The 72,089-nt window shown below is 43.7% G+C and overlaps 2 protein-coding genes across 5 annotated transcripts; both read right to left on the bottom strand.

The window, feature by feature from the left end:
- Window positions 1–33,802: 33,802 nt before the first annotated feature.
- LOC125740782 (BMP and activin membrane-bound inhibitor homolog) lies at window positions 33,803–38,112 on the bottom strand. The gene is made up of 3 exons (XM_049012437.1): window positions 37,620–38,112; window positions 36,112–36,378; window positions 33,803–35,003 (listed from the first exon to the last, which is right to left on the bottom strand). Exons 1-3 carry the CDS (start codon window positions 37,693–37,695, stop codon window positions 34,567–34,569), a joined length of 780 nt encoding a protein of 259 aa, XP_048868394.1. The 5' UTR covers window positions 37,696–38,112; the 3' UTR covers window positions 33,803–34,566.
- A 3,402-nt stretch (window positions 38,113–41,514) lies between these two features.
- Window positions 41,515–58,555, bottom strand: LOC125740150 (WW domain-containing adapter protein with coiled-coil-like). 4 transcript variants are annotated; one of them, XM_049010997.1, is made up of 13 exons: window positions 58,490–58,555; window positions 57,564–57,597; window positions 56,570–56,762; window positions 53,240–53,331; window positions 50,240–50,355; window positions 50,029–50,144; window positions 48,416–48,679; window positions 45,172–45,294; window positions 44,599–44,750; window positions 44,367–44,482; window positions 43,720–43,924; window positions 43,260–43,387; window positions 41,515–42,728 (listed from the first exon to the last, which is right to left on the bottom strand). In XM_049010997.1, exons 3-13 carry the CDS (start codon window positions 56,706–56,708, stop codon window positions 42,659–42,661), a joined length of 1,521 nt encoding a protein of 506 aa, XP_048866954.1. In that variant the 5' UTR covers window positions 56,709–56,762; window positions 57,564–57,597; window positions 58,490–58,555; the 3' UTR covers window positions 41,515–42,658. The 4 variants fall into 4 exon arrangements, with proteins under 4 accessions (XP_048866954.1, XP_048866951.1, XP_048866953.1 ...); XM_049010994.1 differs by lacking the exon at window positions 58,490–58,555 and adding an exon at window positions 57,837–58,152; XM_049010996.1 differs by lacking the exon at window positions 58,490–58,555 and adding an exon at window positions 57,979–58,151.
- Window positions 58,556–72,089: the final 13,534 nt, after the last annotated feature.

The following is a 72,089-nucleotide window of genomic DNA, read 5'->3' as shown; positions in this document are numbered from 1 at the left end:
CAGGGACTGTCTGACCCTGATCTCCCAGTTCCTCCAGGGACCATCTGACACGCCACTCCCAGTTCCTCCAGGGACCGTCTGACCCTGCTCTCCCAGTTCCTCCAGGGACCGTCTGACCCTGCTCTCCCAGTTCCTCCAGGGACTGTCTGACCCTGATCTCCCAGTTCCTCCAGGGACCATCTGACACGCCACTCCCAGTTCCTCCAGGGACCGTCTGACCCTGCTCTCCCAGTTCCTCCAGGGACCGTCTGACCCTGCTCTCCCAGTTCCTCCAGGGACTGTCTGACCCTGATCTCCCAGTTCCTCCAGGGACCATCTGACACGCCACTCCCAGTTCCTCCAGGGACCGTCTGACCCTGCTCTCCCAGTTCCTCCAGGGACCGTCTGACCCTGCTCTCCCAGTTCCTCCAGGGACCGTCTGACACGCCACTCCCAGTTCCTCCAGGGACCGTCTGACCCTGCTCTCCCAGTTCCTCCAGGGACCGTCTGACACGCCACTCCCAGTTCCTCCAGGGACCGTCTGACCCTGGTCTCCCAGTTCCTCCAAGGACCGTCTGACCCTGCTCTCCCAGTTCCTCCAGGGACTGTCTGACCCTGCTCTCCCAGTTCCTCCAGGGACCGTCTGACCCTGCTCTCCCAGTTCCTCCAGGGACCGTCTGACCCTGCTCTCCCAGTTCCTCCAGGGACTGTCTGACCCTGATCTCCCAGTTCCTCCAGGGACCATCTGACACGCCACTCCCAGTTCCTCCAGGGACCGTCTGACCCTGCTCTCCCAGTTCCTCCAGGGACCGTCTGACCCTGCTCTCCCAGTTCCTCCAGGGACTGTCTGACCCTGATCTCCCAGTTCCTCCAGGGACCATCTGACACGCCACTCCCAGTTCCTCCAGGGACCGTCTGACCCTGCTCTCCCAGTTCCTCCAGGGACCGTCTGACCCTGCTCTCCCCAGTTCCTCCAGGGACTGTCTGACCCTGATCTCCCAGTTCCTCCAGGGACCATCTGACACGCCACTCCCAGTTCCTCCAGGGACCGTCTGACCCTGCTCTCCCAGTTCCTCCAGGGACCGTCTGACCCTGCTCTCCCAGTTCCTCCAGGGACCGTCTGACACGCCACTCCCAGTTCCTCCAGGGACCGTCTGACCCTGCTCTCCCAGTTCCTCCAGGGACCGTCTGACCCTGCTCTCCCAGTTCCTCCAGGGACTGTCTAACCCTGATGTCCCAGTTCCTCCAGGGACCATCTGACACGCCACTCCCAGTTCCTCCAGGGACCGTCTGACCCTGCTCTCCCAGTTCCTCCAGGGACCGTCTGACCCTGCTCTCCCAGTTCCTCCAGGGACCGTCTGATACGCCACTCCCAGTTCCTCCAGGGACCGTCTGACCCTGCTCTCCCAGTTCCTCCAGGGACCGTCTGACCCTGCTCTCCCAGTTCTACGTTGCTTTGGATAAAAGCTTCCACAAAATGAACGTAAATGTGCATCTGGCTTTAAATTACTTCCTGAGAGAGATTCTGCGCTGAAATAGAGGTGGTCTGAAAATCACAAAGTGATTTCCATTGCCCCCAAACTAATAAAAAATAGACACTGATAAGAAATGTTCAGCCTTTTTTTTAAAAAAGGAGATGTAGACTTTAAAAAACATTTCTTCAACGGTGGTGTTGAGTGAAGGGATACAGAGATGAGGCGGTTCCTAGAATGTTCTAGAAGCGACTGGACTTCAGAATGCCGGTGGAGGTGGCTGTTAAGCCAGTCCACCCAGCTGACTCTGTAAAAATTCCTGCCTGTGTTTTATCAGTTACCTGTAAACTAAACACGGTGATCAGCCAGCAGAGATAAACAGGAAAGCGGACAAACCCAGCCGTGTGCCTTGGCTGTGCCCTATGCTGCAACACACTGCTTGTCGTATCGTTTGAAACCGTTTTCAGGTGATGTCGAATGTCAGGTCACTGATGGTCTCATCTCAGAAACAACAGAAAATAGACTGTTGAGTGAGTGATAGAATAGAGTGAGTTTTGGAAATTTGCACTTCAGTTATCTGACCCTATTTTTTCCAAAACATTTATGCAGCTTTCAGATAAAAATGTCTGCTAAATGGACGTTAAATGTAAGAGGGATAGGGAGAATGAAATAAAACACTCATCCGTGTTTCGTAAGTGAGGTCTCAGTGGCCACCTGCCTGCTGTTTTGTTGTTTATTCCTCCACAGGAACGGTTATTGCCTGTATGTCAGCTTGCGGAGCCGGAGAATCATATCGGGGCGATCCTAGGTGGTGATCACAACGAGATTGGCAAGAATCGCTTCCATCGGCGTCACAGTGGCGGGACGGCCCAGGATCACGGGCAGTGGGTATTCCTGACTGAGAAGCACGCTCACCATGCAGAGGGTCTGATGACCTGATAAGCCCCTCCTTTTGTCTCTCACTGTTTGTTTTCAGATCGTCGTGAATGACAGTGTATGTTTTTCCACAGTGAATTTTGAGTAACCCGATGGCTGAGCTCCTTTGTGAATATAAACAAAGAGCAGAAGGCTTAATTGAGAAAGGTTCATTTGACATGTTTGAATTGGGAACTTGTACTGGTGATGATAAGAATATTGGAGAGGTACTGAAGTGTTTAAATTCTGAAAATGGTGGCGTTGAGGGTGGGCGGGACTGGTCATATGACCACGGCTTCTTCATTCTATTGACTAAAACTAGTCTGATATAATAAGACTGATATAATGCCCCCCCTCCCCCATCTGATGCAGACAACACAAGGAAAGGCCACAAGTTATTATTGTGACGGCCAAACTGACTATACTTTCAATATGGTGGGTAGTCACACTGCAACGTGATTTAAGATTCCACATGGTCGTTAAGATCGGCTTGACCTGCTGCTAAGATGCAGAGATCTTTCTAGTATTCGCCAGGGCATCCGTCACTGTGACCATCTGAGACTTCAGCTGGGCCCTGACTTGTCCACAGTCAAGGTATCTGTAGGTAGATTTTCTAAGTTTCACAGCTGTATTTTGACACCACGACAACGGGCAGGACTGCTATTACCTAAAGACAAACCTTATTCTATTTTTTCCTCAGTTATGGATTTTCAGTCTCTTTTTGGAGCCTTTATCCATCGATTCAGCTCTGGGATCATATTGAATTGGAGAAAGGGTCTGGGGGAGGGGGTCTCGTGGTGCAGACGGTAATGATGGCGGCCTCCTGAGCCTCCAGGCTGCCTGTCTACTGGCAAGGGGTTATCCAGCAGGGAACTTTGAAGTATCCTAAATGCTGCTCTGTAACTCTGATATGACGAACTGCTATGAAATGCACACATTTGGTTTTCGACAGTGTGATCACAGTGTGCCGTCATATTCTCTCCGCCATAGGAAGGCAGGAGTCTACCACGAACACCAGCAGATGGCGCTGTTAGTGAGTAGGTATTATGTGTTCCTATGTCGAGCGTGTGCTGTATTACAGAGTTGCAGGCACCATGGCAACATTTTGGAGACTAAGACCATTCGGATCATCTGACCACCCACTAGTCCTGGCAATCACCTCAGCAACACACCCGTAGACCGTACCCACTTAAAGCGCTCAGAAACAGCCGGACTGCTCAAATGATCTCACTGAGCTTTCTCAAAGAGTTATGCAGTTCGTTTGTCGTGGTAGGTAGATATGTTAAAAGTCTCTCTCTTGGTCCAACACATGAAATAAAACACAAAATTTAAGTAAAAGAAATATGCTGAGGGTAACAGCCCTGAGGCGTTGCAGCACTGAGCCAGTTGTTTTCCATCGAACTTTGGTGAATTTAAAACTGTTTACTACAGATAACATCATTCACCAGAGTGCACTTGAGACGGTGTTGCTGCTGTGTGCTTCCGTGTTTATGTGAAATTTGCAGAAATCTAGATAAAAGCACATTTTAAGAAGCTGTAATAAACTAAGTATGAGAGACGCGTGGATTCTACACTGTATAACAAGTGCATTGTGGGATGTGTTTTTGACAGGTAGCATTGTTTCCATGATAGCATTGAGGTGGACAGAGGTTCAAAGAACTGGTCCGGAACCATCTCAGGAGGCTTCTTCCTCAGGGGGCAGTGTGAGAAATGATCTGAATGTTGCTGATGGCCCTAAAGCTGAGATTCAGGTTATGCACCTATTTGAAGGGAAGTACAGCCGACCCATTCTAGGTCATGACCGTCAGGCCTACGGGTCATCAAAAGCTGTATTGTCTGCTTCTGTAGAAGCAGCTCCAATCTCATAAAGTCCTCTGCTGACAAGAACTGTACATCAGGCATTGCAGAAAAGAATAGACTTCTGACATTTGCTCTGAATCCTGTTCGAAAAAAATATAACTTTCCTTTGCCAGTGTTTTTTTACGTTTCAGTGTCAGATTGAGCATGTTTACAGTTTAGGGCAGACTGAGTACAGCTTCTGGGCAGTTTCACCATTCCGCTTCTTAAAATACATTTTCTCTCCTCTCGTAACCGTGTCTGTTTGAAAAGAAGTCAAATATATGAGCAAAGAAAGCGAACAAAAGCTCTTTATGCGATGGGACGTAAATAAGGCCTCCGCTTGTTTAACAGAGGTGCGTGAGGACTGATGTCTTGGGGGGGGGGGGGGGGGGGCGCAGCTGGGGGCCCCAGCACTTACAACTGTTGCCGCCCACAGGCACGGGCGGCCCACTTCACACAGCCATGGCAACTGCCACCCCATAATGACGCAGGTATTTGTGCTTCGACGCTTTTCAGGATGTGTTTGGCACCTGAGTGAGAGGTACTTTGCTGAGGTTTCGGGCGTCTCCTAACCTCATTACCGTACCACCCAAGGAGCCTCCTAGTCTGCCCGTCTGCCTCCCTAGGGCAGTGCGAGCCTCTATTCCCTCTTTTCAAGGGACTCTTATTATCCTCCTCTGATTGTGTCATTTTTGTCACTTAAGTTCTGCTGTCAGCTCTGTGAGCCTTTGCAACCAAGAACTAAAGAGCCTCTCTTGTTCAAGGGAACAAAACACCCCTCCCCCCCTCCCCAACTGAGTAGTCTCAATAGCAGTTCCTCGGGCTGCCTGACCTTACCGTGTTTACGTAGTGTCCTGGGGCTCATGATAGACACCGTCAGCAGCACAACGAGAGGAGTCAATGACGCTGAGATACTGCGCAGAAAGGTACCAAGCCAGAGTGTTTGCCATCACCCATAGCATGCATTTGCATGGGGCCTCTGAGGTTTGGGGGCCCCCTGTTGGCCACACACAGTCACTACGATAGAGAGTGCTGGGAGGAGGGGCTAAAAAAACAAGAACCCGCCATTGGCCAAAGGACAGTGCAGCTCTAGCTTGGAGTTCCCCAATTCTGGTCCTGGTAGGGCAGTTTGCAGATCGTCCTGCTCAAACACACCTACTAAAGTTGGTGGTTGGCTGGTGAGCTGAATAAAGTGCTTGAGCGGGGAAGTCTGAAAACTGTCATAAAGTGGCCTTCTAGGACTGGAATTGGAGAACCTGTTCTTGCTGCTTATACCAGTCAGAATATATTGCAAGTAAAGCAGGAACTGAAGTATGTAACATGGAATTTAAGGGGAAAAAGCAATAATAACAATAATTGCATAACCTTAAGGTGAAGGTCCTTAAATTGAATGGAGAGTAAGATTCTACACGTGACAGGGAGTTATAAGGATACACAGAGTATGGTGCTTTTTCACTGGCACCAAGAACCAAGCTGCAGTAAAGTAAAGTAGGCAAGCCATACCGGAGCCGTAACCGCGGTGACATGACTCCGCTTACTAGCGGGGCCGAAAGCGTGACCAAACCAAACTGGTTGCGTCACCACCACCTTATTGGTTGAAATGCGTGGAGATACTGGTGTTCTGCATCAATATGCATGTATCACCTGAAGGGAAAAAGGGGGAATTCTATGTATTATTCATTATTAGTAGTTTTGCTTCTCTGAATGATTTGTGACAAGTTTAGGTAGCCGCTCCTGTAGTGTAGGGGCCTGCATTCCCAAAGAACCCTTCGCGTTACCCTCTAAAAACACACTTAACCCAAATGCTGTGGATGGTGTGGGGGATGCAGTGGTCAGTTTGAGTCTCCACCCTGGCTCCATGTGTGTGGAGTGTGCATGTTCTCCCCATATCATGGTGGGGTTTACTCTGGGTTCTACAGCCCCCCCCAAACACACACAAAAACCTGTTGAGGTTAACTGGACTTACCAAATTGCCTGTAGGTGTGAGTGAATGGCACCCTATCCTGGGTTGTTCCCTGCCTTGTCCCTGTAGCCTTCAGGATAGGCTAAGTGATTACTATAGGCAGAGGTGGATATTTTAGGTCCAGAATGACTAATCCCTTGTCTCAACTAACCAGTTGAGTACTTTGTCACTGTGACTCTTTATATTCAACTTGTTGGTTGAAACAAAATCTTGGTCTGGAGTTTTACTTTCTGTACGTGAAATGTCCACCTCTGACTGTGGGTCAGTACTTCGACAGAAAGGCCAGTAAATAAGTGTTTCAGGTCCCAGCAGAGGAGACTGTGACACACGTTTCACTGAGCTTCACACAAAAAGGTTCCTCGGCTGAATCTGCATGAACAAGAATGATTAAGGCCTGAACACAAACCTGGCCACATTGTCCCCAGGTCACAGCTCCTGTCACCTCATTTTTTGAGTGAATAGTTCCTCTTAATAATTTCACTTCCTCTTTAAGGAGAACTGTGCCCCAGTGACTCGCAGGCAAGTCTGCATACAGCAAAGGACAAACTCTTCGCTTCTTTTTATTTGCTTTTTGAAATATAAACACAGAGGAAATTTTCTCTCTGGGATCACATCTTTACAATCTTGGCTATGAGGATAAACATCTAATCCCTTAACAAAGGGGGCATTCTCTCAATTATAAATATAAATGTTTGTTTATAATTAAGCCATGGGGACAAAACAACAGATAGCTAAGGAGGTTGTGCGATGATCCAAATCCAGATTTTTTCCCCCCAGACAATCGACTTCCATTTAATAATACTAGCAAATGTGTGTGTGTGGGGGGGGTGGGGGGGGATTCTGGAGCAAACACAAGGCTGATAGCGATTTGTTTACCAGACCTGCCTTTGCATTTCTGGTTTGACATAAAGCGTAAGATGCACGTGGCTCTGTTACCGGCCCATGTCACATGACTGTGTGGCCAGTTTCTCAGAAGAGCCAGTATGCCGCGCTAATTAACATAAACAAACAACGGAAAGCACGTCTACCGGCTTTAGCGAGTAACTCTGCATCTCTAAAACCTTACGTTCATCAAACAGTGGCTATGTAAGCCATTAGTCACCTCCGGTGGCTTCTATCACCCATCCATCCATCCATATACATTGTGTTACTATTCTATAACTTGTGCTGGACTGATTACTGCCAAGAGAAGGTGTCATATGTAATGTCCTATGGTTTTAATTTTGTTGGGGAAAAAATCTTTTATTCAGCTACCACCACCCTCCAACCACCCCCCCCCCCATCCCCTTTGCCATCCCTCAGGAAGATTTAGAAAGAAGTCCTATGTATGTTTTCTGGGTGTTGTTTGTTTTTGTTGCACATTATTCCCCAAACTGTTCCGGACTGAGCAGGCAGATCGCAGATGATAGGGCAGGGACAGTCGCCGGGCACTTGGGGCCACCTCCGGAACGTGCAGCTGACTGACACGAGGCCCTCCTAAGCGAAGCTGTTAAAGGGGAAGTCGGCAGGTTTAATTCGAAAAGCCTGCGCTCCTTTACGCCTGTAATTATGAGATTTACGCGACCTTTCTTCGGCAGTTTACCAACCTCGGTTTCCACTGACATTCGCGGAGCGCTCCAAATGTAAGATGTTTAGGGGAGGAAAAGAAAAATCTGTTCCTGATTTCGGGAGAGATTGAGAGAACGGAAGAAAAAAAAATAACATCGCAGCTACTACTGAGAAGCTAAACATTACCATGTGTGTATTTTTTCATGGTTCTTTCAGTTTTTTTTTTTTTTTTCCTCCTCTTTGTTTCTAAACTGCCTATAAAGATCAGGGCACATATTGGTGGGCGGGAACTATGAAGGAACACTGCGGGATCCAGCCAATCAGAGGGGTTGTCATTTATGCACATCAGTTCCTCACTGGCTGCCAAGGATACACAGATGTCTGCCCTTTAATTATTTTTAAACATTAAGTTAATGGTTGTTTATGGCTGTGAAATACAGGAATGTGGGCATTCAGGGAGGGGGGTCGTGTGGGGGTAAAGCGGCATTGGGGGGTAGCGGGCGGGTGAAATTTTGAGCAGACAAACTGAACCTAGGGGTCTGACTGTAGCCTCCCACACAGGCCTCTAATGGGTGATCCGGAAAACTCTTTCATGGCCACGACATTATCACATTATTACAGAACAGCTTTGTGAAAAAATGCAGGATCAAGGTAGGCAGTAAGATTAATTATGGAAATTAAAGGTGACATTAGCTTCATTTTTAAAAGTGGACCATCAGCATACAGGAGGTCATGCATTAAACGTATCGGTATAAATTCATACTTTTGTTAGCTACTTACCCTGGTCAGGGTCGTAGTGATTATTGTACATGGGAATAAGAAAGCAATCATGCTACTCCCATATAACATTTCTAATAGTGTTGGCATTAAATCTGTAAATTACAAAATAATTTCTGTTTTAGATACCTTGAGTCCTCCTTTATTCATTTGTTCATGCAGATTCATACATATTATTTATCCACTGACAAGTAAACCTTAGCAAGCCAACAGGAATTTACAGGCAAAAATAAAACCCTGACATTGTTTAGAGTTGCCCTCAGTGCTACGGTGAGACATTTAGTGGCTCAGGGTTAGAGTTAAGGGGGTGTATTGAGGGGGGGGTGGGCCTGGATCTCTCCTGACTGTAGCTGGTTGTGGCACTAATGCAACCCTCCTGTTTGAACCAAATACATAAACCATCGGGGGACTCAGTGCCCTTTATAAAGAGATGGAGCGGTGGCCTGCGTGGCTGTTAAGAGCCCAGACTCTTAGCGTTTTAATCCCAGTAGGGGTTCTACTGTTGTACCTTTGACCGAGGTACTTAACCTGAATTGGTCCAGTAAAATATCCGGCTGTTTAAGCAGATAAAATCATAAATCTTTTTGGATAAAAGTGACGGTTGGAGAGTGAAAACAGAGCTTGTATTCTGGTTTCTAGCTGCTGTCCCCCCCCCCCCCCCCACCTGTTTAGTGTCACCCACCCCTGAAGGAGGCAGGTGGCACAGCAGGTAAGGAACCGTAATGGGTCATCTTCTCCGGAGCGGATATTGCTCTTGTACCCTTGAGGGAGAGAACTCAGGGTGACCCGCTTTAGTAAACATCCAGTATGAATGTGCCAGTGAGTGGTCCAAGCTTTCAGCTCGACCTGTTGGGACTCGCCTCACCAGGAACAAAATCGGCAGCTTTTTATTATAATAGCGCCTGTTTGCACCCACACTGCTGACGCTCTTTTTGTGTCCCGTAATGAAACGGGATGTTTGCAGGACTGCGGCTGCAGGACCGACATTAAATGTAGGAGACTGACACAATTAAGTCCTAGACAAAGCCTGATGCTGATCTTTCCCCTCTGCTATAAATAGGGCGTTTAATTGAAGATCCTGATCAAACTTGTTTAAGGTTGTGCCTCAGAGATGCTGTCAGACATTCATCAAACCACCAGCTATGGGCGACGTCGAGTCTCTAATTAAGTAATATCCCAAAAACATGGCATTAAGAGGCAGACAGGCAGCACCATGCTGTTCCGCTGATGCATCCAAATCCAGCTCAGTCTTCTACCCTTTTTCCTTTATCCATAACTACTGTGGCTTTTTCAAAGGGCAGCAAGCAGAGGGCACAGTGCTGGGGTAATGGAAATGGCGGCAGCAGGGGTGATATTTGAGTGTGTGTGTGTGTGTGTGTGTGTGTGTGTGTGTATGTGAATGGATTATGTATACATTACATTGTGGGGCCAAAATGACCCCACACTGTGATAATAACGTGTTATTTTGACATTGTGGGGACCATTTTTTCAGCCCCCCACAAGGGGACACTTAGTTTTATACAAATCTGTGACCACAATCAAAAAACTAAAAATACCAAAATACTTTGTATTTTGTTTGGTTACTTATGGTTAATGTTAGGGCTGGGTAGGGTTTTAAGGTCATCATTGTTGGGATTACAGTTATGCTCTAGAAATGAATGGGCGGTCCTCACAAAGGTATGAATACAGTCTTGTGTGTGTGTGTGCGTGTGACAGGTATTTGGTGGGGTGCTGTGGCCCTGTGTTTTTTACCACTCTAAATGCAGACAGACAGGGGGTCACTTTTATCTATTTTTGAAGGGGGACGTTAATAACTGCTCACAGAAGGATCCAGCAGGGACGTTTAATAACAAAAAGACGGATGGGGAGAGAGTGGGTGAGAGGAAGACAGAGAGAGAGAGAGAGAGAGAGAGGGAAGATTAACAATGTGGCAAAGTAGATACAGATGTAGCTGTAAATGTCTGCCTACGGGAGGGAACAAGATTACGGGCTTTCAGCATGAGGGCCTACAAGCGAACTATTCATTGGCCAGACAAAGATGACAGCTAGACAGAACTGTGGGTAAATGGGTGGGGGGGGGGGGGGCAGACACACACCCTTCCCTCATATGACAGGCAGTGGGGGGGGGCAGGGGAAGAGGGCTCCTTAATTACATGTCTTGTACTGAAATATCACATAAGCTGGAAGTGCGGGGCGGGCCTTTGCAGTGTCGCGCAGCCCTGCTGTGCTTTGTGCTTGTAGGGTCAGAGAAAGGCTGCCGAATCGGGCGGCTTTCAAAGTAACCCCCCCCCCCCCCCCCCCCCCCCCATGTCTGTGAAACTCTCTTAAGAAACCTTCATCGGTATTAATTTAACAGTGACCTCAAATCTGAAAGTTGCATTTGTTCACGACCACTGTAATCTAAAATGTAGAATAAGTACGATTCCATAAATACAGCCATTGAAGAAACTAAGAAACCGCTCTATATTGTTAAACAAATCTGCATTTTTAAAATCTGCTTTAATCCTGGTTCTGCTGTCAGAAGGGCTGCGCTGCGAGGCAGGTTGCTTCCGGACTCAAAATTTCTAAGACAGCAGTATACAAGAATAAGGTGAAGCAGGAGACACTGGCAATGACCAAAACACCAGCCGGGTAGAGGGCGATTGGGACTCCCTAATGCCAGAGATGACCGTCAACTTATCCAGCAGTTTCTCCTGAGTCGTAACATGACATCAAGTGACCTTCAAAAGGAAACATTAAGTGCAGGTGTGAAGTGCACTGCTAGGCTCCTAGAAGCAGGACTGAAGTCCCATAAAGCAAGGAAGAAGCCCTTCATCAATGAGAAGCAGTTTGCAAAAAAATTACATATTATTCTCAGACACACAGCCATACATTGAGAAATAAGCGGAAATTTTTTTTTTTCCATGGCTGTGTCTTTAACCCTTTCACATATAGCGCCGACCAGTGGAAAATCTTAATAGATACTGTACAGTAGCTTCCCTTTTAAACCCATGATGACAAAAAAAAAACAACAAAAAAAAAAAGCTGTCAGAAAACAGAATCATTTTCTCTGCGGCGAAGACCCATATCTAAATGTTTCTCATTTGAGTCGGTAACCTCGATTCCTTAAATTCCCCCACTTGCTGAGCAAATTAAAAAAATACTATCGGCAATTAATCCACAGCCGTATATCTCTGCCGTGATGGCGATACGTCTCGATACCGTTTCGGCCTTGAGCAGTCAGATGAGGCGGATATACGTTATACTCACCCCCACCACGTATTCTGTGAGACTTTCAGTCTCCATTGAAGTTGTTAACAAAATCTTTTGTGGGAGGGACGGGTGGGGGGCTGGTTTGGCATTGATATTTTGCAGAGTTCTTGAACGTCACAAAGCTCACATCCATAATGTTTAAAGCCGGTAAAACAGTTATGACACGCATGGGGTTTGCCCTCTCCTTTCAAGAGGTGGATGTTTTCCATTAGGGTCGAGCGTACAGCAGGTATTTTGGTTTCCTGACAGATAATAACTACTGAAGCAGAATTCTGCTTATCTTCTTTAGTGTTATGTGCTTCTGCTGACAGTGGAGACGAGGGCATCTTGATACGCTTGTACTATCGATATATTTAGAAGTACAGTTGACCCTTCTGCATTGCAACTCTCCCCATTGTGGTTTCGATATATCCCAGGGTCAGGATAAGAAATGAAATGCGGATTTTTTTTTGGGAGTTTTTCAGAGTTTTGCAAAAGTTGCAGACAACAGGCGAAGACTAGCAGACGACATACAGCTAAAACAATACAATAAAAACTTTAGCAACTCATATATGTATACAATATATGTACAGTGCTGGCTTGGAAGACACCAAGCGCGTTTACAGCGGCTTCTCACGTGATATCTCGCAGTGATCTCGCAGTGACCTCGCGGTGATCTTCGAATCTCGCGTTTCTCATATCTCCTCGCTTCACGTACTAAGCAGACCAAAAAAATTTATGTGGTTTTTCCAGATCGCAGAGGGCCTGTGCTCCTAACCCCTGCGATGTGGAAGGGTTGACTGTATATGTTCTTTGCAGTGTACTTCTAAACACCACTCCTGGTCTCTTTCTTTTTTTTTATCTGACAAGGATGACAGGCCTGCGAAACCACTACAGTCATCAGCGTTCCGTTATCTTTTTGGGTGGGAAATTTATCAGCCGACATTTCATTAACGCCTTTGCTAGCCTCTATTTGCCAATGCTGCGATCACATAACGGGAGTCAGGAGTGCTTGTCCCATTGCAACTGAAATGTCAACGCTTGACCAGGGGTGGCACAAAAAGTAGTTCTATGCAAAGGTGACTTAATTCAAGTATGAAACAGTGATTTGTTCTTTGAGCTGACTGAGGTCCACTTTGGCGTTTATGGAATTCATTTGTCACAAAATTGACCAGAAAGCATCTGCGTCCTTAATCCTGCAACAAATGAATATTTTGAGATGTGCATAACAAAAGAGAGTAAGAGGCTAGAAATTTGTGATTCGTGACGTTCATTCAGCAATTGTTTGCATTTTCATTCCAGCAAGTCAACTAACGAAAGGTTCATTTTGATATGTCCTCAAGCCCTCAATCTGTGACGTTCCCCAAGTTCCCCTATTGCTTGTGATGTCAAGACATCTTGTTCGCTATCAATACTAAGACCCAAATACATCCAAGGAATTTGGCTGCACTGTCTTCCAGTTGCCCTGGATGCAGTGTAAACCACCAGTTCTATTTTTCTGCAGAAATTCACACCCACTAGTGAGTGGGAGTCGGGGAGGGGGGAGGGGGGGAGCGGGTGTGGGGGGAGGGGGAAGCGGGTGTGGGGGGAGGGGGGGTAACACGAGCCAGTATTCTGTTTCACCAACAACCAGTGTGACCCTTAGGGCAGGGTTATCCCTTCCTGGATGCACCCTCCTGACAACCAGAGAGCGACTTGCTATTATTCTGGGAGATTAAAGCTGTCTGCCCGGAATCCTGTGTCTTGGAAAATTGTCTCTTGGAGAAACAAGAGACACTGAGAGGTTTAATAACCCATTATGCTGACAAAAGTTATGCGACAGCCGTGACTGTTTGGATGCACCGGCTCAGACACATGCAACTTGAAATGTTCATAAGTCGTTATTTAACATCATTTTAAGGATATACGCAAGTACAAAGAACTAGGATGCTGGGAGTTCGCACGCTACGCTGCTGCGTGGCGGGAGTAGCAGCCAGAAGTCGTACTGGGCGGAATTGCTGCGCAGAAAAAAATAATTGATGTTGCGGACAGGAAATGGGAGCCTAAAGAACACAATTTGGACAGTCCTCTTCGTTTGTATATCTGAAAGTTCGTAAGTTGAAAGTTTGTAAGTAGAGGAGCGTCTGTATAGAGTTCTGCATACTACAACTGTAACCTGACTTCTCTATCCCTGCCTCTCGAAACTCAGGGAAGCATTATTAATAGTAATAAAAAAAAAACACAGGATTACATACTGTTTCACAGCATTTCCTGTAGTTATTGGCTTCCCCCAATTTGCTGATGCAACAATAGTTAAGCCACAACTGCTTAATGAACATGACAATAAAGCGTTTTTGGTTCAGCAAAAACAATGAACCCAGAAAATATTATATCCAGAGGTAGACAGTTCAAGTCCAGAAACAAACAAAAAAAAATCCAGACCAAGATTTTGTTTCAGCCAACCAGTTGAGTACTCTGTGACTGTGACTCTTTATACTCAACTGGTTGGTTTAAACGAAATCCTGGTCTGGATGTTTAATTTCTGGACATGAAATGTTGACCTCTGGTTATATCTAAGCAGTACTCTTCTTGCGATTCATATTCCAAACTGGGCTGTCCGTTGCAGAGTCAATGTGAACCTGGAGCTTGTCCCAGAAGGTATTGGGCATGAAGCAGACACACCCTGGATGGGATTTCAGTCTATCATGGCTCACACAAAAGCATGCAATAAAGAAAATGCAGATATACCAGTTCAGTTAACTGCACATCTACTGCGAGTTAGGACTCTGTCTGTGATTGGAAGGTTACTAGTTTTAATCACTTGTAATTCACCAAGTAATTTTACCAAAGGGCCCTTGAGGAAGGCCCCTAACCCTAATTGCTCCAGGGAGGGTCCAACCTGGTTTTCTCTGAACATTTCTTACGATGAAATTGTCTGCTAAATAAATGTAAATGTGCATTCAAACCCACAACTCTGGGTACAGATACAGCACTCACCATCTTAGCCACAATGTTGGGTATAGCTGTTAAGTACATGATATTACTTAAAGATGACACAGTGTCTTAGTGAGTAGATCTGTTGTCTCACACCTCCAGTGTTGAGGGTTTAAATTCAGGCCCCAGCCTGTGTTATGCTGGTTTCATCTGGGTACTCCAGTTCCTTCCCACAGTCCAAAGATAAGCACTTTGGTCAACAGGACTCTCTGAATTGCCTGTAGCATGATTGTGCCATGTGATGGACTGCTGCCTTCTTCGGGATGTACCCCAGCTATGTTTGGGTGGAGGTGGAGATTTCAGGTCTAGAGAGTACAAATCCAGACCGAGATTTTGTGTCAACCAACTTGTTGAGTCCCAGTCACAGAGTACTCAGCTGGTTGGTTGAAACAAAATCTTGGTCTGGATTTGTACTCTCTGGACAAAGCTTCACCTCTGAAAAATACCTGGGTCCAAAAGTCTGGGGTTTTACATGGGACCTATAAGCACTGCCCTCTTGATGACATCACTTTGGCAATGTTCCAATCTGTCTTGAAATAGCAATACAGGATGGTGTGGGTCTACACAACCCTCATCATCACACCATGTCCCACATTCATCTACAACCAGTTCACCCCCTCCCAAATCCCCAACCGTACACTCTGTGCCCTCATATGAGCAGCCCATTGCATACTGGGGGTAACTGGAAACAACCAGAAGTGACTGGATTTGACAAGAAATTAATACATGTGCACGTGGGTGCAGGGCAGAGACTAATCTGACGAAACTCTCAGAGACATCAGACCAGATCATTCCCTTATGTATCTGGGGGGGGGAGCATGGAAGTGAAAAATAATATGAGAAATACTAATGAAAATATGGACGCAAACTCATCCAGTCAAATGTGTGACAAGGGTAAGGAAAATACTTAGGAACTTAAAAGCAATCTAATGAAAGTCCTTAAAACAAACAGTGTCCCTTACATATCATACTTAATCTCCTTCATTGGAATACTAGACATGAATAACATTGTAATCATCACTAAATACAGCAAACTGTTGTCTAGGTTTTGAACCATTTTAAGTAATACAACAGTGTCCAGGTTAATCTGACCTGCAGGACTGATGGATCTGCAGCCCCGTTGAGAGACAGGAGTTATTTCTATGTACTCTATTATTTTCAGTGCAAACAAAAGAGAGCCACATACACACTGTGGCACATTAAATGGATAGGCACCTGAGAAGGATGAGGCACGGCTTGTCTAAATTATAGTAGGCGTGAGTCAACCAGGTACACTGTAGCCAGACAGGGCCATTATGTCATATGAGTCTACCATCAGGGAAAAACAACAGGGTAGCTGTCTTTTCCCAGGACAAACAGGCGTCCTATGGGGAGGGTGCAGAGAACTCTGCTTCCCATCCCTTGGTACCTTTCCATGCCGCTCTCCCTGCAGGCCTCGAAGGCCTAAACTTACCGACCTTATTTCAAGAAGCAGGCCGTCAAATTTCTAGAACTAGAATGGGACAGAGTGAACACGGTGTAGCTCTAGAATGCTTCCTGCTCAATGGGTTTTGGATAAAGGGTTTCTCATTTGATCGTATAAATTCAGGAGGACATCATGATAGCAGACACACTGTGGATAAGTCAACTTTATGTATAGACCTGCAAATATTTAGTTACACATACGAGACACGTAGCGCTAGTTCTATAGGGCAGAACAAAAAAATCTTAAATGCAGAAAATTAAACGGTAAATGAGGGATAAAATTTCAGATTTCATTTGGTAGCGCGTTACTGACACCACCCTGTCTTCCCTGCCCCCTCCCTCGGCACACACGTAGAGTTATAAGCTGGGCCTGTTTGGATCGCTTCAAACTCTGCAATCTTCCATAATTAGACTCACCATAGAGTCTAGGGTACATTGAGGCTGGAAGGGGTTGACTGTTTTAATAAAGTCTGTGGGGGGGTTGACTGTTTTAATAAAGTCTGTGGGGGTGCGGGGAGGAGAGTTGGGGCCGGAGGAGCTGGTTAGAAGACTAAATTATAGTCCTCTGACTCAGAGCACACTGGCATCTCATTTTCCTGGTTTGTTGTGGGAGGTGTTGGGGTAATTCTTTTCAGAATCTGCCATTTTTTCATTTGCTACTGCTTCCAGACCAGTACCATGTCTACAGATTTCATGGCACCAGCAGAGAGCCAACCAGCTGTGTCCAGTGAAAGTCTACTGGAAACCACCAGACCAGAGACAAACCACCATGCCTAACATTCTAACTTTTAATATGCGGAGTTAAAAAGAAATCACAGAAAAATAGAGGGAGTGATGTGGATCCTCTTAAACAACAGCAACTAGTTTCTGGGAACTGTAGTATAGCATAACAAAAAATAATATGCATGTCATAAATAAACACTAATTTTACAGTAGTTTAGCTATAGTCTATCCCCGTGTTGAAGCAACACTTCATTGCCCTATACAATTTCTACAGACAGTACTGTGTCACCTCAAATCATAGTTTATCAGACCATCTTTCAAAGTACATACACTTCAAAGACTGAAATACATTTAATTTTCTGTCAAGTAACAGGATAACAATCTAGACTGAACACTGCTAGCTTGTTTGAATCGGCTAATTTTTAATATGGTCTTTACATGGCAAAGGGGAGGTTTTTGCCACTTCATCTGTCAACAGGAGCACATGAGTTGTTGATGTTGAAGCAACATCCTTGTCTCGTAGAGTAACGAGACTGCAGGTTCAGAGGGACCTTTGGTTCTGGGCCAGCCAGGGTAGAAAGGAGATACCAGGAGCGTATCAGGACGATCCTATCAGTACACCTAGCCTCGGGCTCCCTTCCGTTCTGGGAATCTCGTGTGACCTTTTTTAAGAGGACATTAGTCATGACATGTTCCAAACAAACCAAACAACTCAACTAATGAAGAGAGCAGTATTATGAGCTTTCAGAGGCTCCCAGACATCCTTAATTCATGCCAGACGTGGCCAAACAAAGATGGGAAAATTTCAATGACAGGTTTAACGGTCTGGGGAAGCTATCGCAGTCATTGTCTCATGGAAGGAAAAAGTGTGACATTAGCTTTCTTTCCTTACAAGACAATTGTAATCTATTGCCTATCATGCATTTCCAAAACATTTATGTTGCTGAGGTATATATATATACTCAGAATGCAGAACACTTTATGGCTAGCATGGACAAACATACCGCAATTGGTTGTGGTTCGGTGCCAATAAGCACAATAGAAAGCACTATTTTACGGGAAACAGTGCAAAGGCATCTTATAAATTTGCATAAGAGTACCATATGCAAAGGACTGCAAACTGAAAGAAAAACAGTACACTACATCCTGGCTACAGCCAGGAAGAGTATGCTACATCCTGAAACAGTATGCTACATCCAGAAAGCATATGCTACATCCTGAAACAGCATGCAACATCCAGAAAGCATATGCTACATCCTGAAACAGCATGCTACATCCAGAAAGCATACGCTATATCCTGAAATAGTATGCTACATCCAGAAAGCATACACTAAATCCTGAAACAGTATGCTACATCCAGAATGCATGCAGAAAACCTTCGGGTGGTAGCACTGGTTCCCCACACTTCCAGGGTTGGGGGTTTAAAGGTCACCCCCAGTCTGTGCTCCTGGAGTTCAGTAAACTGGTGCCTCTAAATTCTCCATTGCATGTCTCCTACAATGGACTGCCATCCCATCCAGCAGGTACCTGCATGTTTCCTCGTGCTCAGCGCTGCCTCGGATTTATTTTCTATATAGTGATTGCTCTGAAATGAATATACCGCTGTCTATACAGTCAGCCTTGGATTACATCTGAGCTTCCCCATTAAACCTTGTGCTTCATATTAAGATGCTGTATGAATACAAAGATGGAGGAAGGGAGAAGATAGATATACCCTATGAACACAGAACATTGCACTGTACAGAGAGTTGCACTGTAGTTTTTGGAACTGTCTGTATACTTGTATTCTAAATTTGAGCTTTTAAATGTGCATCTCTTCCAGGGGTAACCTGCTATGTCCACATTATCATCATCATTGTCCATCTTGTGTATGCGTGTGTGTGTGTGAACGGGTATACCTTACCTTATGGGGACACAATGTCCCCACAATGTGATGAATACCTGTTTTTTACCCCTTATGGGGACCAGTTTAATAAAATCTGTGACTGCAATGAAAAAACTCTTGTATTTTGCTTGGTTACTTATGGCTAGGGCTGGGTAGGGGTTAAGGTTGTCATAGTTAGCATAGTTATTTCCGATAGAAATGAATGAGCGGTCCCCATAAAGATATGATTACCCGACGTGTGTGTGTGTGTGTCACAGCTTCTCACTCGACCTGTTTAACTCACAGTCATTCACACGGAATTCACTCACATCAGGGGAGTTCAAGGGAAACGCTTAGCCTATGTGTCTCAATCACAGATCGGACACCTGCATTCAGAATCCCTGCCAGATCTGTGACAGGACACATGTGGGCAGAAGTGAGGTACACCAGGGACACCCGAAAAACAAAGCCCTCTTAACAAGGATCCTATAGATAACGAGCACAACAAATGGATCTGCGCAAGAGAGATCATCAGTGTCCATGCACAGGTCTGCATTCCATCAGGAGAAAGTGCTCAAATGAGTTCTTAGAGGGCTTGGAACACAGAGCCTCCCTCATCCTGCAGGAACATGTATGTTCTGACTTCCGGTGTCATCAGGAACACAGGACAACTTTGTCCAAAAACATATTATGTCAAATATGTGGATGAACTTTTCGCCTTTTCCTGAAGATGACTTAGCATGTCCCCAGGGACCAGGGAGAGCTCCGGCATCTTCACTGGTAATTTGACCTCAGATGCTTTCATGGTGTATAAATTGGTGTTCCTGGTTTAATGAAAGCCACTAACATATATGAACATGTTCCTTCTGTGGTATATAAATACGAGTAAACAGCTGCTGTATCAGGAGTAAAAAATAATGGAGTGCTGATTACATAACTGACATAACTAATAGCTGACCCTCCTGCTGACTTTTTGCTTATGACTGTCTGTCTACTGCTCTGATTGGACAATGAAGCGGACCAATGAGCCACCAGACTGGGACGGATGGCGCCAATGTCCCCTCCTCCTGCCCCATGGCCTCAGCAACGGACGGCGCCATGTCTGGCAGACATGAAAAACTGACGTGACGCCCCCGGTGGCCTGCCTTGTCATTAAAACCTCCCACAGGTCCTCCTTGATAATTTAAATCTTTCCAGCGGTACCAGTAACAATGTGATGGTGAGAATATGTCAGGCAAAGTGTGTAGGGAGCCTGAAAGCACAAAGAGCAGTACATAGCCCCTAAGAGTTAGGTGGATATGGAAGATGACCATCACGTGGGAGTTAGAATGGGAAGTCAGAATGGGGAGTTAGAATGGGGAGTCAGAATGGGGAGTCAGAATAGGGAGTTAGAATCGGGAGTAAGAATCGGGAGTTAGAAGGGGGGAGTCAGAATGGGGAGTTAGAATGCGGAGTCAGAATGGGGAGTCACAATGTGGAGTTAGAATCGGGAGTTAGAATGGGGAGTCATAATAGGGAGTTAGAATCAGGAATTAGAATGAGGAGTCAGAATAGGGAGTTAGAATCGGGAGTAAGAATCGGGAGTTAGAAGGGGGGAGTCAGAATGGGGAGTTAGAATGCGGAGTCAGAATGGGGAGTCACAATGTGGAGTTAGAATCGGGAGTTAGAATGGGGAGTCAGAATGGGGAGTTAGAATCGGGAGTCAGAATGGGGAGTCAGAATGTGGAGTTAGAATGGGGAGTCCCAGAGCAGAGGGGAAGGTCCAATCAAGGAGGACCGTCTCCAGATGGGACCCAGGATGCCTTTTACTGTTACCTCCCTCATATACAGTTCACAATGTTCAAGATGGCTCCGGAGAGTAGTGACATGTAGCATGTCACTCCCAGCAGACATTATTTTAATCTGTACAGTATTGCTTAAAAGTCTTATGCAGTCAGAGGAAATATTTTAGTCTATTTATCTACAGAGTCAGTGTATGTTTGCTCAGAAAAAAAAACATTCAATTTCACATTACAGTACATGAATGCCACTTTGGCTGCCAAACCTCTCCTAAGGGGTACCACAGCCATTTCATATATTCGTTACATTTCACCACAAGCTCACTTAATTGACTTTGTTTAATAACTAAATGAGGTGCTGGTGGACCAAATAAGGTACGATAGTGGTTGAGTCAAAAACACACATGGGTGTATTGGATGATGACTGCAATTGCTGGGGTGACGTTAGGACAGATTCTGAAATGGGTAAGCTGACACACTTTGACAGACATAATATCACAGTTATCAGTGACGGAACAACTCTATACTGGGCCCTGGGGCAAAAATGGATCACACCGCCCCCCTTTCCAAATTCACCCCTAGGGCCTGCCTATGCCAGTTCGAGTAGTTGCAGATGATGAAACCTAAGGAGCCTTCAAATACCATTCCCATCATGCACTGCGGTAGTTATCAAATTCCACAAACATGCTTTTTTCGTTAAATACACGCCTCGACAACATAGTTTGACTATAAAACATTACAAACTGTTACATTTCAAAATGAAGTATTATACCAAATATTATTTGTGTTATGGCTTCCACCATAATGTGGTTGTTTACATAAAGATGAGATATAAAAGTAGCATGGGCCGAGCCCCATGTAATATACATGACATCAGCACTTAAATTTTCACGAATGTTCTGCATACATGTGAGATTTCCAGTGGGAGGGGGGCTCTGCCTACCAGTCCACCGCTAATAGTTATCCACCAACATGAAGATCATTTAAACATTTACTTGTTACTGCCTAACACTGTTGCACAGTACTGTATGTTTTTGTTATTTGAATCCTAAATTCTGACCCATCTACAGTATGTGTGCGTGTGTGTGTGTGTGTGTGTGGGGGGGGGGGGGGGGGGGTTACACACATATTACACTGTAGGGGCCAAATGTCCCCACAATGTGATAAAAACCTGCTATTTTGAATTTGTCCCCTCAATTTTATAAAAATCTGTGACTGCAATCAAAAAACGAAATATGTCAAAAGTTTTGTATTTTGTTTAGTCACTTGTTTATTTCGGGTTAAAGTTGTCATTGTTGGGATTAGGGATTTTCCCATAGAAATGGATAGATGGTCCCCACAATGAGGTGAATTCAAACGTGTGTGTGTGTAGCTTTGCATGTGCGTGTGGTCATGTATATATTACATTTACTATATGCATCCTGTCATGCTGCAAGGTGGCCGCACCGATGAGAGCTCCAAGTGAACCTGTCTCCAAGCTCGATGAACTCGGACTGGGAAGGTCCATTTGCCGATGGATTTTCAGCTTTCTGCGGGGCAGGGCCCCTTCCTCCCCGCTGATCCTGAACACGGGTGCACCACAGGGCTGTCTGCTCAGTCCCCTCTTGTACTCTTCACTCACGACTGTGCTGCAGAACACAGCTCCAACGTCATCTTGAAGTTTGCTGTAGACGCAACATCCTTGGGCCTCATTATGGACAATGAAAGCGAAGGAATTAACCAGCTGGTGCCAGGACAATGACCTCTCTGTCAACATCAGTAAAACAAAGGAGAATGGAGAAACGAACGGAGAGTCCCCACAAAGCTGTAGATACCTCCGTAGCCATGTACGAGTGTGTGAAATTTGCACGTCCACCATGTTTCCTCATACAGTGCAAATACTCTGCAGTTAGGTGTGTGTTTGTGAGTATAAGTGTGCCCTGTGATAAACTTACATCCTGGTTATAGTGCCTTAGACTGCCTGGGGGGACGTCTACAACCAGTACGTCTACAACCAGTGGAGGACACAGCTAACCGAAAAAGTTAGTTATGATAACCGCTAACCTGCTAACTCCAAAATTTAATTTGATGATGCTACGCGATAAACCACAAAAAAAAAAGAAATTAGCAGAAGCTAATGATTTAGCTTAAACATACCTAGAGAGCTAAAATTCCCATCTTTCAAAGTAGACTGATTACCAAGAGATATTTGGGAATTGGGTGTTGTTGGATTCACCAGTCTCCAGAATAAATCTGTGTTTGAATTTTCTTGGTGATACTCCTTTTGCGAGATTTTTGTTGTAGAAGCCCTGTTTCACAATGGCTCAAGCTGACATTTTGCTATCAGAGAAGCCAGTAGGGGATTACAAACATAGTGTCCTTTCCCTGATACTAGCAAGGGCGGTCTCAGCTTTTTCTTGGTCTATAGCTCTGTCAATCAGAACCCAGAAAATACAACGGGGGCCTGTATCATGAAGTAGGATTTCTTGCTTAGCTGGATAACTTGTTGAGTCTAAGGTAGCCTGGGCTAAATGCTAGTGCAGTCAATTTAAACTGGAGTACCTTAAATCCAACAAGTTATCTGGCTAAGTAAGAAATTCAGCTTTGTGATTGTGACTCAAACCCTGGACCCAGAAGCACAAGATAATAGTGCTAACCACCATGCCTCCACACTGTCCCCTCTTAGAAGATACTGTACATGGATTATTATTGTTAATGTTGTTGGTGTAACATTTACTTAAATACACTTTTATCCACGTATGTGGTCATGTGCCATGTAATTCACATTATTAGCATTTCAGCTAAAAATCTTACATACTCAAGAAGAATTGAAATTTCATTCAGATTTTTGTGGCAATTTTTCATAATTAAATTTTTCAAATTTCTCAGAAAACTCAAAATACTTAGCCTGTTGGAAGCAAAGTATAGATCATATTTTAATAGTTTTAGCTGAAAAGTGAACAATATCGATTTTTGTCATCTAAACAAGTAACAGACCATGTAGAATGCTGACAGAATGCTCTGAGCAGAAGGAAAGCTCATGTTTAAAGGTGTAAAATCTTATACCCGTTTCCTGAATTAATTTTGAAATTGCTATTGCCGAAATAAACACCATTAAACAACAGCTTCAAAAACAAAACCATACGAGGAACACCGGAGATATTTTGCTGAGATATATTATCAGTGGGGCTCAGGAAAGTAGAAGCGGTTGAGATAGTCATCTCATGTGAAAATGTCAGGAGGTGCTTCAAGATGAGATCATATGAATTGTCAGCAAGACGCTGCAGAGATCTATGCATTAGATATAGCTGCACCTTCCTAGAGATTCCTGGAAATGATTCCTCATTGCAATGCTGAGATATCGACTGTAGGACTCATGTTTGTAGTGTTCAGAATGCAACTGATGAGAAACACCGCAGAAATATCACTATAAGCTTCTCATTTCCTTCTGGAAATTTCTGCGGGTTGGGTTGTCAGAAGAGGAAGGCGGTGGTGGACTCTTCCATGTTCTGACATGCCAGGCTGCACCGACCACAAACTTAGTCCATTAATTTACAACTATGAGCCACCAAACTCCACCACCCGAGGAGAGCAGATTCACCTCTGATAGAGTGAAAAGTCACACAGTTGGGCTAGTTTGAGAATAATGACAGAATAATCACCTTAGTTTCTACTGGGATATGACTGAGAAGCTTTAATCCCCTATTAATGTTTAAAAATTCTGACAAAAATGCAAATTTTATTACTTGTAGAATTTCTTAATATAAGTAACAACATTTGCATTTAAAAATATTTTGTTTTGCAATGTAGTGGAACTCATAATTTGGCACGGCTTGAATAATACACTTTAGTGAGAGTCAAAGTTCTGCAATGAATATAAACTTCACTTCAAAGCTGATAAAAACAAAAAAACGTTTAAGTTGCTATACACACTTAAAGCTGCCCCTGCAATACTACCTCTCTTATAGCAACCAATAGAATCTTCTCAAATATGAACATCTCATCTTCTCACACCACTATAGTGAGATGCAAGACAATCCACTGTTAAAGCCTTTTTCCCAAACTAACCAATGGGCAATCGTCTCTGTCCTCTAATAGACCGGTACCTCCTCTGCAGTGTTCCCTGTGACCCTAGACCGGATAAACAGATGTAAGATGGATGAAGACACACTTTAAAACTGTTTTGAGACTCTCTTGCTGTCTGTTTGCTATCTTTGTATGACAATACTGGCCAGTTGTTTCCTCCCGCTCGCTTACTGTAATTCCCAGATTAAACAAAACAACTGTTGATAGTAAATCTTCCATCTAATGGCTCCCGCTTCATAAAACTGGCTTTCAGGGAAGGATTCCCCCTCGGGCTCAGCATTTAAATCTAGACTGAAGACCTACTGTTTCTAAGAGATTATGGGTGGTTTTATCACAGCATTAACCATGATGGATTGATTATGCGCTTCCTTTCTTTCCCGCCAAGACTGCCGTCTCTACCCAGGACAAACACTGAGCAGAATGGCCTAGAATCTCAGCTCAGGCCGGGCTGACCTTCATACCTTCATTGGCCAGCCCTAACTGAAGACCACTCCTGCCTTCTGTTCTAATAGCACCTACACATTTATTCACATTTTCCTCGACACCAGAACCATCAGCCTTTTTTCGTCACCCTGCTGTTTTTGGCCTGCAGGGATTTTAATGGACGGCTCTTATAACTGCTGTGTTTGCCTGTGCTGATGATTTTTACTAAACCTTTCTTAAACTCTTTAGGGCAGCTATGCACGATGAATGGTGCATGATGTTATATTAAAGGAATTGCCTTTTGTAACAGTTTTTACCGTTAACGAATACAACAAAATGATCTATATAAATGTATACAGACGCTCCTCTACTTACGAACGAGATATGTTACGAACGGCCGTTCGTAACTTGAAATGTTCGTAAGTCGTTATTTAACATCATTTTAAGGATATACACAAGTACAAAGAACCAGTATGCTGGGAGTACGCATGCTACGCTGCTGCGCGGCGGGAGTAGCGGCCAGAAGTCGTACTAGGTGGAATTGCTACGCAGAAAAAAACAATTGATGTTGCGGACAGGAAACGGGAGCCCAAGGAACACAAATTGGACTTACAGTCCTCTTCGTTCGTATGTCTGAAAGTTCGTAAGTAGAGGAGCGTCTGTATATGTCTCTGTGGAGATCTTGTGTGTTCTCTCTGCTGTGTGGGTTTCCTCTAGCAGTTAAGCAACTTAGTGTCTCTGAGATTCCCACTGTGCTCACCCTGTGGTAGACTGGCATAACCCTCAAGGAGTTCCCTGTGCCCTGGGCTGCTTCGCAAAGACTCCCGGAGCGTCCTCACCCTGCACTGCTTCTCTGTGGTTAGGCTTGGAACAAATCCTGTTTTCCAGACATGATTTCATATAAGGTTTGTTAAAAAAAAAAAAAAAAAAAAAAACAGGTTTGATGTATAGCTTTAGATATGCAAGTTGCAAGCAATGAATAAATTCAGGTTTATCACAAGCGTCCATATTGAAACTTGAATGAACGAATGAATGTCTATTGTCATTGCACATGTACTGCTAATACTGCATATTGCAACAGGATTATGGCTCATTTATATTAAATAAGCTAAGAAATACCCAAGTGTTCTATTAAAAACCCAGTAGTTCCATTTAGTTCTTTATGATGGCACGGAGAGACAGACGATTAAAAAGATAATCCACTCAACTGCATTTTCCTGTTTTGGTGGGTGGGGGGAGGGGAGACTGTTTATTTTATTCACCCATTATCTAACCACATATTCCAATATGGCTACTTAGAAATGCCAGTCATCCTAAACACATGTCTTTGGACTGTGGGAGGAAACATGTACGGCACAGGGAGAAAATGCAGACGCAGATGGGATTTGAACACACAACCCCAGACACAGTGTTACCCATCAAGCATACAGCTCCTTACAAATTAACACTTATTCGTTAAACCCCTCTGACTGTGCTTACGGCATTCCATTAGGAAATGTGAATAACAGGCAATAATTTAAACATAAAAAGTTCTAAGACCAAATGTGAGACCCAACACCCCATTCAATTTGTATATATATCTAATGACATTTTCGCAGTTTCGCATTTTTCTTTGTTCTCATCCTGGGACCAGACCGACCCCAAATCCTTTCCATTTGTGACTCTGTGCTCTTGAATCAGTACTGATGTTTATTTATCCCTCTGGGGTGATTTGATGTGTTTCCTAAATGTCACGCTATAGTTTGGCATGGCTGCCTTGAATTCCATTCAGGTACACACACACACACACACACACACACACACACACACACACACACACACACACCAAAATTAAATCATAGCAAAGTGACTAATAATATTAAAACACCATAAATAAATTCTACCATTTTTGCATCCTGACCTCAGCTTTTCTATGCTAACTGCTATTTATTTTGGGGTATTTTTACACCCTTTCTGCGGCTACTACAACACATAAAAAAAGTAACTGCGTTATTTATTGAGGTAGGTTGGAATTGACATTGGCTAAAATTATAAAGTACAGTAAGGCAAAATAATGATAAAACGACGCAGCTAGAGATCTTTTCGACATTCAAGACGCCTAGTTAACAGCTGTGTTAATTTTTAAAATCAGCTCTTCATGTCAAACATAAATCAACAGTACTGTATGACACACTCTCTCACTAACAACTGCTAATGTTGCACAGTGAGACAAGATCTGCTTTTTCAAAATCTAAGTTCACAACATGCTTGCAAATGTTTTTTTTTTTTTTTTGCAAAAGTACCAAACAGAATTTGGTTTGGAATCACGCAAGATTTTATGCAGAACTTCTCAGATCTGTATAAACGACGCAGAACAATTAGGGGGAAAAAAGGTTCAGATGCAAGCTCAAGCCCCTCACCCACTGTTTTGCAAGATATGGATAATTGTTTTAGGTTTCACACTCTTGAGTGGGGGGGGGGGAGGGTCCTGCTCTTTGACTAATGTGTTGCTCCAGCACGGCATAGAGACAGTTTGGATCAACAGTGACCCAAAACTCCCCAGCACATTAATCTTGCAACCAGGTAACCCCCCTTTCCCTCTCCCCCTCCCAACCCCATAAGTGCTGCAGGAAGAAACTGAATTTGTTTTATTTTTAATTTTAAGTTCATTTAGGGGAGTCACAAGTGCATGAAGATGCAAATTAGCAGTCAGATTTCTTTTGATTACAAAAAAAAGGTTTTATTATATAATACTTTCTGGAATTAGTGTTGGCGCGGTGGTCCAGTCGTCTCACGCCTCCAAAAGTTCAGCGTTCACATCTTGCCTCAGTATGTGTGGAGTTTGCATGCTCTCCCAGGTTCACTGCTTTCCAAAAGCGTGCAGATAGGCCAACAGGTGTCCCGAAATGGCTCATTGTGTGAGGTGCCCTACGCTGCCCGTGATGGGCTCTAGGACGCCGACAGAAAGCAGTTTGGAGACGGATGTTCAACCCTCATTGTAAAAAATAAAATTAGACATCAGAGTGGACAAGGTTTTAATTATTGACCATCTGAAGTAATCTGGATCTCAAATGTCAGCTTAGAGTGCTTTCAAATCTTGTTTTAATGCCTTTTAGAAATACTTCTAGAGAATGATGTGCAGGAGGACTCAAGTTAGGGAATAGGAATAGTGTCCAGAGCTTCTTCTCCATTATTCCCATTATGATTTATGGATTCTTGAAAATATTTAGTCATGGGCAGGAATGACCTAAGACCGCCTTCATATTTTTTGGGAGTCGATCGTCTCCCATACGGTGGGTAGCTCAGGAGGGCGACCCGGTTTTTTGCATTGGCTATGAGGGGAGACTACATGACGGCCTGGAGAAGTATGTGGACCGGCTTCGCAAAAGGACAAAGCCCTTGGCTGCGTGTGCTGACAAGCTCCGGTTTGTTATCTCTTTACATCTCACCGTCTCGAAGGTCTAAAATAACTGAAGCCTCAGCAGTGTCTCTCACGAGTACCTGCTCTCCTGGTAGCCAATCAGGAGATGGTATCCATGAGCAGGGGGAGGGACCAGAAGTCAGCCCAAAACACATCTGTAATGGAGGCTTTGTTTGTCGGACACTTTCCCAGAAGATAAAAAGAAAGTAGCTGAACTTCAGAGCAAGAGGAGAAAGAACAGCTGCCCCAAGTCATCTGCCCGCTCCCCAGGTGCGTGTACACATCTAATCGGGCATATTTACAAACACGAGCCACAAGAGAAAAACATTCCCATTGAGGGAGAGTGACACAGCCTCTCAAGGATGCTCCGGATTGCTCTGATACCTGCAGTTATCTGTGCGACACTAAAACTTTGACGCATCCCCCATTGTCGTAAGTTTCCACGCTGTATTCCCTGAGAAATCAGACTCGATGGAGGAGAAACGTTAAACTGTGAAGTATTTACCATCTAAGCATCTATCCAAGGATGCACATAATTTTGAGATGATGCTTAGACAAGGATTGAGCACCACAAATATAGACCATTAAGTAAGGAACTGTGTCCCATGCTGTCTGGGATAAGCACCAGGCCCCCTCCATGACCTTGACTACGAAAAGCGATTGGGAGACAGATGGGGGAACAGAACAAAATTTAAACAAAGCGCCATGACCTGATGTGACCCAAAGCAGGGGACTAATCAGGTTCAAGATATGCTAAATGTCCAGTGGCTCAAATATTTGCTGCTACATTACACACAACATTACGGTATTATAGGTATTACAGTCATTTTGACAAAATCAATTTTTTTTCTTTCTGAGGGAATTCTTTACCTCAATGCAAACGAGACAGCAAAAGAATATGTCTTGGCTGATGATCGATGAATCAGCTAAGGATCCTCTAGCATTATGCCACACTGGCAAAGTACAATACTACCCATGGGCAGAGTGCATAACAATCTCTTTCAGCATAAACAGGCAGCAACCCAGACTTCACACAGTATATCATCATTTGGAATGCCTTCACCGTGCCGTAGTGATCCCAGAATAGCCTTCAAAAACCAGTAGAAGCTGACATTTTCTTGTGGGAATACGGCTGTACTTTGTGGTGTACCTCTTGTCTAAATAGTGCCTTTGTAGAAGAGGCCAGTGACGAAATGCTATTCTGCCCAGAGTGTCCTTACTGCTCTCCTGGTGCATTGTGGGATATCATTCTGATCCTCGGCAACTCTGCAATGGGTAAGCAGTTCTGGATGGATGGATGGATGGAATGATAGATTGCCGGCGCTGACGATTACGTCAGGGCACTGGACCCTGCCAAACCCATGGATGCTTTCTGCACGGACACTTGCAAGGAGGATGTCTAGGCCCGGTTAATGATCTGTGGAGAGCCAGGTGGCTCTGAGCTGGATGCAGATGGGAAAAGAGAAGAAGGAAGGTCATGCGTAGCGTGTCGATAAATAGTAATCACAGAAGCGGAGTTAACCAGGTGCAATGCGGAATATTCCCAGGGAAGTAAGCAAAGTTATAGCAGGAATAATAAAAAGACGAAAAGCAGAAGACACTTGCGATGGCGCAGCCTGGGACCGCGAGCCGTGGCTAAGCGGGGTGAGGTCATGCAGCGCTTAGCTGGCAACCAACCCGCAGCTCATAATCTATTCTCTATTCAGTAACTTTCACTACAGCAGAGATTAAATAGGTCAGCTCACTCTGGCCTTCCTGCGACTTCCTATACGGCGGGTTCATGGTTTTGATGTGTGCTAACTGCCATAGATATATTTCCCATGAATCATTGGTGGATAATCACTGAATGATCAAGGAAAATGTGTCTTTGTCCTAGAAGGTAGATAAAAATGTTTTCAAAGGATTCTATAAACATTAAAGAAAAGCTTGGCAGTAAATCGCCATTCATCTGATTATGAAATTCTTTATGATTTTGCTTTTTTGCCCCCCCACCCCCACCAGTCACAGTTCAGTTGTAATCAGATTACTGTAAATCGACTCTGCCTCTAATTTCAGGACTTCGGTTTGGAGCATGACCGCAGAATTTCTCTTGGAGGGAAAAAGTTCTCGGTTAAACAAAGGAAATCATATTTATCTTTAACCTGCTTAAAGCATATTTATCCTTTGGGGGAAAAATGACCCTTTAAAGAATTATGGTCTGCAAGTCAGTTTAATGAAAAAAATGTAATTTATTCTTACATTTAGCAGCAGCTAATATGACACTTAAGGAAATGGCCTTAATCTGGGCTTGAGTGAAGCCCTGTGGGCAGCATTAAATGAAACTTCCTCATGTCCCTATATTACTTAATAGTTTAATGACATAGTAATTTGATTGGCCAAAGGAGAGTGGTGGTGGGTGGTGCTTTAAGCTCTTTCACCAATGATGCGATGGAATAGCCAATAAAAACCAGACAGTGAACCAATCAAAACACAGGTAACTCCTTGGAACAAGTTGGAATTGGGAAATCCCTAAAATTAATAAATCCAGTTGACATCCTGTTGGAAAGCCATTTTGTTACTCCTTTCAGTGATAGACAGAAGTTTACTTATATGCTTTCGAGAACTGGATGAAATCAACCAGGTGGCCATTACTGTGCCCAGAAAGTCAGGATACTTACCCACACAGCGTGCATCGAGATGTCACAGGTGAGTAGCATAATGACCTCGCCAATCAAAAGTAGGTAGCCCTTTAGACACTGTTAGGGGCTTAAAAACATAAACTCTAACTACTTCTTAAGCAAAAGGCATGCAAACTTTGGAATGACTCCTGCATAAATGCATTTCCCTAGAAGGTATAAAAAAATGTCAGTAATGTTTAGGGTTCCCACATGTATGTTAAAGTATGCGAGGAGCATAACTTAAAAGCGGTAAGGAGTTCTGAAACGCAGAAGAGACACAGTGGCAGTATCCAACACATGCAAAAGTGACCCAAGCTTCCACAAACACATCACTGTCAGGCGCTTGGCTTTCGGTCCTGGGCGGCCATACTGGTTCTGCGACGGTGGCAGTCGATATGCACGCACAACATGAATGTACTTTTCTCCCGAAACACACCGAACACAAAAGTCAAGACACTCCACCCGCTAACCCACCAAAAAAAAAAGGAGAAAATGCTTGAGTGATGATGTAGGTAATTAATCCATCGAGAGCAAAAACTCTCTTTTTCAGCAACATGAGTATGAACTGGCATAGTTGATGCTTTAACCTACAGTGGGTTCTGTTACTTGCAGCTTTTATGCAGATGGCGAATTACTAAACTGATTCATTTTCACTACCCTTTTTCATAGACAAATCAGGATTCTTTACCTTGGAAACCTAACATGGTGTCAGATGTTTGAGAGTCCAGGCCAGCTCTGGAGGGCAGATGTATGTCTAATCAAACCTGTTCCTGGTTCAGACAGAAACTGCTCATATTACCAGGAGGGTCTCTTCTGAACATTCTCCACCTTTGCCGGTGCCAGAAAAACTGTCTGGCCTGCTCTTTAGACATGTTGGGCAAATGCTCACCTCTGTGTGGCTGTTCACTTCCGGGGTCATGGGGTCAAAGGTCAGGACCCAACATAGCACAGCATCGATGCACAGCTCAGGAACCTAAACAGATAGGTGCTCCAGGTCTCCACTATACTGCCATTCAGGCATTGTCACAAACAATAACAGTTATGTTTATATGTAAAGGGGATATCCCTCCATTGCTTCATTTGATAGCTGTCGCCTTTCTCTAAGAACTGCACTTCTACCGAAAGTAAGCCCAGACTTATAGCTGGCACCCTACTTGATGAACCCCTTCATGGGTGTCAGAGCAGCTTCCACCAACTGCCAGTCGACTGCATCGTGTGCACTGTAAACAGGGGGGGAGCAGAGCAGGCAGCAGCCAGCCTGGTGGGCAGGGGGGGGGGGCCGATGTCACAACCGCGGACCCGTTTGCGAACGCCCAGGCAGAGGCTGTTTTCTTTCCTTCCCACAATGCATTGCAGCTATTCCCGGCCTACCTCAGTGGAACCACACTGGACCCTGCAGTGGCTCCATAATTGCAATACGAGAGCCAGTGCTGGTTTGGAATAGCCTGTTTCTTTGTCTTCTGTTCATTTTGCGACTCTCCCCGGACGTCCCTCAGTGAGGCTGATTTTAAGAGGACGCCTTATGACATTCATCCCAGTCAACTTACTGGTTTCCTTCCCTCATGGTACTATAGCAAACTTAACAGTGTTATACCTCTGCAAGGTTACGCAATTAGACATTAGCCCCAGCTGCGTAGGTAAAGTTCTCTGTCGAACAGCATCATCACGATTCTTACCCCCCCCTACAGACACGAGCCGAGTCAAACCGGCTCCAGCTCCTTAGTTCCTAGGCCACCAGCTGACGGATATTATGATTATTTTCTACAGGCACATGGGAAACGTGCATATGTTCCTAAGCTTGGAAAAGCCGTGCTTCTCAGGGGCTAAATATTTACGCCAACCTTCCACTTAACGCTTGTCCATCAGGGATAAGGCTGTGGACACCCCCACTCTCCACCCCCAACATCCTGTACACTCTGCTGCTACTGAATGACTCATGTCTTGTTTAACTTTTTAGTTTCCTTGGACACACTAAACCATTTTAAACTAAACTGCAATTATTCTAAGGAAAACGTTTGTTTTAGTGATGAATATACATTGATGCTGCACAGGACTTGGGGGCCATGAATTCTACCTGCTGTTTTCTGTATTTATGAGGATGTGTTTTTTTTTGTGAATTTTCAAAAGGATTGAAATGGAAGAAGAGGTGGGTGCAGGAATGAGTTTCAAAACGGGGAAAACTACTGCTTTGGGGTTTAGGGGAATGGGGGCAGGGCATTGCCACATTTAACATCCTGGTTAATGTTCTGAATCGACCCTGTTCCCGTCTCAGTAACACTAGTGGCTAAGTGACGAGTGTTAATGCATAGGTGGCTCAGGGTTTGTTATTAATACCGCACTAATAGCCCTGGGGCAGCAACTAGCCGCTGGTGAGGGACACTAATGACAACAGACGCTTACGAACCTTAACTCCCCCGATACCCCCACCCAAAGAAACAGTAACAAGCCCCTTGGAGTTTTAAAAGAACGATCAGCCTCGAGGTGCTTTACGCTTCTCCAAATCCTGACTGTGCGGACTAACCCCCGTTCTCTTGGGGATGAGTATTCTGGGGGATTCAAGGGATGCAGGGAGGTGATTTCAGCATGGACGACGCTGACAGCGCTGTGGCAACGATTGTGAAATTGACAGCTGCTAAACGAACTCACGAAAACGGCTGCCCCTGAGAATTCTTCACAGGATGAGCAGAAGACCAAAAGCCAATCGGGCCGAACAAACACTGAAACGTAACCGTGCATTGTGCACTTTTAACGATGCATACCAGTCACTTTACTCAGACTCATATTATAAATTAACACTACAAAACAAGGGATTAGTGGTAGTAGGACAGATTAAACAAAGCAAACGAACCAAATCAATTGACACCATTAGAAAGTCAGCTATTCATAGGTACAGTCAATAAAACATTTGAACACCAGCTAGAAGTTTAGCTTGTGCATATTCATTACATGAACTATGTTATATTGATTCAGCGTTTCAGCTTCCAGATGCTTCCGTGTAAATGTAAGAACTCTTTCAGCTTCTGAAAGCCCCCTACATCTGAGGATTGGGTGGGGAGCAACCAAGTGTTTACCAGTCAAAATAATGCTATTTAAAAATGTTAAGACAAAAAAAAAACAAGAGACTAAGGAAGGTGCATTCCTAACACTGATTTACACATCCTCCCTCTGCAAAAAGCCTTCTACACTCAGCTCAGTGACCTTCTTCCATTTTAAGCAAGACCACCTATTCTTTTATACGGATGTGCAAACAATACATATTTTGGAATCCTTCAGCAATCGACAGAAGTCCAGGACCCAGTGGGCTCAAGTACAACCGTCTCCGACGGCCTCAAATTAAATTACAGCTCCATGTGGACAGAGCTTTTATTTCAGGTAAAGTGCAATTAAGAAAAAAAAAGAAAAGAAATTATCTTCAGTTCCCCCCCCCTGCCTTCTGTAAATGGTACAGTCTGACCACATGGTTAGGGGAGGTTCCGGCTGATTCCAAAGGGCAGGTCAGACAAATTCCTGCTTCCGGGGCCCCCTGTACGTCTCCCAGTGTACCAGGGAGAGAATGCCTTGCCCCCCCAAGACCGGCGTGTACATCTTGTCGCAGGCCGGGCAGGCACCGTCACCCTGGAAACCGGCTACAGGGCTCCCATATCCCAGGTCCAACTTAGCCGGGTGGAGTCCCTTCTCGTTGCTATGGTGATGTCCACGGAAGCCGTGCTGCAGCCGGGTCAGCGTCTGCTGCCGCTGCAGGCGCAGGCTGCGGTTCTCGCTGCGCAGCATGCGCAGGGCCAGCATCACCAGCAGTGCCAGGATAAGGCCGCCCGCCACGGGCACGGCGATAACCGCCGCGCGGAACCACACCTCCCTCGCCGACGCCAGCTCCTGAACCTTGGTGATGAGACTGCGGGGGCCGCCGTCCTGCTCGTGCCGGCTGCCGTGCTCTGAGGAGACCAGATGACAAGCCACAAGACGTAAAGAAAACTTGAAGTCTATAGGAATTCGGGTTAAGTACCTTTCTCAAGGCAGTCCTCTCCAAGGAACATCTAACGTTCATTTCCCTCAAGCACCATCTCACCAGCTGACTCCTCTCAGCTATTACGGTGCAGATGGATATTTCATCAAAAAAGTCCAAGTTATTACCTGGCTCTTGCAGGACTTTTTAGTCATTGGAACCATTTAGTCACATTGGCCGTGTTCATAAACAACGAGAGGCACTGATTTATAACACCCTGACATAAATCCTTCTGCTGGATCTACTGTTTTCTAGCCTTCATCGCCACACTCCTGCATTCTGTGATATGTACACGATTGGAAACGACACTATGAGCGTTGTTTTTGGCTTAAATAAATTAATGGATGGATGGATGAATGAATAAATGAATGAAATGCATTTCCAAGCAGAGACACCACCACCAAAGGTGACCGATTACATAGTATATTGTTTTTCCAAAAGTGAAAATTAAGGTCTCGAGTTTATTAAATTCTCTTTGTTCACATTATTAATTTACACTTAACAATAAAAGGAGATCAATTTTACCGTGCTAGGGGAGGGGGAGTTGGAGGGCTCTGTAGATTTTTTTATTTTCACCTAGGGCCCCCAGTATCCCTATCATCGCCTCTATTTCCAAAACCTCCAATTACTTTCAGTATCAGTGCACACTACCCAATCAAAAACCCCAACGAGTTCGATTAAACTGAACGGGTATCGCATTCGGAAAAGCATGATCAGAAGTAAGGTGAAGTAAGCCAGGACTCTGTGAACTCAACGCGGTGCTTATCTAGAGTGAAAGCCATGCTGATATCGCGGTATCACAATGCCATGAAACTCAAAGCCTGCGTAGAAGAAACAGACTCGTATTGCTTCTAGCTATAAAATGAGAACCCTTTTTTTTATTATAGGCACAGGAAAGCCTGCATAAACATATTATTGATTTATTTCTCCCGTTTCTCCTTTGCAAGCCCTATTACAATGAGGAAAAGTATCTGCATCCATGGACGTATTTCAGTCGGCAAATAAAGTAAGGATTCGCCCTGAAACTGAGAGATCACCTTTAGGCGGCTCCAGGTCTCGCAGTCCTCTGTAATTGCACATATCGTCGTGACAGCAGCGCGCCGCGCCGGAGCCCCCCGGCGCGCCTTCCACGCCCCTAGGCGCGCACATGTCGAGGGGGGCGAGCGAGTCCACGCACCCGTGGCCGAGGGGCGAGTTCACATTGCGGGGGTCCAGGACCCTTGTGAAGCAGGCGTTTAGTGGTGACTTGCACATGTAGCCGGTGGCGACACAGTGCGGGGCGTCACAGTAACATCTTATTTCCCCTGCGAAGGAAATATATCGCAGTTAAAATATCACCCAGGCGGTTTTGTGGTTTCAGCTATCTGCATACAGTTAGTCAAATTTACATCGACATTAATTTGGAGGCTTTCATGCAAAGTGACATAAAACTGAGACAGCAGGATCAGCCAAACCATGGGGTGAAAACATATATATATATATATATATATATATATATATGTGTGTGTGTGTGTGTGTGTGTGTGTGTGAAAGTGAAATTAACCCATTTTAGCCGCTAGTCTTGGTCAAAACATGAAACTATTTAACATGCAGAATATATTTAGGGTACTCTTCAACAGACCTCTTCCCTAAGGCCGTTTTACAAATCCAGATGTACTCTTAAAATAAATATTTATACCCACTGAAATTAAAAGCACAGTTAGTCCATGGTGACTAAAAGATTACAACGCTTCAATACGCAAATGCACACGTTTTAAATGTAAAACGTTTAGTATGTCAAATTAATTTTGACATTGGTTATATAAATTTCGGAAATGGTCATAGCTGAATAATTTCATAAATGACAACCGTGCATGATTCACTTACGCAAATGTATAACTCTGGAGAAATGCCGCCGTACACCTAAATCTGATAATGATACTATAAAAGCGTGTCTGGTTATTAGGTGTCCAAGTAGCACAGCTACAGGATCCCTATTTTATAAAAACTTGTTATTACAATCAGCGGTCTCTTAGCCACGGTAAATAGTTTTCGACTGGGATTGGAATTGAAGACCCAGGTTTTATTTTTCATAAACCTGAGCTTTGCTCGGATTGGAGTCAAATGTTAATCGTTTCCTATACTGTAAATCTGAAGCCGTTTATGCTGAGCAAGTCTTACACCATCTAAGCATATCTCACTTCATTTACTTATACAAAATCAAACGCTAACTCACATCATCCAAAAGTCAAACAATTACGAAGTTTCCCAGATACGTTTTGTCGTTGAGAACGACATTATGAAGAACACGCCTAATGTAATATGTTTGCTGAATATTAAACTCTAACAACAGATTAACTCTATTGTTGGATTATGTGATCATCGTAGATTTAACAGCTTTTCAGGCATATCCTGAAACCGGAGTGGTCAGGTCCAACGCATCAAACCACAAGTAGTACTACACTCAGGTTATCAAACAGACGGTAGAAAATACGGAACTATCCAGGTAAAAACGGGCGTTCAGCCACTAAATTTCCCAGCGACAATCGGGCAAGTAGACGGCTACCTTTTATTAGGAGAACAGCCATGGCGCAAAGTTCCAGCTGAAGCCAAATAGAAATTAAACTAGTATGGCGATCCATTTAGGAAAAAAAAGAATAATAAACTCCTCTTTCCTCCGACAGTCCTATGGAAGATCGTCTCGCAACAGCGGCATGGACGAAGGAGATGCGCTGGACTCCGGTAACTGTTTGCGCCCGGCTGTTCCAGGTGGAACCAAAGTGCATTTAATATGAGAAACAGCTTTGCCCTGCATTTAAAACTATGCAGGAATCATCGTTTATCACAAGGACTTTTACATTTTAGAAATAAAAGAATTTAAATGAATATATTTCCGCAGGTCTGAGCAAATTAATATCATTCACTGGTGAACCAGCTTATGTCCGTCGTTGTATAACCAAGCCAATATCCCAGTAGGCTTTTTTCTCTTCCCACCAGTGATCCTCGTGAAAAATAAAACAGCGACTTCTGAGAGGAAAGGTTTCTTTGCACAGCTCTCATCATCGGCTCGTGCAGCCCTCTCCGCTTGTGCGTCATTTACATATTAATTAGTATCAGCTTAACGATTGGTGCGCCGTGCAGCTAAATCCCGGCCCACTCGCGGATAGAAATGACGAAGTATGATTCAGCGCGGGGGTAGCAGGTTCGCAGGTTTCTGCGAACGGCAGTTCGAAAAGATAGATTCGTTTACCCTTATTAACATATAAATTACTTATTTCAGAAAAGCGGGAGCACAATATAATGTAATACTCTGATACACTAATAAAATCCGGTTTTCAAGACACGTAAAGTTTCAAGATTGGAATTCGTCGTTACAAAATGGTATCTTAATTTATCAGCGGCTATGCTTACATGCAACATTTAATTCATGTTTATACTATTAATAGTATACTACCTGTTAATGACGACTTTACGTAATTAACGATAATTGTTTGTACATAGTTTACCTGTGCCTTGCAAGATGATTTGCGGAAATCGTGATTATCTCGTTTTGTAAATGAACGGTTGTGGGTGGGCAAAAAAAAAAAGCGTTCGTGAAATCAGACATCAAGAGGAAGGGATGGAAAAATATGGCGCCACAGAGATGATAGAAGATGATAGATAGTGTCTTGCGCTCTATTGTACTCAAAACAATAACATTAAAAACACGTGGGTGTCTGACGTATATCAAAACATGGACAAATACAACATTTTATTAGGCCACTCAGAACTGGTTAAAAAGGTCAAATTAAGAAATAACTGTAGAATTAAAAAAAAAAGTTAAGGTGTTACTGAAGTGCTTTTTGTAGGGAAACATCCACTTATGACCTATGAAAAAAAGTTATATTTTATGAAGATTCTAAAAAGGATGAAATGTAATTTCAGATATGAAATAACATTGCATTACGCATTTTTGCCATATTTTCAGATGTAAAAATAGAAACTACGCAGAAACTTGCGAACTTAATGTTTTTTTTACAAATCCCATTCCAGCGGAAGATGCACAGTATTCCCTTGTACCACTGGATATTGTCATGGGTTGAGCAATACATATGGACGGAACAGGCTGTTAGATTTACCGCACTTAATTCCGACTCCTGGTAAATGGTTTCATCCTTACCAAATTTTTTGGGAGGCTTTAATTACCCAATTTACTGGGAGCAAGCACGTAGTGTTTTGTATTGGAAAAGTTCTCTCTCTCTCTCTCTCTCTCTCTCTCTCTCTATATATATATATATATATATATATATATATATTTTTTTTTTTTTTTTATTTTTTTTTTTGGGGGGGGGGGGGGGGGGTTGGGGTGTTGAGGAGATGAATGAAGCTATATGAAATATTGTGGTACACGTCTTCCCTGGTTGGGAGCATATGAAATTTCGTGAATTCAGTGAAACAAAACACACACACAAACAATAATGACTTGTATGGGTCGGCATGCTTTGATGTCGGCAAATTAATTTCGTGAAATGAATTACGTGACTGCAGTAAAATTCTACTAAGATTTTTCATTCATTTGCGGCTCAATGCGTTTATTACTGAGTAACATTACGATCTTCTGCAGTTTATAAGCAAGACGTATAGTCTCGATGCCTTAACTCAATGTTGCCATCTACTGGCAAAAGTTGGAAGTCAGCAAATGCATGAATCCAGTCAAAAGTGAGTTCACGTTAGCCACGGTTCCCGCATGTCACCAGTGGTGCTATATCCTTCGGGGTGTTAGTGAACATCGGGACTTGAAACTCAAGCTTTCTTCATGAGGATAATCCACCAGTATCCACTACCTCTGTAGCTCATGAAGTAATGTAACCTAAGACTGAAGAAAAATCCTAAAATGCTCCAATGCGGAAACAATCGATACCTTCATAATTCTAAAATACAGATGCTAATTACAATCAGGGTATACTAAGCATATACATTTAAGTGAATAACAGAAGTTAGTTTCCATTCTTTTAATACTGCTTAACCAGAGCTTATCCCAAGAACACAAAGTGCATCTAGGCCAGTGGGCGCCCTGTATCAAATATAGGTTGAAATTAATCCTATGGTCAAGCACACAGCACGCTCAGGCATTGATTGGCATAAATGGCAATCGCACAAATCTGATTGGATGTGACAATGAATTTTAAATTAAGCATCTGTGGTTTGGCTTGGTTGAGTGTTCATTAGTTTTTGATAAGCATTTGCAGACACATGACCCGGTCATATAGGTTAATTCTAGGATTGCAGCTGGAAAATCTGATCGTGGATTGGCATAGGAGCTTGCTTACATTTCCAACTCTGCCTCACGACCCTTTAAGAACTTGCCGAAGCCCTAATTTGGATCACTAACCGTGGGTTGAGAATCGCTGCTCTAGGGCAGGGGTACCCAATCCTGCTCCTGGAGAGCTACCACCCTGCAGAGCTTAGGTACAGCCCCATTTTAACACACCTGCCATAGTTAATCAGGCCCTTCAATATCACCTCAGTATTAGAGTCAGCTATGTTGAAGTAAAGCTGGTTCTCATACTGAGATATAACTTTAGGGCCTGATTATCTGTATCAGGTGTGTTAAATTAGTGCTGTACCTAAGCTCTGCAGGGTGGCAGCTCTCCAGGAGCATGATAGGGCAGCCCTGATCTTGGGTGTGCACACAGTGTGAAAGGCAGACACACCCAATTCACCTGTACAAAACCTCAGTGCTATTCAAATTAGGGTTCTCCAGGGCCGAGCAATGCTGATTTTCCAGCCTTCCTTTACCTGTGAGCCAGGTGTGAAGGCTCCCGGCCAATCAGAACCAGTGATTAACGACCTATGAGATTTGAGAACAAGGCCGGGATTTGGAATCCAGGTTCAGATTTGAAGAGTCCTGCCATATCCACTGTGGGAACAAACTAAAGCACACAGACATAACGGTGTGAACTATAAGCTGGTGTAAGAGCTGAACCCCAAGTTCTGCAAGAGTCAGTGCACTGCTACGCTCTGAGTCATACACCATTCTGCAGTGTCCTTCTGCAATCCTTCATTAAACTCAGGAAGCACAGGGCACAAGATGGGACACCCTAGACCAGGTGCCACGTCATAACAGGGCACACAATCACACATCACAGGCAATTCACAGACACCAAATTATTATGGCCATGTTTTAGACCAGGGGTAGCCAATGCACCGGCTGCAAGCTACTACTAGCCTGGAAAGAGCCACTTAGGCTGCAGAACCTTTTACTTTCATCCCCTCACGTTGTTTTCTTTATAGAAGCAGCAGACGATGTAAAACAGGTTGGGAATGCTTGATTTCGATTAGGGAACTGGTGCAAATGGGTATCAGGCCGGGGGGGGGGACTCACCACACTAATTTCTCAGGTTTGTTCTGTTTTTAGGTTTATCCGCACTACCTCCTGGACAACCAGGAAATCTACCTCTGATGCACAAGAACCAGACCAGTTTTGAGTCAATTTTAGTATGTTTATTACAATACATACATTTCACATTTGACCTTGTGACCTCGCCGCTCCAACCCTGCCACGTGGGGTTCCGTGCTCGAGTCGCCCCTTTTCAGCCAGTGTGCCCAGCAGCACACACGACCCATCATTACAGGGTGCAAAGAAAAATGTGTAGCAATAATTTATGAATACATCAGATATACTAGTAATCACTGCAACTATTCATAAAACTTACCTCTTGTATCACTTGATCAACTGTACATAGGAATGAAATCTTGGTTCAAGGTGCATTGAAAACCTAAAACTTTGCACGTTTTGCTTTGAAAGTACAGTTGTGTAACAAAAAGTAAGGAATCTGGAAACTAAATAGGGATGTTAGATGGTAAATGGACACCGTCCTCTTGAGGTGCTGACATTACACGGGCAGAAGGAGGGAGACAGTGAGGGCGGGGGCACCTTGCTTGTCATTTGGAGCACTGTTACACGCTGCGGCGGCTCCCAGTGCTCGGCCATCAGGTGACCTCTCGACCAAAGTGTGACATCACCGCTCGCCGGAATCCCATCTGTGAATCATCGCAGCTGGACAAGAACCATTCCAGGGATGGGGCTGTGGGTGGGTTGTCTTCTGTTCCAGCAGGTTGTCATTCCTGCATCTTCCCAAAGCTTGGTTTGGGGGTCAAGAGCACTTAAGAATTCCAAGTCTGGCTTCTGATTCTTTTAGACTGGGATCAAATCAACCGAAGGGCACAGACCGGGACGCACGTCTCTCCTGCGTGGCGCACAAACCCTAGCCACTGACTCCGTGATTCATGGAGAGGAGCTAGAGTTTGCAGACAGGTTAATAAGAGAAGGCCAAAGCTCAGCCACCTTGGTGTCTGTTAGTCTCGATGTTAAAACCCCATGTGGCTCTTTCTTCTGATGCCTCACTCTACGAAATGTATTTACAACATGGACAGATCTACAGGAATTCTACATTAAGGCCTTTTAGAATCCAAACCTGGTTTGGCCCTTGGATGCCTCCTCGCCTCCCCCTAGCTTTGCTCAATGGTCCGAAGCCCACCCAAACAGCCGCCCAAAGCATTAAGACTGGCCACAGACAGTCAGTTCTTCAGTTCCAGCTGTGTGAAGCTGCGTTTTCCTCCAGTTCACACCATGAAGGAGTTCTGATTCTTCAACTTGTCAAGTTCCTTAATCTGTTGTCTCAAAAATAGTATCCTGGTAGAAAGGGGAAGGGGGGGGATTAAATACCCATTTTCAATAATCAAAGCGATTATGCAAATATTTCAAAATTATTTAAAATCTGGCTTCTTAAACATAAAATTTTTCAGTAGTCTCTACAGTAAGTGACTAAAAACCATACTGCAATATGCTACAAAACATGCAGAAAATGACTAGAAATAACTCTGCTAGTTGCAGGGGGGTAATTTCTAAACAAGCCAATTATTAGTATTCTTACAATTTGGATTAAGAGAGGAATCTGCGTATCGACAGTTTCTCTTTATATCCGGTTACAGTCTAGTATGAAAGTGCATTACAGGAAAGCAGTCGAATATATATTAATCACTTCATTCAGGAAATCAAATTTTGCAGGTGAAAAAAATATGCAAAGCCTCTACGAGACAGCAACACCGAACCTGCCTTTTGAAATGTCTGCAAACAGAACAGCCACTGCTGTCTGCAGCAGGGGTAAGAAGTGCAGCTAGCGCACAGAGCAGAGTGCACCCGCGCGCGGACGGCCCGCCGTACCTCTGCTCACGCAGCGTCGCTTGGATCTCACACACCCGCACTAAAGATCTTAAGTTTTTCAGCTCTGTGCAAATTTCAGACATGTAAATGCTTCCCAGGTTGTGGGCTTCTTCGCGTAACCGTGAGGCCTGGAGGAGGAAAATTAACAGCGCGGTGTTAGACATTACCAGGCAGGGGTCATCTTACTGGCATATACACGCCGATACGGTAACAATGCATTTTATTTACTTAGCTGACGCTCTCTCCCAAAGCGATACACAGTGAATGCAGTGTCAGACTGTCGCGGCAGCAATCTGCAGTTAATGGCCTTGCTCAAAGGTGCAATGGTGAAGTTGCTCTGTCTACTCTGGGATTTGAACCAGTGACCTTCCGATCAAAGACGAGGCATCCTGACCTGCCGAGTCAAATATCGTCCCCACCTTGTTTTGAAAGTGAAAGTGACAGGCAGAGCCATGCATACCTGCTTCTCGACGTGTTCTGCTGGCCAGCCCTGCACGTGCCTGATGAGGTTCTCGTTAAAATGGGATGCTAGCGTGGGGGTTAAGGTGCATGGGGGCCTCGTCGGCATGCCGCTGGGGGTCGTGGCACCGCTCGGGGCTACGGTGCTGCTGCTGCTGCAAGCGGCAGCGATGTGGTTCGGACCAGGGGAGGGGCTCCTCTGACTGCTGTAAGACAGGGGGAAAGGGTGTGTTTTCTTCTGCAGCCACTTATACAGCCCACTTGGGGTTATGAAATCATTTATTTTTCAGCACTTTCAAGACTCCCATCATGAAGCCTGAACCAGGGACTGGCTGTACATTAGGAACATAACCAGCATGACATCTAGCCAACAGCTCTCCTGAATCATCAACACCAAGCAGTCACAGATGCAGGATGCCACCTGCAGTTCCATAGGACACCAAAAGATGGCAGCAAAACACCAATCCTATCACAAAATAAGCAAAACCAAATAAGGTATGCTGGCTTATCCTCGATACTGGGGGAGGAGGGGGTAGCTTTTGCCGCAAAACAGAATTCTTTACCACGTTTCTTCCAGTCTTTATAGTAAGAGTTAAGGACACCGAAGATAAAAAGCCCAGTGACATTTTCGGCTGGAGCAGACGTTACCTTTGCCTCTGGAGGCTGCGTGGAGAGTCCCGCTCAAGCGGCTTGTCAGCTGGGAGCGACTGCTGAGGTGCCGCCGCCTGTGGTGAGGGTCCAGGTTTCGGTGCCGGTGTGCTGACCTGCAGAGCAGCACCGAGAGAGCAGACGCGCTCAGCCGGCATGTCGGGCCAGGCTCCGTCTTCCTTCTTACCCCTCCCTTCATCTGACATCGTGCATTGTGTGAGGTGGCGCCTACCTTTGGCTGTGACGACACTGGCGGCGTGCTGGAAAGGGACTTGAGTGGAGGCGCAGTGTTCGTCTGTGGGGTGCTTATCCTGGGCGACACGTACGACCTTGGTGACGAGGCGTCCGAAGTTAGGGACATGGGGGACTGACTGGACTGCTGGGCTGTGGTTTTTTTAATGCCGTGATAGAAGGGGAAGGGGAGCAGATATTAGCATGTGCATCCGTCAAATTTCAGTGGCAACACAAACGTACATACACACACAGAGATGGCAACCTGATGTATCTGCGGGAGCAGAAATGTTCTGAGCACTTACAGCGTTCACAAAGGGACATGAAGGGAACCTCATAAACAGCAGACACACCTTCCATGCATCTACGGCCCCCCTCGTTAAAAGCTGGTCACAATCGACCGGAATTTTTGTGCGACTTTGCATTCAAAGATCCATAAAAATTCTGAAATATGCCTTCATATTTCATCCCTTCACGCGATTTAACCAGAGGCGAACCTTCATATGCCACAAGATCCTGCTGAAGGACTCGGACAGAATACCTCAGGGTCTGCGACTTCCAACTGCAGCCATACCTTGAGCGGACAGCTGAGCAGCTTGGGAAAGCATAGTAGTGATGTTGAAAGCGGACGGTCCAGCCGTGAGAATCTTATGAAGCATAGACTGCAATGAAGCTTGCGTGACAGCAGCTGTGAGGGCTAAAAGAAAAAACAAAAAAAAAAACAAAAAAAAAAAGGGGAAACACAGAGAGAGACACAAACGTGAGGCCGGCCGCCGTTCCCTCCCCTCTCTCTGCACTCATCCATCATCCTGCTGCGATTTGGCTGACCCAGAAGCCACCTCGGACCCTAATTCCCTGGAGGCGCTTTATGGCAGAGGAAGTGTCATGCAGGGTTGCTTCTCTCCATATCATCCATGTAGCACAAAGCCTTCTAAAAGGGGCAGCAGTTCAACTGCACCTCGCAGGGCTTTGAACCCTGCAGTCACATACTGTATGGGTCACAAACGGACGTCAAGTCTCTTGAGAGGAAGACAGACCCATTTCTGAGATCCCACAGGTAACCATGCACATCTGACAATGTTAATGTCACCAAAATGAGGCGAATACTCTCCCCATTGCATATATCCACACGAGACATGCAACGCATACAGCCACCAAAAATACAAAGTTGGGTGGGGAAAAATAGATTTTAAGATTAATCGCGATCCTGGTTTTCACAATTCGATATTGATTGACAACATCCAAGATTAATCTAGTTAATACCTTTTCCTCCATCAATTTAAAAATAAAAATGAATGTTACTTGTATTGGTCCTCTTATCATATAGGTGGTGCTACTTTGGCAGGTGGCTCACCTGTAGAAGGGTTGTAACAGAATTGCTCAATCGCCTCACACCGCCATCTTGGTGCATTGTCAGTCATGGTAACAGAGTACTCCGAGAACATGAATGCAAACAATTCAACTGGGGCTTTAGTCTCACACCAGTCATATTCAATACACTGCTTACTGGTTGTTTATATATTTGCTTTTATATAAAAGAAATAAAAGCAAACAATGTAAAGAGAATAAATTGATTTTATTGGATGGGACCTGCTGCCAGTCATGAAAATATTGTGAAACCTGTTTTTTCAAACGTTGTGGGTAAAATTGAAGAAAATGAAAGCACCAGTCTGGAGGTATAATTATTTCCGGACGGGTATGAGAACAGCGGAGGGAAAACTTCAGACAAAATGTTTTGGTATATTCAAAAGGTAAACGGAAGAATAAATGGCATGCTTATTATATACTGGTTTTCATTACCTTATTTTAGTCATGTAATGCAACATACAATTACGTTGCATTGTTCTGCAATGATGATGCTACAGTACTATGCCTGTTTTTTGAAATCGCCCATTTATGAATGTGTGTCTTAAATGTAAATTGAACAGAATCGACACTGAATCCAATCAGGCACATAAAATCAAATCGAATTGTGAGATCAGGGCCGATTCCCTGGCTCTAAACAATATCCATATGTTTCTCAAATAAGATTATGTTTTGGCATATATCCAAGTCCTTCTGAATCATGGCAAGTGAGTTTTAGACTTTCCCATTTCTATTTTCAGAAAGACATTTCTGTGCTTTGAAAGGGACAAGTTAAAGGAACTTCAGCCATCTGATCCTCAAATAAAAAGGTTTTGTTACACAAGCTTTTGGCCTTCCTTCAGTGGTTTTCACAATGTTTCCAGTGAATGTTCCATTACTTTTTAAATATCTGTCCAAATATGGAAAGCTGCTATCCAACTGATATCAAATCGGAATCGCGTTGGACTGAATCGATTTGAAAGCTTGTGAATCCTAATTTAATCAAAATTGGAGCATCTGTGCCAAAATTCAGCCTTAACATTAAGGTCCATATTGAAATTATGCAGGGAGTCACCATCTTCAGTCCGTCAAATGGATAAGGCTATAAGCTTAGGAGGAAGGGGTAGCTACCTGCTGACCTCAGCTCTTTCATTTCATTATTTCAAAAAGCGTTTTGCTCAGACATGGCTGCTTGTGACTCAGTTAAAAGTTTGCCGTCCACTAGCAAGGACTCCCTGATGGGAAATGCACACACAGTTCAATTTACAATTTTTATCCATTCGTACTTCACCATTCATCATGAGCGACTGCACACAGGCATACTTTGAGAAGCTTCCTGTGCTGACGTTTCCTGTCTAGGGCGGTCAAACACGACCAAAAAAGCCTGTGCACTGCAAAGACACTGCACTGCTGACCGTCAATCCCACTAGCTAACTCAAGGCACCATCCCATCAGAAGTGATTCTATTACAATGGCACCTGAACAGCAGTGGGTGATGGATGATAACAAGAAATCAGGACACTGGGAATGCTGATAAATAACAGCTGTCACCAGCAACATTTTCAGTTGTTTTAAGTGGTCAAAATTGCAAAAGCAATCACATGACAAAAGTTCTATTAATCTACAGATTCAGAAACATCTTTAAACTGCAGTCATCTAAATTTCGCCTTGACTATTTCATATCATGGCAACCAATCCCAACGGGCTGCAATTGAACAACCTCCTTACTGACACACAGCAGAAACCTCCAGGACAGCACGGCAAGGTATGAGAATACATCCTCCCAAGAGACGAAAAGAAAAAATAAAACCTCAAAAAGGCTGAATTCCCAGTGTCTTCCGATCCTAAACTCAGAGCTCAAAAGAAACAGAGGTTGGAATGCTAAAGCTAGCCTTCATGGTACAGAACCACAGTAACGATAAAAGACACGCACGGGCATGCACGTGCACACACACAAGCAGCTAGGAAGACTAAACGATAACAGAAGGGGGGGAGCGGAAGATATGCAAGCAGCGCCGAGCTGCAGGCCGTGCCAGAAAGAGGGGAAGGACCGGGGTAAGGGAGGCAGAGCTGGGGGGGGGGGCAACGCAGAGACAAGGCCGCTATGAGGGGGACCCCTTGAAAGGCATGTACCTGCCCTCCCCACATGCAATTCAGGAAGGGGGGATTAAACGGGAAGGGAGAAGTTCCATTTATGCTCTTTCATGAGCACAATAGCAGGAACCCTCCAAGGACCGGAGCTTTCAGTTGGTCGCAAATCTATGGTATAACAGTGCTTCCACATCAAAAGCCCAAGTTCTCAATTGCTCTTAGCTGGTCAAATTCATGCATCAGATACCACTGGTGGCACCTGGCCCTTTGTGGTATCTGGGTCCTGGCCGCTCTGGCAGGCGTGTCCCTCAAAGACACCCCCGCCGGCCTGCCAGCGGAAACTCAGCCAGGGCATTGGTGCGCCAGGGAGGGGTGCGCCTCACCTTCGTTAATCTTGGCCACGTCCACGGTGGCGCTGTTGAGCTGCAGGGTGGCCTGTAAGGCAGGAAGGAGCTGCCGCAGAAGTCCAGGGTCCTGGAGCAGGGGGGGTGCAGGCGACTGAGGGACTGGGGATACGGGCAGCGTGGAGGCCGACCCGACGCTTGCCGAGCTCGCGGGGATCAGGCCCGAGCCGGAGCAGGTCGCTGCTGCTGGCAATGACTGGGCCGCGCAGGAATGTGACGCAGGCTTATCTGATGGAGTGCACTCTGTGGACACAAGTGGGAGTCCTCAGCACTATGGCAATCAGCCCTTGGCAGTGCGAGCCTCACTGAGGGAGCCCAGTCCTATAGGGGACACTGTGCTCAGACAGCTAATTTCACGCAGTGCCTCATATTCCAAACTGTTTCAAACTTGTGGGCAAGGACTCAGTTAGCGGCCCTCCACTCAAATGGATCTTGCCAACAAATAAAATGGACCATTTCAGATTATTTTCGTAGCTTATCAGACTTGTTTCATTTGTCATTTATTCCTATTATTCACTATCCAACCCACTGCACAAGAGTGCTAATACTAGTCATGACATAATTCACTGCAATACTTAATCGAATATTCTTTGCAGTGTTACTGTTCATTATTGTCTAAATGTGTGTGCTGTGCTACTTCAGGATTAATAAAGTATGCACATACTGTGTACGTATGCACATCTATCCTCATGAACTTTAACAGCCAGTCCAGTTGATGCTGGCTGTCACAAGCTTTATCAGTCCGACTTCCTAAAGCTTTCTGCAGCCTTAAGGACCCTTTCAGCTGCTGCCATGCTACTCGGGTAATTTTCCTAACTTGGCTCCCACTCGGCGCTACGTGTGTAGCCCCGTAAAATGCCAAGCTGCAGACAAACATTACGCTCAAACCCATACTGTCTACTTCACGCAATCTCAAACTTCTTACAGATTCTACCTACCACCATTGTTAAAATCCACCTTAAGTAAACAGTTAATTTACTGAGTTTGATATTTTGAAGCAATTAAGATTAAAAAAACAAACAAAAAAAAAACACTGGTCCAGACCCTGTGACCCAGTCTCATGGCTTAAACGTCACCAGAATGCTACCTACTGCTGATCACCAAACTTAAAACTCTTTTAACCCAGAAATAAAGTAACAAAGGCAAGTAAAGATGCCTGTCCTTAGTAAACACCAACACGGTCCCTACACTACAGATGTACCCCAACAGTTATTTAACTGGTCCACATCAAATTAATGAAGTGAGGTCCGATTTTTTCACCCAAACAACTAGACTGATTTGAGTAAGAAACTCAAAGCTGTCAAAGAACAACTGCACAAAAATGGAAAAAACATTCAAATGGGTGGATCTGGTCTGGCAACCCAGGAGCGGGGAGATGACCACAATCCTTTCATGGGGTGCCTTGCAATAGAGAACAATGCAAAATGATAATTCCCTTGGCATTTAAAAAGGAACACACACCATTCTGGAGGCCAAATGCACCTAGAACACAACCAAGCTGAGGGCCAGATGCTAAACGGCAGAATACAGAGAGGCAGCTATTGGTCGACTGCCCCTCCCATAAACACAGCGGCCAATAGCAGCAGACATACTTGTGCCGCCAAAGCCACCGCCCGCTGCAGCTTGCATGGCCTCCCGCCGATAGTCCCTGTCTTTGGGGAAGCTGTTGACCATGGCCAGCTTGCTGGTGTCCTTCTGCCTCTGCTCTCTGATGAGAAAACCAAACCATGAATTAGTGCCATGTGTGGCACCAACACAGGAGAAAAAAAGGTAGAAAGACATGAGAAGAAAAGGGTGGAATACCTTTCCAGCCATTCCTTGGGCTTTTCCCACTGCGAAACCTCTGTCCTGCAGTTGTAATAGTATTTCTTCCCAGAAGAGCTAATGTGTTCTGACCAATCATCTGCTGGCTCGTAGGGCTATGGGAGAGAAGCAGGGCAAATATCACCGAAAATGAACCATCTCAGATTCAAGGGAGGATTAAATCAGATGCGACTTCCTGTCGGATCCTCGGAAGCCAATTTCTGCATTTCTGGCGGAGGAGGAGTCGTTTTTCGGCTTAGCAGGAAGCATGGCAAATAAATAAAAAAAGGGGGAGCATCTTCAGACGAGTATATTCGTCCACATCACCTGTGCCCTTTATGAAGACGCTGCTATTCCTTGGGACACAGATAACATACCCCTGAGCAAATGCCCACATCACGTTTTAGTTGCTCCCCGCCATTTTGCTTAGAGCACTCACAATCCCAAATAAAGGCCATATTCCTTCTGTGTCACTTTCCATTATCACATCTGTAGCCAGTATAATACCTCATTGCTATTCTATATGCACAAGTACCATATGGAATATCTTTTTGCGATCCCTACCCCACCCCCAACACGAAGGAATGTTAAGAGCTCAGTATGGGAATTTATTCAATAAAACAAATCAACTTGCACTGGAGCCCACAATTTTAAGGCTTGTCCTCAGCAGGCAGGCCAGCATTATCCCATCCTTCCACAGATGAGATTTACAGCATGAGAAAAGCTATGCAAACCACTAAATACAGAGTGAGCTATCCCAGCAGCAGATGCTAGCAGCATACTTTGGCTTAGCTACTCCTATGGGTGGACCAAGACAGTAGCTGTGCCCAAATTATTGTACAAATAAGCAAATTTTCAATAAGTCACAGTTAAACTGTGAATACGCTGCATTTCCAGTAACGGATGCCACGTTAATACTACTGGCCATTTACCATCCTCCAAGATTAAAATACATTTCTTGTACTTGGAGCGTGCTTTTTACTAGTTGGTAGCTCTAGAACAACTAATTATATAATGTCTTCAAACCTCTCCGCGATTCTCACAAATTGGAGGTTATGGAATGCTTGGGCTACAGTTCAAGGAAATGCGCATTCGTACATCATCGCCGTACATTCAACCGAGACCCCATGGCTACGACATTTCTGAAAGTGCTGCAAAAAAGACGACGACAGGCTGCCGGGCCACACAGAGAAGTATATCGTGACTGTACCACTTGCACAGAGCATGGGGTCATGACAGAGGTGTTTTGGGTGAGCAAAACCACTGTTCACCATTGGGTACACGAGGGATGCCAGGCCATACGCTCAATAATCAAGGATGAGATGAAGCAGACTGTGCTGTGCAGTTACATGGCACAGCATATACCTCAAGAGTATGGCATACGTAACAGGGCAGTTCAACAGTCTTAGGTAGTGTGTTGCTGAGGGCCTGTTTATGCGCGTAGTCTGAGCCTCGAGAGGGGACAATGGCAGAAGGGGCGAACAAGAAAGTGTCCAGGGAGGCATGTTTTAATAAACCCGGGAATAATAATTTTATGAAACCACATTCTAACAAGTAAATAATTGGTTTCAAAATAGAACAAAAACAAGCAAAAAAACCTATGGCCATTAGGGGTTCGGTCTGTTCATTAAACGCAGAATGCATTCTAATTTGCAGAGACTCTAACCAAATGAACTTCTATCCTTTTAGCATGCCACCATTATCTTCAAAACAACGATGTAATTACCTCTTCTCCAATTACAGCTTTGCAGGATTATTAATATGGACAATATGTGAATAGACAGGTAATTAGGCACCTACTATTATTTACTGGATTGCAATATTTAGATATTCTGAGGGTGTCTGTAAACCCAGACAGAGAACATATGAGGGCCCACAAACTGGCGTTCACTGGCGAACACTAACGAAAGGGCAGGAAGCTCAATTTAAAGACGATCCAGTGGGAGACAGAATTGCCATCTGCTCAGGGGCAGCTGGGTGGGGAGACCTCGGGAAATCCAGCTACAGACACCACTCTACAGCAGGGGTCTCCACCTCTGGTTCTGGAGAGCTACTATCAAGTGGGTTTTCTATCCTACCTGGCTTCTGGTGAGCCACACCGGTTCTCAGGTAAATGCGAGGAACAAGCTGGGCTCACCATAAGCCAGATAGGATAGAAAATGAAATGCATGTATAAAACTCGGTTAGCGGACGCCAATGCATTTGTCTTGGTGAAATCATGGAAGCGATAAGCATGGAAGAGTCGGTGAAGAAAGTCACAGCTCAACGGCCACATCATTTAAAAGGGCTGATATTGTGGAAAAACAAGGTAAAAAGACAGTGGTGTGGCAGTAGTTTTTGCAGTGTAAAGTCAGACACTTAATAGAAATAAAAATACACCAAATTTATGCACATTTATGGCGTCAGAATAGTGCTTTTGTAAAGCCCTGGTGATTACTGTACACGCACCATACAGTTGTGATTAAATCCCAATGTGAAATCGTGCAGCCCTAGTTGATGTAGTAAGGGTCACAGCCTTCATGGCTGGAGCATTACTGCTTAATATTAAAACATCCAATACAAATAATTATAACTAATACCGGAGGAAACGATCATTCCAGGCAAACTGGCACCTACTACTACCTGGACAAGATTACAATTCGCAGTAAACAGTATTCCAAAATCGCGAGGGTGGAACTGAGATTCAACACGAACAGAGACTCTGCGGCACCATAAGTGATGAAGCAAAGGCCCAAAATTACCCCTTTTAGGTGGGATGAAGCACTTTTCTGTATCAAAATAAATGCATCACAGTGGCCAGTGATAATGCGTCCTGGATCAAGACAAACCAAACACCCAGCTTTCCAAAACCTAGCAATTAAAAGAAAAACCCAAAAGGTCTGCACCATCCCACCCCGTAAAAATTATGAATGTTTGTTTTGTGGCCTGAAACTCCCTTGCAACTATCGGCATCAAAATGAGCACATCGAATGCTACCAATCACCTGAAAAAAATACTTACTGCTTCTGATGTCTTGCTTGGATTAGAATGTGAATTTGAGCTTTGAAGAGTGCTGTGGTTGTGTGAATTTTCTTGCGGCGAATAACTGGTCCCTTGATGAGAGGAAAGAAAATAAAGTTCTTAGAACAAATATAATTTAAAATAATAATAAAATCAGCAACACGGACTGCAGGATCCCTCATTAGCACTGCAACAAGCCAGGTCAGGATGGCGGGAACAAAAAACCAACTATTTTGATGTAAGAAAACTTCCAGTGCATCTAAAAAAAAAAAATCACTGTGTCTTCATTACAAGTACAGCTAAAACTAGCACAAAACAGAGAATAGTTCTTTTTAATGGTGGTCACAGATGAAGAATTTATAACCAATCAAATTAACAGGATTACCAGGTGAACTCAGACCTAAGCGGCTCACTGCATAGAGCCCCCCCCCCCCCCCCCCAAAAAAAGCTCATCCGTGGGTATTGAGTATTAGGAAAATGGCTCAACTAAAGCGTAACCCTTTAAAAGACAAGATCTGAGAACATTTTAACATAGTACCAAGCCCGTCACAGATCTCTCCAAACAATAGGTTCCACAAAACTATGCACATGATGAATCCTTAAGCATCTTCATTAACAATCTGCAGAAGAAAAGGGTATTATACGGGCCAATTATAACATTCGGGAAAAAGGACTGAAAGGGATGAGATACACCAGGCAGAGCGTCTGTATTGTATTGAAATTACACAACTAACCAACCCCCCTTTGCTGCTGTACCCCCAACTGGTTCACACTGACAAACCATTAACACACAGGTAAAATATAAATAAATAAATAAATATATATATATATATATATATATATATATATATATATATATATATATATATATATATATATATATATATATATATATATATATATATATATATATATATAAATAAATTATTATATTATATTATACACACAAGCATTAAGATACAAGTTGGTGATTTTGGACCCTCCCTCCCGATGACATTATGTGAAATTTGACTTTGACTTTTATTCTGGATTGCAGACAGAAACAGGCAAAATCCAAGACGACAAAGCACTGCCCAGGTCTTGAAGCACCTGACTTATGCATGATTTAAAGACATTTTCCAAGGACATTCAAACTGACTTTAAGCATCTGTGCAATGAATGTGGCACACGCATACATACCCCTTCCACTACAGTACAGATTATTATCAGCACACTTCCAGTAGCGATAATGCTTAATTAAAAAAAAAAAAATCTATACCATAAACTGGATATATGAGACAGGTAATATGGCATTAGGTTTCCTTAAATGCTCGCACACTAGGAAACGTTTCATTCAGCTAGGCAACTGCATGAATGAGAAACTAATTACACATGATGTCGGAACAAATTAAATTAAATACAAAATGTCCCCATATTTATACACACAATTACTTTCCATTCAAAACAAAATCATTTGAGAGACCGGTGTGAAATATTTGCACGACAGGAAAAGAATCAGACATGAAAGGAATCAGACACTTGTGCAAAAATCTGTCGAGCTTTCCGTTCTTGACCTCCTGCTGGGATTTATTGAATATGCAGGGACACATTCTGTATGGTAAACTGCTCACTTTCGAAGCAGCGAGAACATATTTCAGCTTTCAATGTCACCTCTGTCACAATACCACAGAGTTCCATGTTATCACAAACCAATAAGCAATGTGCAAACCATTATATTGTAAATGTATATTGTAAAAAAACGCCGATTTTGACCATACACCCTAATGATTGTTTTCAAGCTAAGGGATTTTCATACACAGGTGTTCCTTGTTTTACCATGTTTTGACTTAACATATTTTGACCTGACGACGGTGCGATAGCGATGCACATCCCATAGTCAACTTTGAATTTTTATCTGTTCCCCGGTAGCAATATGCTGGTTTGATACTTTTTACTGATACTGGTCCTTAGTAGCATCCAGACATCCACGCTCCAAGTCTCTGTAGTGATCACAAGCACGAACATCTCATACAGGGTTTAATTTAAGTTAATCATACTGTATTGTTGTTTAACTAAATTAACCTGTATTCATTTGCTTACTTTTCCCTTACTGGTATATAGTTACAGTAATTACTTATTCAGTGACAGTAGTTACTTATTCATCCATCATATTCTCGACTTACGATATTTTCCACTTATGGTGGGTTCATAAGAACACAACCCCATTTTAAGTTAAGGAGAATCTGCAGTTTAAAATGACACTTTTGTTTACTTGTCCTGCAGTCCTGTTCAGTTATTCCAGTCATCAAGCAAGTTTTATTAAATTCAGTCCCCAAGAATATAGTAACCCTAACATAATTCACAATTTTAATTCAAATGGAAAATACGACAACACCAACCCCATTCAAATACCTGGCTACATAAAATGGCAAATAATTAATCAAACAACCACTTCTAAATGTATTAGTAGCAAAAATTTGCTTATAGAGCACTCCTTTCTGTTAAGTGATACGGGAGATAAGGAGGTTAGTGTGGATACTGCTTAAGTATGCAAGAAATCAGCATGTAGCAGGAGAGCAACTGTATTCATTGGTCACATCAAATAAATCTTTGAAGAACAGAAGCCCACTGCACCACTGTGACCTGGGTTAAGCTGTTAACAGCCTCCTGGGCAGGACAGCTAACTGGCCTTTGAATCCCACACTGACCCTCACTAATCCTGCCATAGGTTGCTTTCTGTGGGCTGGCTCCTTTCTATATAAATTTTGTATGATTATGTGCGTTTATCTGGCCTGTGATGCAGGTGTAAAATGCCAAGATTTGACTCACAGTCACAAGCAAACCTGAAATCTTTATATTTATCTAATATTTTGAAGCGGCCATGCTGTTCAAAAAAAAATTAGCACAAGGAGCTGCATGGAGGTGAATCAGGTGTGTTAAATAAGGGGAAACCAAAAAATGTGCAGGGCTCCGGCCCCCCAGGACTGGAGATTGACAGCCCTATTATAACGTGCACTATAGAAAAACAAGCTTAATTCACTTTTTAATAGCTAACTTGGGTTGATAAGCTTGTGAAAGAATAATGGTAACTTCCGTTGAAAAGAATTTTTTTAAAGGAGTGTGTTTTGTGTGACAAAGATGTTCCCAGAAACAAATGGCACTGTGACACTGTTGACATCTCCGCTGACTTTTGAAAAAGTGCACGTATCAACTTGCATCGCTTAAATACACGTCTAAGAAATCACAGCACAGAGAAACAAGGGATTTGATTCAAACCGACCTTAACACCACTTGTGCAGCTGATCTAATGGATGCATGCAGTCAGAGACCAATCGGGTGCACTGTCCTTACCTCCATCTCTCTCTCTAAGCCGATGTTGGTGGGTCGCCTTCGCTTTGCTGTGGCCCAAGGGGTCACCCTGCCTGTTTTCAGGACTATCGGAGCGCCGGAGCATCTTGTAGGGTGGGGCTGGGTCTGAGGCATCTCGCATCTTCTCATGCCGGTGATCACTGCCCAAATGACTCTTCGATGGGTATTTAATGCTCTGCAATGCAAAAACAGCCTTACACCTTAAAGGCCAGAACAGAGCAAATAAACACACTCTCACAAATCATAATTCAATTTTTGACAGCTTGATTATGCGTGAAAAGTGCACACCTGCATGCAAACTGAAACGTAGGTTCATACACCTGAAAACCAGACACTTATAAAAAAAAAAAACGGTATAATTTGTCTCAGCATCTTGAAACAGTTAACAGAAGCACATAGCTACGTCAAAATATAGTGACACTATAATTATAAATATAGAAAAAAAAACACGTAAGAATCGAGGTATTAAGACGCACGGCTCCACACCCACAGATTATTAAGTGAAATTATTTGGGTTTTCCGTTTTGAAATGGAGGACACATCAATACGGTGAAAAACTTGGCGTTGCTAACAAGCTAGCCAACTTGTTAATGTCAGGCTGACGCCCATTTTCTTTTTGTAAGTTTTTTTTATATACCATTAATTTTGCAACAAAAAGACAACTCTAATAGGTTTTAATAATCACTGACTCTGACAATTGCAATATTACTGTTCTTATTCATAATTCGCCCCATTAGCCCCGGTTAATCTTGTAGGCCTCAGCGACGTAAAAATGAACCAGACGCCCCGTTCGAGCTAAGCTTCCACTGCGAAAGCGGCAAATTACACCATCTTTCCAGGCATAACGCGCAAGAAAAATGCGGATATTTTATGCTGGGGCTTGGTTTCTGGGTCTGGGTGGCGTTCACGGGCGCCGCGGCCTGCCCTGCTCCGAGTCCCCGTTCTGCCCTGTCCGTTTCCGGCGGAGCGCGGATACCTGGTACGGCTGGGAGTCCCTTCGCTCGCTGCACCTAAAAACAGCAAAAATAAAACGGAAACAGGGCGGAGAGGTGTTAGAAAAGAAGCACCAGCGCGAGCTTAAGGAGAATTTAGAAGTCAATAACGAGAAGCAAAGCGAGTAATTTCGCGAGTCGGAGTGGCCCCCCCTCGGTTAAGTTTGCACTTATTTTGGTCTGAACAAAGATGGCGGCGCGGCCCTAAGCTCGCGCAGAGGGCGCGGGGCGCTGGAGGCGACGCCGGAGCAGTTTACCCATCGCTCAGTCTCGGCTGTTTCCTTGCATGCATCACCATCAATGCCGTGTTAGTGTGTGTGCGGGCCGGAGGTGAAAGTTGCACTCTGTTTTTCCTCCTTTCTCTCTCTCGCTTTTTGTCTTCAGCGACTCGCCCCTCACTTGTTATCTGGGTGGCTGCGGCTGTCTGCGATGCCGTGAGCCTCGGCTAGTCGGCACAGCGCCCTCGCTCCATCTCCCGCTCCGATGCACTGAGCTGCGCCGCCTCCGCCCCGCACGGAAGCCGAGCCTCATCCGGGACACCCCGGGGCCCCCGTCGACGGAACTCGGGCTGCCCCATCCGGCGATGCACGCTGGGCTTTTGAAACACATTTTAAAATGTTGCAAATCTTTTCCAAATGCAACATAATATGTCTTTGTTTCAATAAGTGGTTTGAAATTATTTCCAGAAATGCCTGAGATGTCCAGTATGATTTAAAAAAATGGACATATGTTTTTGAAATGTTTAAGTGAAGTAAAACAAGTTTTGTAAATGTAGAAATGTCGGTCTATTATTTAATGTATCAGACGTTACAGGGGTAAACATCACAAGACCGAACGATCGCATAACGTCCCTTTAGTTGAGTTTTGGGGCACTTTAAACCCGTTTTTTATTTCCTTTATTCGTGCGTACCTGTTTATGCACGTTACGTGCACTGTCCACCATCAGAGCATCTCCGTTTGTTCCCGTCTGAAGTGCATTTAAAGCAAAAACGTGATTATCAACGTGATTAATATGCCGGATGTTTTTCTAAAAAAAACCTGGTAATGAACTGCAGGACAGTGGAGTTCGGGACAAACCGAACAGAGGTCAAGGGAAAGCGAAATCTACTTTTCGTTTGATATTTGGAGGAAAAAACAACTAATTACCTACAATGCAAGAATAAATATCTTGTTCCTCCGAACTGAAATCAGTTTAACGTAACTGAAAATGGACACAGTCAAAAGATTAAACAAGGCCAATTATCCGCTCGAAATAAAAACTAACGAGCACAGGTGGTCGCCAAGATCAAAGACCGGCATGTCAGTCTCTATTACCGGAATTATTAATTAAAGCACCCGATATACTGCGACACCTCGTGGCTAGTTGGCGACACTGCATGTTTCAATGTTTTTAATATCAGATATAACATAAGAAAAGTATCTAACCTCCACAACTTTGGGGGTGGATACGCATCTGTTCTGAAATCGTTAAAATAAAGACGCTATACAGGAAGACAGAGTGGAATCAATGCATTTCAACAACAGGATACCAGAATTACAAGACGATTAATTCCAGACAGTTATTTATGTAGTTGTTGCTTGTATACAATCAAAATGTATTATTTGTATCTAAGATTATTTATGTCTAAGACTGCTAATGTGAGTTTAACAGCAGGTTGCGGGAGTCATCATTTGAAACAAAGTACAAATAATAGTAATAAAATAACATGATGATGAGTGTTGTGTTTTAATTAGATGCCATTTTTTGTCTGATTCCTCTATGAAAGATTTTTTTTAAGTTAAATAATGGTTTTGTCCTTCTGTGATGCATAAATGTGTACAGAGAGTAATCTGCTTTTTTCTGCCATGAATGATTGCTCTGACATATGGACAGCTTGCATTGATTTCAAACTAACATGATTTGAATCTGCAACAAAGCCATCGAAGATTATTTCTGCCTTTTAATTAATTGGGGTCTCATAACCTTTGACCTGAGTACCTGTGAGAACATCGTCCCGTATCATTTGCCTCTGCAGAGTTCACCCTGATTTGCTGTCACCATAGACACTGTTCCCATGGAGATCACTCAGCATGCAGCAGATTGCCTGTTTGAGCTGACTGTACATACCACTGCTGTCCTTTTCTTCATTGTCAAGGGATTTATATTATTCACATTAAGATTCACCTGACCATCACCTGCGAAATGTACAATATGGATTATTTTACTGGGAACTCTTTATGCATATAAGCATTTTCATTTTCTGGATATCTGTAAACAGATTTGTCTTCCCAATACAAGGCAGAGGTATTCAGCTATTATTCCCCGAGGTCCAAATTTCATAATTTCATCTCCCACACAAAACCAAGGTCCACAGGGAGGTTCCCTTTGGTAGATTTCGCTGCGCTGGGGGAGGCAGGGGAGCGGCCAGTTCCGGGAGCCCGGGGAGGGCGGAATGATCACACTGTTTTCATTGCATCGCGTTTCAGTTGAAATGCAGACCGTGCATCTGATAGATCTTCGCAAAGCTGAACTTTGGCTGTTTCACCCAGCACTTGGGTGAGTGCACAGGCTGACAAAGTGTCACAGAGTGTGGTTCAGGTGCTAAACAGCTGGGTGCTAAATAGCAAACTGTGACCGCTGTCGCTTTTCCCCTTCAGGGCAAGATAGAGATCCGTTACCATGGCAGTCATCCCTGTACCAATTCAGGGTCATCAAGGCCTAAACCAGACTTTTGGCAGTTTAAAAGCCCAGAAGGCTATAGATTCTGTGTTATTGTATTACTATTTGTTTGGTAATGCTTTACATTAATGGCACCTTCATAACGGATTCATTATACATTCATAGAACATGTATAAGCAGCATGTAATTATATTTTAACATCCTAACATACCTTAGCAGCTTTAATTAACATTAATAACAAACATCATTTGATTGAAAAGGTTGTTATTGTCATATGATGTTCGTTCTTAATGTTAAGGTTTAGTTACATGTTGCTTATGAATGTTCTATGAATGCATTATGAAGATGCAATAAATGTTTTACGAATGCATTATAAAGGCATTATGAAGGTGTAGTTAATGTAAAGCGTTACCATTTGTATTGATCAGGGTGTATGTATGCTCTCTGGTATAGGATTTCCACCCATCCATCCGTTTTCCACCCGCTTATCCTATTGGGTCTCGGGGGGTCCATAGTCTATCCCGGAAGCAATGGGCACGAGGCAGGGAACAACCCAGGATGGGCGGCCTAACCATCGCAGGGCACACTCACACACCAGTCACTCACACACATGCACTCCTACGGGCAATTTAGCAACTCCAATTAGCCTCAGCATGTTTTTGGACTGTGGGGGGAAAGCAGAGTACCCGAAGGAAACCCCACGACGACATGGGGAGAACATGCAAACTCCGCACACATGTGACCCGGGCGGAGATTCGAACCTGGGTGGTATTGGATTTCTGGAGCCCAATATAGGGCTCAAAACTAGGGTACACCCTGAGGGAATACAAGTCCATCACAGGACATATAACTGCACGCCACTACAGGCAATTTATAGATACCGGTTATCATAAATGCATATACCGTAACTGAGCATATACCAACCAGAGCAGAAACAGTATTCAAACCCCCCAGGCCTCGAGATGTGAAGCAACAGTGCTATCCATTGAGCCACTATGCTACCAGGTAATGCATTCAAAAACTTACTAACAATAGGAATATACTTAGCCTGCAACTCTGCTAAGGAGAAGCGGGTAGAAGATGCATTGATGGATGGCAACACACTTATAAGCAAATAAACGTTTTCGTTTAATGAGCTTTAAGAATGTGGCATCTCAGACAATGCATTCCGTAATGCCATTGTAACTATAAATCACCTACAGCTTCAGGAGCTTAAGCAGTGGATGTTGTTGTCAGCTGCAGTAATTTGCACAGCCTTGAGTTAGAGATCGCTACCCTTGTAGGTCACTGCTGGCTGTGGACTGAGGCCAAATCGCAAAAGGCATCATAGATCCCATTTTTAACGTGCTATGCTGACAGTTCAGTCCAAATTGAAGCATGGAGCTCACAGTATTTTATTCTAAGTAGGTTACTTAAACGACGTTAAAGGTCAAGGGTCAACCGTTTGTATTCTCAAGACCTTTTGGTCTTTCGCTTATTTTCTAAATTCCTGTATCACTTGTTGCCGCGCATTTGCTGAAAGGTACCTGACAAATGTGTTGAGCTTGGCGAGCTCATTATCTGCGATATTTTGCTTGTAATACTTCCACCGCAGACTAACGCAGGATGTAGCATGTGTGGTCAGAAACAGGGAGCTTATACGTTGCAGTACTGTGCTGGGCGTCACAGAGACGCTGTGGTTTGCATTGTGTTTTCACAAGGAGTGCTATTCCTGTCGTCACTCTCGGTGTGTGTAGAGTTTTTCCAGACACTATTCTCACCAGAACATATAGGCTGTTTGGCTGTTCAAGCTGACTGCCTATCCATGAAGTCACAGATCAGTAATAGCAGGAAGTGGCGTGCAGCGTGGCAAGTAAAGCCGTTGTGCTAGTGATCAGAAGGTTGTTGGTTCATATCCTATGGTTGTGTAACCGGTCAGTCCCTGCCTGTACTCTGCGTTGTGTTTTAGGGTATTATCAGGTGTGTGAGGGGTGCAGGAGGAAGGGATATTACAGACGCCGTTGTCATTACCGAATTTTATTGAACCTGTTGGGAACAATAAGGAAAGGGGTAAACTTCGTCTGCTCTGGCCCTCTCGCTCTCTCTGCACAAAGTAAAACAATGTACATACTTATGTATAGACGTGTTTTCTATCCCCTACTTATGATAAATAATAAATCAAATAATTATACAACTGATTTATTAACTCGGGGGACCCTGCCACTAGATCCTCACCTCTTCCTGCATGTGCAGTACACCAAAGGGAAGAGGAAATGAGGTCAGGACCCTTATAAAGGGGAAAAGACAGAGGGAGGGGCGATGCAGGACAAGAGCATCATGGGAAATTTAAGGGATATGGTACCCATCAGGTTAAACAGGAAAAGGAAAACAGAATCTTGTATAATTATAAATTAAAAGTAAAATAACAACCTGTTACAGTTGCAAAATGACTTCATTGTCAGGTAAAGGCCCTTAACCCCAATTGCTCCAGGGACTGAGCATACAAACCCTGCTTTGTCAATTGTATTTTACTTCGGATAAAAGCTTGTGCTGCATTTATAAATGTAGTATGTTAGTCTCACAGCGCGAGATGAAAAGCATGCTGGTCTTATTCATACTGATGAGCAAATTACTCTTGATTAACTGTCAGACTGAAATCAGGCACTGCTGAAGGCTAATTTCCTGTTGTCCTCTTTCGACGAAAATGGTTTTAAGTAGCTGTTAATTATCAATTAAATGCTCTTGGTTCTTGTATGGTTAAGGTGAATTAATGTCACATGACTCAATTTGCTTTGATTCAATTTTGGCAAGTTCAGCAGTTATCAAATCCTAATTAAAACACAGAACTCAGTGGAGCCAGAACCCAAATGGCAACTTTGGTGTTCTGGAAGTTTGGAGGACATTTGGAGGAGGAGTCTGGGAGAGGAGACCTCAGTCTGATGGACTGAGAAGGATGTGGTTGCCTCTTGGCATCATTAGTGAATCAAAGCAGCTTCATTTTGTCTGACTTTCCTGGCATCCCTTACCTCAGACACTGCAGGTCCCCCTATAACCATCCGCTATAATGTCCCCCTATAACCATCCCCTATAATGTCCCCTTATAACCATCCCCTATAATGTCCCCCTATAACCATCCCCTGTAATGTCCCCCTATAACCATCCCCTATAATGTCCCCCTATAACATCCCCTATAATGTCCCCCTATAACCATCCCCTATAATGTCCCCCTATAACCATCTAACTTAATCACTTTTTTGTGCTTTTTTTTGACTTCACACCTCCAGGGTTGACGATTTGATAGCTGCCCTTCTAAAGAAATTTGCAAACGACAGGGGGCCATTCGGTCCATCAAGCTTGTTTGGGGGGAACTTAACTAATAGCTCAGAGTTGCTAAAATCTTATCTACCTCTGATTTAAAGCAACACATGGCTTTAGCTTGCACTACACTAGCAGGAAGACTATTCCATACTCTAACTACATGCTGTGTAAAGAAGTACTTCCTCAAATTCATTTAAAAATGTTCTCCTGCTAATTCCCACTTATGGCCACGGGTTCTAGTATTTAAACTAATATTAAAGTAGCCATTTGGCTGATGAGCGTCCAGACCTGTTAGAATCTTATATACCTGGATCATGTCCCCCCTTAATCTCCTAATGCATGTTGTCCTCTTTTCATTTTGTCTTCTTCTGCCGATGTCTTTAAGTTACCTTTTCCTGTGTGCATTCTGTGTGCACGGTGTCTCTCTCTGTCCACTTCTTACCCCAGGCCCGTATTGGACGTGGCTGCATCAAGGCATGGCTGGAATCGTCGGCACGCTTCACCGAAAGTTTGAGACCTTACGTTTACCTAAATCTCTCCAGTAAAGTGTCCAACGCGGGTAAAAATGTGAGATATGTTGGATCAAATATGTCATCTGTGAGATATTATAGTTTCCCCAGATTTCTGTAATGGCAGATTTCAGGATTGACATCCTTTTCTCGGATCTGTGCTTTCTGGATGTGTGGCCCTTGGATTGGTTTTCCGTCTGGCGTCGGTTTGCCACGGAGCTGAACGTCGGTTGGAACATTTTGCTCCTCTTGTGCTTTTGCAGACTACGGTAATAATCAGTCTTAACTGAAAGAACATCTGTGTCGACCTTGGGAAGGATGGATGCTGAATGTCTGCACCATTACTCATATACTTGACACGTCTCTCCGTAACTGATTCGGCGTCGGGATCGTCGCTGAATTCAGTCTGCAGGTCAGGGAAGGCTGCTCAGCACAGAGGTGGTGCTTGAGAGAAAGTAGACAGAGGGAGCAGCACAGACAGCATACATTTAGAACTGTAGGACCCAAACCTCTGTGCCTGGATCTGTCACAGACTCATGTTGGGCAGCCCCTCTTCCAAGCAGACCACAGGGGCTGGTGATGCAGCATGTGAATGGTGAATGGCGATTTGCCCATATGTGTAACTGCTACACTGGTTCTGTCCCAAGTTTTTGACATTTTTCAGGTCAAATTATATATGATTAAAATACAGGGCTGGTCCACTTAATTTTGATGTGCATTCTCCGTGGACTGTTTTACTGAACACACTCCCAAATGGTCTTGTAATAAAAATTTGGCTTGTCATGCTAACCATCACTGGAAAGCCGTTGATGTGTTACGGGTCACGTTGTAAATCGAGGTCAGTGTGTAGGCCAATTCTCCGCTCTGGTTTGATGTTTGGTACAGAGATTGGACTGGGCGATGCACCTCACTGCACTCTAACATGACAGCAGTGTCATTCCTGTCTGTCAAATGCTCATTATATCTCAAACACAGCTCGTCTTGTACTTCTGCTTCCAAGCAGCCCTTGTGCATATTAATAAAATCATCCATCCATCCATCCATCCATTTTCAAACTGCTTATCTTGCACACAATCACAGCTGACCTGGAGCCTTTGACTAAATCAATCAGCTGGATATGTAATTTAGTCACCGACTTGACTAGCAGTTAACCCATCATACACTACAGCTTGTGCCCAAATTGGTCCTGGGCTTAAAAAGAAAAAAATAACAATTACTCTTGTTTCCGTAGCAATATAATTCATCCCCCAAAATTACTGTAATTTAGTGAAATCACAATCAGCATTAAACTGACGGCAAGTAGGAAGAGTTAAATAATTCCGACACAGGCACATTAACACGGTCAGTCCATCATTAATTAAAATACCCATGCAGAGTAATTCAAGGTTAATGGAGATTTACTCCACCAGGATGGCAATAGAACACTGCAACCATGTGACACAGAAATGGGGGAACGGAACTGATGATTTTTCCACATTGGATTGATGTTCTTACTGACATGACAATGATTTGTGTAAAGAAATGTCACTAAACAGATCAATAAAGACTTTTCCTGGTTGAGGTAACAGTGACCCGGCTGAGCAATGAATATTATAATGCATTAAGTAAATGGTATTACAATCAATATAAACATACATTGAAAAAAAAGTTCTTTGAATTTACTTGATATGTACATCGGTTCCACATGAACAAAATCCAATCTAATCCAGCTTCATTTGTAAAGCACTTTAAACACTTTATGGACCAAAGTGCTTCACGGAGGAATAAAAATAGAGAACAGATGCATAATAAGTAAAAGACATTAAAACATTCACACACTAAAAAATACAATCGAAGTAAAATAAATAAAATATAAAGCTTAAAACATTAAACGTGAGTGAAAATGCTATCAATAAAATAAAAAAAGGCTAAAATTAAGATAAAATTTACTATTAAAATCAACATCTCACAAAGTGTCAAAGGCCAAGGAATGTGGAATTTTAACAATTTTTATCCTTTGCTTTACCTACTTCTTGGAGGTCAAGCTGTTTCATTCACATCAGAACTGCTCAACATTCACTGACTAACTGATTCACATAGATCCAGCATGATGTTGAGAATTACTGCAGCATAAATTTAGTGCGTAACGGTAAAGTGATTCCATCACATTCACAGTAGCTGATTAATAACTATAAATCTGACATTTTTTAACGCAAATATTCCCAAACGTATTGTGTGCCTTTAGAGTAAATTCATCATGCCTTTCATACCCAGTAAAATATGGTAAAACTAACTTTATTTTAAAGGCTAACATTAAGCAAATGTATTGTGGGCATTTAAAGTACATTTATCATGTCCTACTTACCCACTAAAATATAGTAAAGCTAATCTTTTTTTTTTTTTTAAGGTTAACATGCGTTGCACATGGAGAGCCAATGTTACGCATTTTGCTCGTTTATTTGCAAATAAAATTAGTAATATGAAAGATTTGCATTGACAAGATGCAAGAAGACACTTCTGTCACAATATTCTTACTATATTTCCATTTAAAAGGTTGGAGTAAACATAACAAGAAAATCATATAGGAAAATACAATAGTCAGTGGTTTTAAACCCATAAAAAGGGTTTAATCTTAAAACCCTTTTCACAATAAACTGACAATAGCAACACTGCGGACTTTTCGAAGAGCAAGAACAAAATCACATATAATGAGTAAAGAAAAAATATATGTAAGGTACAACACAATTTGCTTGAAAGTGCAGATGAGATAAAAAAAGAACATTTTCTATTTTTCTCACAAACAAGTGCTTTCTAATGGCAACATGCCACTAAGAAATCCCACTATCCATTGACAGTGTTTAAACTCCAAACCCAGTTCACTGAAGAAGCTTGTGTTTCAGAGCTAGTATTTAGTTAGAAAGCTGACTTGCATCTAGTTCCATAAAACCTTTCTGAAGTACCTCGAAGGTATAGCGGAGGCGAAGAATGAGAATATGGACCATATATACCCCAAGTAAATATGGTGAACTAAGACAGAATAGAAGTCTAAAGTAGTTTGTGACCAAATTTGAGAACATGGCAGAGATAGGGAAAATAATTATGCGGCATGTGTACCACTTCATTTCTCTGGCATGCGAATGTTTTCTCCATAATGATTTTCACAGCTTCTCTGTTGTTTCTCTTCTTTACATCTAACAGAAGAACGTTTCACATGGCCTGCAGACTCTCCTCAGTTTGTCCTAAAAGGGTATGTACATCCAAAATGCCGGTGTTTTAACTTATAATGCTGGAGAAGCTTGGACCGGGCGGCCCGGTGGTGCAGTGGTTAGTGCTGCTGGTTCGGTCCTGGGTCCTTTCTGTGTGGAGTTCACACGCTCTCCCTGTGTTCATGTGGGTTTTCGCCAGAGGTTCCAGTTTCCTCCCACGGTCCAAAAGCATGCAGGGCAGGTTGATTGGCAAGTCTAAATTGGTCCTGTAATTATGAGTGTGTGCCCTGTGCCCTGTGGTGTGTTAGCGACTACCCAGGGTTGGTTCCTGCCTGTGCCCCTTGTTCCAGGGATAGGCTCCGGTCCCTGGATGTAATGGATGGTTGTAAGTTTGGATCTACTTGGCAAGCCTTACACACCCATATTACCAAAACTGTAAATGAAACAAAGAACATCCAGTGTCACAAAACTGCAGACATCCAATACAGTGATGCAGGAATTTCAGTGACTCTTTTGATGTAGGATACTATCCCAACCGATCCTTAGATGAGGCCTCTGTCCGTGGTAATTTTTCCGTACTCTAAGGATGTAGATGTTAATGTCCATCATTTTCAGACTGGTCAGTCTGTTTAAAGACAAGGAAAGTTTGTAGTAATAGTCCATTTCATATGCATATGAATATATATATATATATATATATATATATATATATATATATATATTCCAGTGCCTAATCATTCTTTAATATTATGTCAGTGTTATTAAGTATTCTTTTTACTTTAATTGCAATTTTGATTTTAATCTTTTTTTTCCCCACTTGTCCTGTTCAGCTTTAGCAAGCAGAATCATGGTCTGAATGCACTGCTGTGCCAAACATGTTTGCTTTACCATGAGGGGCTCTATAAACTCTGTATGGGCCCCTCATGTTGATCGATTTCATTTTTAGCAGATGTAAAATATTGCAGTGGCTGAGCTGGCCGAAGAGGAGGGACAGATTAGGAGGAATAAAAAGAAATAAAAGAAAAGAACAAAAAAGAAGGATTAAGTGAGAAAGATAAGTCAAGAAGGACAGGAGTAGAGTAGAGAGCATAATCTCCAACTGCTGCATGTGTAAAGGAGAGGGAAGGAAAAAAAGGGAAAAGATCAACATCTGAAAGCATCTGAAAGAAGCGCAAAAATGGATAAATGGCACAAACAAAAATAAAGAATGAAGAAAGTAACACAGCTATACAAACATACAAAATTCTTGTGTGTGCTTGGAGGGTTGCGTGCAAGTGTATGTACATGCGTGTTCAATTGTGTAGGCGAGATGTGCGAGTATGTGTGTGAGTGTTGTGTGGGTTCATGTCTGCCTGCGTTTTCAACATGGAATGTACTAAATAGCGAGGGTGGGAGGCCACAACCACACCCCACGAGAGCCAGAGGTCGGCGGAGACAGGCCCGAGAGACCCAGGACGTCCGCAGCCCTCGAAGAGCACGGAAGAGCCGGGGCCCCACGTCCCAACGACAGCCCTGCCCCCACTCCAGCCGGGGGAGGAGGGAGGTCCCAGATGCTGCCCCCGCAGGCAAAAGGGCATGAGCCCCAGAGAACCAGAGGCAACAGGCAGCCGACCTCGCGAGGGGGCGGCCGCCCCCATACAAGCCAAAGCCAGGGCCCTTAGGAACCCAGACGGCTGGGGGGTGACCAGCCCCCAGTAGAGAGCCCCGTCCATGCCGGAGAGGCCCGATTTTAATCTTTATATCGTTATAAAGATTATAACGACCTTCCGCAAGATCAAACAGACACATAAAACAAATCTTGTCAAACCGTCTGAAACACTCCAGAGATTTTGTCATTTTGTGATGTGTGAGAGTCTTCACTCAGGAAATGCAATAAAATACATTCATGGATACTGTAACTGTCAACTCAGGTAAGCAGTTACTTTATAAATTGCAAACTGTCACTTGGTGTCACTTGATGATGATGATAGATACTTTACTGCCATTGTCAAACAACAACAAACTCAAAGTGCCTCTTCTGTACTACATTCATCCAAGATAACTTAATAAATACATAAATACACCTTGCAGTCATTCTGCCCCCCCCCCCCCCCCCACCTGTGCCCGCACTCCGCTTTCTTTAATAACACCAGAAATTAGATAATTTCATTTCAGCATTCACTAGCATAATTGCCTTAGGATAAAAACTGTTTTTTAACCAGTTTGTCTTTGTTTTTATTCCTCTAAATCTCCTGCCTGAGGGCAGCAGCTCAAACAGACAGTGTCCTGGATGTGTTTGGGTCATTAAGGATTTTTTTTTCTGCCTTTTCAGAGCAGCGGGAAGCATAAAGTTCTTCTAGGGTGGGGAGAGTACAACCAGTAGTTTTCTGAGCTGTAGTGACGACTCTCTGGAGCACCTTCTTCTCTGTGACTGTGCAGCTGTTTCACCACACGGCTAGTAAGCTTTCAATGGAGCAGTGATAGAAGGTTACCAGCAGCTTCTGGGAGAGGTGGTTCTTCCTGAGAAGTCTCAGGATGTAGAGTGTCTGCTGTGCCTTTATCAGTTCTGTGGTGCTGGCGCTCCAGGTCAGGTCCTCCTCAATCTGGATGCCCAGAAACTGGAAATTTGAGTCCCTCTCCACTCGGTCACTGTTGATGTAGAATGGTTGGATGTATTGTTTTGTTCCTCCTGAAGTCCATCATCAGCTCCTTGGTCTTTGCGGTGTTAAGGACCAGGCCTGTTGTCCCTGTACCACCTGGAAAGCCTCTCCACCTCCTCCCTGTAAGCTGACTCCTCCCCCCCCCAGAGATAAGTCCAATCGCTGTGGTGTCATCCGCAAACTTTATTATAGGATTGCTGGGGTGGGCAGGGGTGCAGTCGTAGGTGTTGAGTGTATAGCAGGGAGTTCAGCATGCAGCCCTGTGGGAAGCCAGTGCTTAGGCTACTGTAAGAGCTGTGGAGGTGTGTGGGCCCACTCTGACACCCTGGGAGCGACCTGACAGGAAGTCCAGAATCCAATAGCACATGGTTGGTGAATGGCCCAGGACTGTCGGTTTGAACACCAATTTTTGGGGCAATATGGTGTTAAAAGCTGAGCTAAAATCCACATAGAGATGGTGCGTTCGTTTTTCTCTCATAACTTCAGTTATGAGTTCAGTGACATCACGTCCGACAATCTCCCGTTCGAGCTACATCTCGGAACAAACATGGCTGCCTCCATGAACACGCTGCTGTGTGTTGTCGCTTTATATTTGAACAGATCTGAAGTGAAATTTTTTTTTCAGAGAGACAAACAAACAAGAAACATGAACTAGTCAAACCATATTAAAAGCTTTATAAAATATTTAACTACATTCATAGCGATATTCTTTTTTTCGAGAGGCAAACTACAAACAAACCAAAGACACTAACAAGTCTGGTAAAAATCTGATATTGCATGCTAGGATACTATTTACGGTCACGATGTGGTATTCTCTAAATCGTACACGTCCAATTACATTTATAACTATTAATACATTTAACAAAATAAACATTTTTTAAGATCCTGTAAAGTATTATCTGTTGTGGCTTATTACTGTCTACTTATACATGCTACTCGATGAATTGTTGTGTAAAAGCAATAACACACTCACAAGTCATGCGGTTGTACTGCAGTATATTACGACTGTGATTAAATTCTGCCGTCCAAATTACAGCCGTGATGTATTGGAGTACAATTGTTCGACTTTAATTTTCATTGCTTAATTAAATATACCTCCCATGAGGTTGAGCAGCTTTAAGTTACACAAGGGATGGGTGTGTTGAGCTGACTGTGCCGCTTTCGCACGCGGAACATGGCAGAAATGCATATACAATATCTGTACATCTTATTGGCCAGGCACTGAAATCAAGTCGAAACAACTGCACCAGTGACCATATTAGGTTACGAATAAAACATTAGTAAGCGGTATGTAAGTATATCTTAACATCGTAACATGGCTTAACAGTTTTAAAATATATTAATAACAAACATTGTATGATTGCGATTATAATGTTTGTTATTGTCATATAATGTTTGTTTTTCATGTATATTAAAGCTGTTAGAGTAAGGTAGGATATTAATGCATTAATAAATGCTGCTTATGAATGTTCTATAAATGCATTATAAAGTTACAATAAATGTCCTACGAATGCATTGTAAGTGCATTATGGGTAGTTCTACTCCGCGCAGGTTAATTGATTTCTGCTCAATAAACACCAAGTTGACTGTAATACCGCTTGCGCCCACTAGATGGGAGGCGCAGCATGAGAGCAGTTTGTATACACACCTCACTGACAAATGGTATTTCAGTCTTTAACCAGTGACAACAGAGTGTCCCTTGTGGCAGATATGAAGAACTCAGCGAAGAGGAGGTGCCAGTTTCATGTCATATTTAGGGTTCTTTTTAAAAGAGCAGGGGCTGGACGAAAAGCAGCAGAGCAAGTTCAACTGGAGGGCTGATATAAACTTCTGGGCTGCAGGTGGCTGTACCGGAAAGGCAGTAAAGGATTTATATGTGAGGCCCACACTTGGGTGTAGCCGATAATCACAGGGCCATCCAAGTTCTGTGGTGGCCCTTGGCCAGCTTGCATAGCACGGTAGCGACATGCACAGGAGATGTCTAAAGCACCGCGGTCAAAGGTGATATGTTGAATTTGTAAAAACCATACATCAGCCATTTTTAGAAGAACACCTCGTCTTTCAGCGTTGAACGACTTAACACTTGTAACTTTCGTTATTTCTCTTTTTTTAGACTTATGGAAAAATTATGGTGAAATTTGTTAGCTTACATATAGCAGGGAAGCATTGTGCGAGGATAAATAAATTTCTCTTTCCATCCCTGTGGTTTGTGGTCCTGGAG

This window comes from Brienomyrus brachyistius, chromosome 4, assembly GCF_023856365.1.
Source record: "Brienomyrus brachyistius isolate T26 chromosome 4, BBRACH_0.4, whole genome shotgun sequence".
NCBI lineage: Eukaryota > Metazoa > Chordata > Actinopteri > Osteoglossiformes > Mormyridae > Brienomyrus > Brienomyrus brachyistius.
Note: the sequence above shows the minus strand (reverse complement) of the source record. Positions and strands in the feature narration are given on the sequence as shown.

Excerpts from the sequence above, each read along its gene's own strand:
- LOC125740782 (XM_049012437.1), bottom strand. The coding sequence starts at position 37,695 with ATGGATCGCCATACTAGTTTAATTTCTATTTGGCTTCAGCTGGAACTT. Across the intron at positions 36,379-37,619 it reads GGCTGTTCTCCTAATAAAAG|GGGAAATAAGATGTTACTGT; the intron begins GTAGCCGTCTAC and ends TTTCCTTCGCAG. Across the intron at positions 35,004-36,111 it reads AGACCTGGAGCCGCCTAAAG|AGCACGGCAGCCGGCACGAG; the intron begins GTGATCTCTCAG and ends TGGTCTCCTCAG.
- LOC125740150 (XM_049010994.1), bottom strand. The coding sequence starts at position 57,877 with ATGGTGATGCATGCAAGGAAACAGCCGAGACTGAGCGATGG. Across the intron at positions 45,295-48,415 it reads CGTGGCCAAGATTAACGAAG|CCCTCACAGCTGCTGTCACG; the intron begins GTGAGGCGCACC and ends TTTTTCTTTTAG. Across the intron at positions 42,729-43,259 it reads GCGACGCTGCGTGAGCAGAG|GATACTATTTTTGAGACAAC; the intron begins GTACGGCGGGCC and ends CCTTTCTACCAG.